Source organism: Pseudonaja textilis, chromosome 1, assembly GCF_049901715.1.
Source record: "Pseudonaja textilis isolate UNSWEBS1 chromosome 1, rPseTex1.2, whole genome shotgun sequence".
NCBI classification, from domain to species: domain Eukaryota; kingdom Metazoa; phylum Chordata; class Lepidosauria; order Squamata; family Elapidae; genus Pseudonaja; species Pseudonaja textilis.
Window position 1 is genome coordinate 326,513,628 of NC_141990.1, and position 72,089 is coordinate 326,585,716.

At 44.1% G+C, this 72,089-nt stretch overlaps 1 protein-coding gene across 1 annotated transcript; it reads right to left on the reverse strand.

Moving 5' to 3' along the window:
* Nucleotides 1–4,750: 4,750 nt before the first annotated feature.
* Nucleotides 4,751–48,891, reverse strand: GRIN3B (glutamate ionotropic receptor NMDA type subunit 3B). The gene is made up of 10 exons (XM_026698456.2): nucleotides 48,394–48,891; nucleotides 23,131–23,726; nucleotides 21,681–21,969; nucleotides 20,349–21,110; nucleotides 17,703–17,848; nucleotides 15,889–16,004; nucleotides 13,868–14,019; nucleotides 13,405–13,569; nucleotides 12,049–12,116; nucleotides 4,751–5,135 (listed from the first exon to the last, which is right to left on the reverse strand). Exons 1-10 carry the CDS (start codon nucleotides 48,889–48,891, stop codon nucleotides 4,751–4,753), a joined length of 3,177 nt encoding a protein of 1,058 aa, XP_026554241.1.
* Between the last annotated feature and the right edge of the window lie 23,198 nt (nucleotides 48,892–72,089).

Genomic DNA, 72,089 nt, shown 5'->3' on the forward strand with positions numbered 1-72,089 from the left:
CTTCCCCTTCCCCCAGTGAGGGTGGCCCATTCTTGTGCAATAGATTAGTTGAGTTCTTGGCCGTGTGCCGATTCTCTACCCAGATCAGTGACCGAAGACGCTTGTAACTGGTCAGACTTCGGGCCTTTTTGCTTTTGAGCGGGTTTTTTGGTGGGGGGGGGGAGGGAGAGGGAGGCAGAACTGGATGGAAGAAAGAGACTCAAAACTAAATCACACGAATAGAGTTCATTCTGTTTAATGTACAAAATGTTTGTATGTATATATATATATATAGTATATATACTGTATAAATACCGTATTTAATCATTGCTTGCTCCTTCTCCTTTTGTCGGTTATACCCTTTGGGGGGACGTGGGGAGCGGGGGGTTACAAATGCCAGCACCATAGCAAAACGCACAGCAACCAGGAGAGATTCAGCTGCTCCTGGTAGGAAGGTCTCTTTTAGAGAGCTCTGTTTCCTTTACAATTCTTAAGATTTCACTTGTTCCAGCTACTGGATTTGCCCATCCCCACGTGAATGGCTTCTGCCTCCTGCTCAGCATGGCCATTCTCGGCCTCTCTCACTCTCCAGAGGTTGAGAATAAGGCTCAGGAAAAGAGGGCTTCAGCGGTTTACCGACAGATAATGCAAGAGAAACAGGACATTTCTCTCATGTTAATTTGCATTAGAGCAGATTTAATTTTTGTGCTGGCTTCACCCATGTCTTGGCCTGGCGCCGTCTGCCTTGGAGGCCTGGCCCAGCCTCGCCACTAAAAAGCCAAGTGAGACCCTCAGCTGGCGATATATTGCAAACTCCTGCTGGAGAAGCTCTTAATACGAACTAATCTCTCCAAAAAGGTGTCTATCTACTGATTGAGTTCATAAAATATTCTCTGAACTGGAGAATCCAGCTTAGTTTATTTTTCCATTCCCCGCCCCAGATATTGGTCTGTGAGGAATACAGGATCGTTTGGGGAAAATCCAAAGCAAAGTTTGAGTTTCCAGAATGCAAGAAAGTTTAAAAAAAACAAACATCATTTTTCTAAAGATGACAATGTTTTAATTCCTCTTTTGATTCTTAGTCCATTACCCATCTAATTTTGTTTTTAAAGTAAATAAAATTACGAGGACAGGATTTTTTGTTATAAAAATGGGGCAGTAGCTCAGTTCAGCATTCTTCCGGTTCCTGCCCCCCTCTAGATCTGTAGGACTACACTTCCCATCATTTCCGAACATTATGGGTTGATGGAGATGGGAACTAGACTGTTGATGGAGATGGAATACATCTTAAAGGGCGTCAAATTTTGGAAGGCTGTTCTGCATAGAAATGTTAAAAGACCTATTGCAATATCCACCAACTCACTTGAATTTGCACTGCCCAAAAATAAATACCAAAGGGGAACCCCAATGTGGCTGATGATGTAAACCTATAAAGACATATTTAAACTTTGGTTTCATACCTCAGGACCATCCCAGCTTTAATTTTCAGCAAATTCCTTTTGAAAAAAAATGGGGCTTCGGGATTGGTACTTGGCATTTAAATGTATTTTATTTGGTTTTAAATATATTTGTAAGATTTATAAAATGCCTCATGCTAGATCATCTGTGGGGAAATGTCATCTCTGAAAAGGCCCTATGTGGAAACTCTCAGGCACACCTGATGTATTTCTTTGGTTTCCAACCTGTTCATGCTTTATGAAAGAAAGAAAGAAAGAAAGAAAGAAAGAAAGAAAGAAAGAAAGAAAGAAAGAAAGAAAGAAAGAAAGAAAGAAAGAAAGAAAGAAAAAGAAAGAAAGAAAAATACTTTAAAAGGTGATTGTTCTCCCTTGCCTCTCTTGGTGTTATGTATATGAAGTAGAGCTATGCAGAGCTGAATTCAAATTGCAAATGCTGTGTTTGCAGCACACACATCGCACCTGCTGGGAAGAATGAAAGTAGCTGCACTTTGCCTTGGACTGATGTGATTGCCTATTCCTGCTGCTGTGTAATTGTGAGAAAGAAGACATTTAGCATAAGGTGACCCTGATAAGGGCCTACACAAGGACGTGTGTGTGTGCGCGCGCGCGCTCTGAATTCAGATTTTGCCCTTTTAACTTGAAATCTGCCCAGCTGTAATACCAATCTGCCTTCTAAGGATGGCTGTGCATGCCAAGCTGGTTTAGTCTATCACAAGTTTGTTTCTCTTGCCCAGAATGAAATACTACTCCCATCCGGGTTCAAAAGGAAGAAAAGCTGATTTAAATAGGACAGTTTTTAGGAAAGGCAGAGTTGAGATGGATCTCTAGCTCAAAATAGGTAATCATTGACTTAATAACTGAGCCCAAATTTTCTGTTGCTAAACAAGACAGCTGTAAAGTGAGTGTTTTACGAATTTTATGAATCTTTTTGCCACACTTGTAAAGGGAATAACTGCAGTTGCTAGTAACACAATCGTTAAAATCTGGCTTCCCTGTTGACTTGATTATCAGAAAGTCGCAAGAGGCGATCACGTGACCCCAGGACATAAATATGAATCAGTTGCCACAAGCACCTGAATTTTGGCCACGTGACCACGGAGATGCTACAACGGTTGTAGGAGTGAAAAACGGTCACAAGTCACTTTTTTTCAATGCTGTTGTAACTTTGAAAGGTCATTAAATGAAGGACTACCTCTATTTTCTGCTGCCAGGGATATTTAAAGACAAAAGTCAGCTATCTTTCTCTTTTTGTAGTCAAAGGATGCAGGACTCAATACAATGCAACGTTTTTGGAGGGGCTGCAAATTTAGCTCTTTGCTCCAACTCCATGTGCTGGAGGTGGCAACTCCCATAATTTCTCCTTAGTTCTAGGCTGGGTTTCTCCTTGTTAAGCTTCCATCTGGTTCCAGGAAAGCTGCTCTGTCCAATCCAGAATTGGCTCAGGAGAGAGGAGGCCACCATGGAGCCCGTCTGCCTCGTCCTGAGTCCGATTGGCAGAAGTTTCTTTCGGCCTCACATCCTGCTCCACCCGCTAAGACAAAGGGGAAAGTGAAGTCCTGGAGCAATTCCTTTTGCCCACCCTCTCCAAGTTACAGAGACGAAATTTTGGTGTAAAATTATTGAACAATAAAATTAAAATTATGGAAGGAATGATAAATACACTCCATGAGCATATAAATTTTCTATTAGGCTTACCCAATATCAGACCTCTCCCCATTGCTTCTCTCTCCTCCCTCCCTCCCCTCCTTCCCCCTCCTCCGTTCCCTCCTCCCTCCTCTCCTTCCCTTTCCTCCCCCTCCCCTTCTCCCTCCTTTCCTCCTCTCCTCCTTCCCGTTCTCTCTTCTTCCCTCCTCCCTCTCTTCCCTCCTTACCTTCTCTCCTCCCTTCCCTTCCCCTTCCCTCGTCCCTTCCCCTTTCCTTCCTTCCCTTCCCTCGTCCCTTCCCCTTTCCTTCCTTCCCTTCCCCTCCCCTCCTTCCCTCCTCTCCTCCCTTCCTGTTCTCTCTTCCCTCCTCCCCTCTCTTCCCCACTTACCTTCTCTCCTCCCTTCCCCTCCCTCCTCCCCTTCCCCTTTCCTTCCTTCCCTTCCTTCCCTTCCCTTTCCTCTCCTTCCCTCCTTCCCTCCCTTCCCCTTCCCTTCTCTCCTCCCTTCCCCTCCCCTCCTTTCTTCGCCTTCCCTCTTCTCCCTTCTCCTTTCCTCTCCTCCCCTCCCCTTTTCCTCCCCTCCTCCCTCCTCCTCCAGGAATCCTACTTCTGTCTACTTTGGTGATGCCATAATGCTACCTACTGCAATCTTTGGTTGTGCTGTCCCACGGGAGATCTCCCAGGGTCTCCCAACTGCTGGGACGTCGCTCCCTCCATGTAAACAGACCTCTTTCCAAGAACCGAGTCTCTCCCCTGCCTGTTCCATGTGGTCCTTCCTCAGCTTTGTGCTGTACCACTAAAGGATGACCCCCCCCTCCAGCTAACCTCAGAAAAGCACCTTATCAGCTGGAATGTTGCATCGTTTGGCTCAACGTTGCCTACCCTGTCTTCCAAAAGCTGCTCCAAGGTTAACACAAACTTCGTTTGAGGGTACCAGGAAGTGAATGCCTATCCCCCCGCCTTCCCCTCCAACTCCACTCAGCCGTGGCTGCACCTGAGACGTGGCGAACTGAGCTCAAGTCCCATAATTTGGGCTAGGCGGCCTGGAGACCAGCTGGCTGTGGTGGGTCAACGAGCTTCAGGGTCCCCGGCAGAGAAGCTGCAATTAACGTTGCTTTACAATGATCTAAACCAGAGACAATCCGTTCTCCACCTGTACCTTCTCCCAGCCTTCTCTTAATTCAGCGGTTCCTGTCCTTTGAAGCTTCCTACAAATCGTGCCTGCCTGCTAAAGGTTCAAAAGACGAGCGAAAGCTCCGGAAGTGTGCTCCTAAGTCGCCCAAGAGATCTGTGCCAAAAATCAGCAACAGGACCCCACAGAACAGAAAAGTCAAGATCAACTTGCTGAATGTGAAGGTTAACTTAACAACGTTCGTGAATTAATCAATTCGGATTCTGAACGTCTCTAGCCCTGCCTGCTTGTCCTTCTCACCCTGGTGGCTTTTCCAATGGACATGGATGAAGTGGGACTTTCCACATGCAAATAAGGGTGACCAGCAGCAACCCACACGGGGCCCCTTGGATGAAAACTGATCTGGGGAAGGCAGGGAAAGCTAGAATAAAACACTCCCGACCAGAATCTACTCTTCTGTTGTTTTGCTCTTTGCGCTGGCATTCTTCACTAGGAACAGGAATCCAAGCAGAGTCCAGTTGGAGGCCCCTCCTCATTCCATCACCTGTCCTCATTGCTCTCCCTGATCAGTGCCTTCAGCGCAGGGGGCAGCCGAGGAGCTTTGGGGGGCGGTCCAAGGGCCACCATGAGCTCACTCTTCCGCACCAGGGCGACCCTCAGCTGCTCTCGCATATCACTGATTTTGCTCTCTAGCTCCTTCAGTTCCTTCTGCTTGGCTTCCTTGCTGTCCTGCTGGGGATCCTGGCCGTTCATGCAGTGCCAAACAGGCCCCGCTCTCTCGTCTTCGGAGGCCTCCTCCGGGGCGTTATCAATGTTGAAGTGCACCCGTTTCTCTTCCTTCTTTATCGTGGTGCAACGGAGGTTGTTCCAACCCTCCTGGTTGGGAGGCGGCTGGGGCTCATCTGGAGGCGTTTGAAGGTTGCATCTTTGGAAGAGGAGAGAGAGAGAAAGAGTAAAGACCGAGAAAGTCTGGATGTCCCTTTAAGGGGAAAAAAAAAAAAGGAGTCGCAACAAAATTGGCAAGCCCTTTAAAAGCGCCTTCACCTTTGCCGCCATCAAAATTGGCAAAAATTTATCCCAATCTTTCCCCTGCATGTTGGAAGTGCAATAAGGGAAATGGAGCGTATTATTTAGGGTGGAATTGCAAAGAAGCCCAAAAAGTTTTGGCAGAAAATTCAGAAATGGTTAGAAGAGATGTGTAAGATTAAAACAGAATACAGACCTGAAATTTTCTTGTTGGGAATTAACGTGGAAAATACGACAAAGATATTATATACCTAATAATTCATGTAATTACTGCTGCAAGATTGGCCTGTGCACAACAGTGGAAATGTAAAAGAAACGCCAAGTGAAATAGAAATAATTAGGAAAATTTGGATGCACGCAGAAATGGACAAATTGACAAAAGAATTAAAAAATAAGGATGAATCGGATTATTACAAAGTATGGGATAGTAAGAGGTTTATTGAATAGTCATAAAACCTTATCAGTAACATAACATAAATATATAACAAGACAAAATACAGATAAGTTAGATATATAAGAATACAATAATAAAAACATATGTGGAAAACCAGGGAGTCAGAAATCGGATAATAGATCACCCTTGCAGGATACACCAACTTGTTCAATATATTGGGTTCTTAGGACCGCTGCCTTGATTATAAACTTAGCAGTCCTACGGACGATGTGTACATTAGAGGCCCGGAGGAAATATAACAATCTGTGGTTTGATTCCCAATGGACTGTTCTTTCCAGTAGAAATGATAAATATTTAAGCCTAATGGGGGCATATATTTGGCAGTTGAACAAGATGTGGGAAATATCTTCAGTGGCAGATGAACCACATAAGCAGGTTCTCCTGTGGTATGGTACATGGTGGAAGCGCCCATGTCTGAACATGGAATCCAGTAACTCAAATCTGGCTCTGGTATAGGCTCTTCTCTGTAATTGTGGCATACCCATTGAAAGGTATTTTTCAAGTTGGAAGATATTTTTATTCTTAGCCAACCATCTTATTGATCTGTTTTTTTGCTAATAATTCCATGTCAGTCTGGGCACTAATATCCAAGACTCTCTGTTTAAAAATTTCCCTTGCCTGGGAAACCCTTGTCAATAAAAATTGGGTAGAAAACCCATGTCTTAAGATGGCTCTGTAGAGTTGACTGACCCAGGAGTTAAATTGGAACTTATTTAACTGTTCGGTTAGGCATAGTTTGGGAAGTCTATCCGAATCCATTGATTGTATCTTTAGCCAGTATGTAAATGTTTTAATTATTAAGTGGCTATGTAAGGAGTGGATACCTAATTCCGCTCTGACTGCTGAAGCAGAAGTGTTCTTATCAGTCCCCAATAAGTGTCTTAAAAAGCCGGGCTGTGTTTGTTCAAGTGGGGAGGCTTTATTTAAACCCCACAGTTCTGCACCATATGTCAGCATTGGAACTATTTTTGCCCTAAATACTTTCAACATAGGGGTCAAAGTGCCTGGGTAATTATGGTTAAATAATTTATATAATCTTTTGGTGCTTATCTCAGCTCTTAATGCACTACTTTTAAAGTGATTAAGCCAAGATCCTGTATTAGTAAAGACCACTCCTAGGTAGGTGTAAGAATTTACTTGTTCGATTGACTCCCCATTAATCTGCCAATTATATTTCCTACTTTTTGTGCTGAAAACCAACACTTTGGATTTACTTTTATTAGTATTTAAGAAATTCAAAGTAGAATAGGTATTCAGCTTATGCAATAGTCTCCTCAGGCCTATTTGTGAATGAGCCATTAATACCATGTCATCGGCATATAAAAGGGTATTAATAAATTTATCAATAATCTTTGACATATGCAAATCTACTGCATGCAGGAATCCTGATAAATCATTGACATAGAGATTGAAAAGCATTGGGGCTAAAATGCAGCCCTCTCTTAGGCCAATATTGGTAGGTATGCTCTTAGACAGGGCTCCATTTACGCCAGTACGGATTTTCACGTGGGTGTTTGAGTCAAGGGCCCTAACCAGAAAAAGGAGTCTGGGCTCCATGTTCAGGTCCGCCAGTTTCCTCCACAAGATATTTCTGTTTAACGAATCAAAAGCCGCACTTAGATCAATAAATGCAGTGAATAATTTCTTACCCATTTTTAAATACCTTGTTACCAAATGATAGAATGTGAAGCAATTATCTATGGTAGATCACTCTGGTCTAAGGCCTGCTTGTTCCTCCACCAAAAGATTATTCTCCATAACCCAGATTTCAATTTTGCTCAACAAATGCTTTGCATACATTTTAGCAACAATTCCAATTAGGCTTATTGGTCTGTAATTATTTGGATTGCCTCTGTCTCCTTTTTTATGTAAGGGAACAATAATGGCCACTTCCCAACTCACAGGTATGCGGCCAGTATTGTTTATAAAGGTAAAGAGCCCTGCTAACAAAGGCACCCACCAGTCCATATAAGTCTTAAATAATTCCGGGGGCAAAAAAATCTTTACCAGGTGCCTTATTAGCTTTTAATGATCGAATAATGGATTTAATTTCTGAAACAGAAACAGAGGGCCAGATAGGAAGATTTTCTAAAGTTAACCCTAACCCTAACTCCAACTTGTTGGCGGTTTCCTGTCGGAAGTTTGACAGTAAGAAATTTCTTCAATGAATGACATAGATCGTCATAATGGGCCATAATATTATCTCTTGAAACACATATATAATCTAGAACGCTACTGGAGTTACTTGAATGATAAGTAAAAGGATATATAAAACCATAGTCCTTACCTCCTATAATATAGAGATTACAGTTATAAATCATAGAAACCAATTGTGTACCTGCAGTATTTCTTTGGTAATCACTGGAATGCCAGGGAGTAATAGATAGTAAATAATCCTCAGGAATAACACCAGAATAAACAAAGTTATGTAAAGATGCCCCTACCCTGGCATTAAAATCTCCTGCCCAAACTATAGTAACATTAGGATGTTAGACATTTTATTTTATAACTGTCTCTTCTAAATTTGCCCAGATATTAGGTGTATGATAAGAGGAGGAGCGAGGAGGGATATATATATTCAGCAATATCAGTCCGAAAGAGCCATAGAAGAACTTGACAATTAAATGTGAAGCAGAAGCATTACCAAAACTGAGCTTCTGGGCTTGCCAGCCCAACTCTGCTTTGGCTAAAATTGACAGGCCTCCAGAGTCCCTTCCTTTAGTCTTAGATTTAACTGCAGGGATAGACCACGAATCAAAGCCAGTCAGATGGATCTGTTCTTCATCCGTGGTCAGCCAGGTCTCCTGAAGGGCTATAAAATCAAAGTTTATCAGGAAATCCTCCAAGTCACCATCCATGGCTCTGGCTTTCCAGCCAGCAATATTCCAGGACAATAGGTGAAAATAATCTACTTGCTTGTCATTTGTCATTATAGGGAGGGAATTAATGTGAGCATTGGGAGGGACACTAACATTTTCCAGTCATTCCACAGGAGTAATATTATCCAAGATTCCCTCAGAGTCAAAAAAGACGCACTGGTTTGTTAGATGTTTGCCTTCACGACTGCCAAATTGGTAAACAGACTCCAAATGCTTCTGAGGGCCAACAACCTGTTGCAAAGGTATCATTGTAGGTTGGCCCAGTGGGATAGTGTCTCAGACCAAAGGGAGTAGCAACGAGCAGGTGGGAACCTCCTTATGACGGAGTTCAACACCTACTCCAAGGTCATCTTCTATTTGTTGTTCTATTTGTTGTTGTAACTGAGCAACCACTCCTTTCTCCTCGCCTGTACACCTCTTTTACAGAGTTATTATTTGCAGCATCTATATAAAGAGGAATTTCATCAGAATTCTCAGAAAAAGCGTTAATAACATCTGCAACCAGGATAGCAAATTCTATGGAAGGTTTTGCAGCTTTACGTGTGACTTCTAAAAGATCCTTCAGGTCGTCTAATCTTTTAATGATGCCCGCTTGTTCTAACTCTGGCAAAGTACAAAAAGAATGAATCAGGCTTGACTCCAGTATCTCAGTACGTTGCCGGATAGGAGGTTGATTTTTCAAGTTGTCACTTCTCAAGGGTGCAGGAGAGATAACATCCTTAGAGTTAACAGCTTTAAAATCGTTGCAATTAGGCTTGTGGAAAGCAGTGCTCTTCTTGCCAATATGAGTTATTAAAGGACTAATACCCTCCTTAGTAAACACGCGAATAGGAAAAATTCCAAATTCACTAAGGAAGGAATTCATTTTAAACAGCATACTGGCTATAGTGGGTTGTTTAATAGTCAACAAAATACGTTTAAAAGCCCCTCTGCAGGGAAGCCATTCCGCCCTCTGCAAATCCACCAGCTGCCTTTCACAGCGAAGCAGCTGGCTAAGGGAAAGAATAACCGCATTTCTAAATCCCCACTTCCCTTTATTCGTTTGGTTATTTAAAATTTGTAAGGTAATCTGATGCCGCTGTGGATAACAGTTAAAACTTGTGTGCTTTTTATCCGGGACTTCTTGGGAGAACCTTGCTTAGCATGCACCTCTAGGTGAGGGAGTAGATCACATGACAAGTTTTTTATACTTTTAGTGAAACTCAAGTTAGCGTCCATCTTTGGATCAGCAAACTTAACAGTTGACTCTTTTAATGAGTCCACTTGATTGTTGACCTCAGTTAAAAGCTCAAAAGTAGTCAGCACTGTCTGTGCCGTCAGCATGCATTGCCTAGATATAAAATAAAAAATGTTTTTATTTTGTAATTCCCCATATTCTTGTTACAACAAACCCTCAGCGGCAGCACCGGCAGCTGATGTTTGAAAGAGGGAAGACTCCCCTGATAAAGAAGCAGAAATGTCCGGAAGCTGTGAGCTCTCTACCTCAGCTTGTAAGTCCCATTCCAGTGGATCGTATCCATTAGAAAGGCTAATAGGTGAAGGTGATAATTTATTACTTACGACCGTTGACTGAATATCATTTAAAAAGTCATCCATTTTAAGTTGTTTGGTAGGGTTGCATATGGACTGTGTTGATGAAAGAGGACGCTCCCTCTTCTTCTGTTTCCTGTTGCTCATGGTGTTCCATATTTGAAGTAATGCTTGCAACAGATTCTATTGTGGATGTGTTCCAGGAGTTCTTCAAAATCATCAAACGCTCCCACTTGCAGTTCCCATGCCTCCCAGCTCAGGTCCCTGAGATGCACACTTGCACACACAGCAGCGACAGCCCTGTTGCACGCAGCGACCCAGACATGCAGCCAACAAAGTATGGGATAAGTTTTATTGTTGGTTAGAAAAGAGGAAGGATCGAGATAATAAGAAATGATTATATGTATATATTATATACTATGTATATAGAATGTAAATATGTACTATGTTTATATATGACTTAACAATGTAAGACAACTATGTGGGTTAGGAGGATTGCACCAGGTTCATTGTTTTTAATGTTCTTCTTTTTTGTGTTTGTCTAATAAAAACTTAAATTAAAAAAAAGTCCCTTCATCTTATTTACAGCCACACATGTCAACTCGTAAAGCATTCCTATGCCTGTTTTTGAGTTGCCATAAACAAGACGAGGGGGCAGGAAATCTGAGGGAGCAGGGCTGCAGTTGAAAACCAGAAGTACATTCCACACTTTTCTTACAAAGATTGTAGCTAAGCTACTGGATCTTCCGCCTGTGAAAATCCTTAGTTGGAGAACGTGATTGATGACACCCAGCCTGTGAACGTGCTTAATTGGAGAATCTGATTTATGACACACCCAGGGGGGAGGGGGGAACATGTTGCTCCTAATAAATCTTTTGGTTTCTTTTGAAGCTTGGTTCGAGGGTCATAATTAGGGCAATCGCCGGAATGCTGACAACATACACATTTTAAAAAATGTACAAAGAATTTCAGTCGTAAGCTCAGTGAAAGGTGCGCAAAGTCAGGAAAAATAGCAATAGAAACACAAGATCATTTAGGATGAAACTGTATAATTCAATGTATCTCAACCTTGGCAACTTTAAGATGGCTGGACTTCAACTCCCAGAATTCCCTGGCCATGTGTCACAGGTAGTCCTCGAGTTTCAGCCATAATGGAGCCAGTGCATGGTCACAATGGTGATAAATTGGGTCACCCACATGAAAGAAAAGATTTTACAATCATTTTTGCAGTGGACATTGCGCAAATGCTGTGGTTGGTTAAACAAGTCAATAGGTCACTAAGAGTTGGTTTTGCCGAAACCAGAAATAAATGCCCATTTTTTGGCAAAAATGTCATAAAATGCAGTCACGTGATTGCAGAATGCTGCAAAAGGCCATCTATGTGGCCCAGCAGCCGAGCGCCCAGAATGAAGTTATGCCACTACAGGGAGAAGGACAGCTGTCAGAACTTCTAATCCAGGTCGTAAGTACCTCCAGGGCAGGGGTCTCCAACCTTAAGCCTAGCGGACTTCAATTCCCAGAATTCTAACCCCTCTCCTGGAAAAATGAAATATTTCAGGACTATATACTAAAAAGGCAAAATATTTCCCCTAAAAGAGAAGTACAAACTCAGAGAGGCAGAAACTCAGCCCCACTCCCACCTTTGTTAATGGGTCATTAAGACCTGGGCCAGTCTATTCTACATAACAGAGTTCTACCTCCTTCACACAGAACCATTTCATTGCCCTTCATTGCATTACCAACCAAGTTTCAACCAAACTTAACACAACCCACAAAGCTAGCTATGACCTCTGACAGCAACCAATCAGGATACTCTTCCTGTGCCCCAGGAAGTTCAAAGCCCAGAGAGGGTATAAAACACAGGGAACCCAGAAGGATAGTTCTTCCAACAGACTACCTGTAATGTGAAATGGGTTGGCAAAAGAAAGGAAGATGTGAAAAGAATGTACCTTTTCTCCAAATTCAGCTTCTTAAGCCTCTGTTCCTCCAGTCCCATGTTTAGAGCTCGGTGTATTTTCTGGGTTATGCATATTCAAAAAAAAAAACCACAAAGAAATAAAAGCTTCAGAGATTTGTAAGATGAAGAAAAGCAATTGGGACAAAATAACTTCCCTAAGAATAATTGGGAGGAGTGTCCCAATTGCTCAAATGTTATTATTACTCATTGCTTTGTTCCACTGCAATTATTCCTCTCAAATTTTGCACCCGTTTTATCATACAGCTTTTAATTTGCTCTGCCTCTGTGTCACATTTTAGCAACAATTCAAAAATATCTGCTAGCATCACAGTGGAGGTGATTGATCGACTAACAATAGACACCCCCCCCTCATCCTGCCCCGGCCCTCCCCATCTTTAAATGGATCATAGCCTTTGCTGGTAGTCATTTATGTCTTTAATATAGATGATGATAGATGATAAGAGGTTTGATGATAGATGATAGATGATTGATAGATACAGAGTATATGTGTGATGTAAGCATCTGGTAAGATGGGTGGCCAATAAATTTTATAAATAAATAAATAAGTAAATAAATGGTCTTGGTTTTGCACATGCATTTCAAATTATGTCAAACGGTGGGAGGCGGGAGGCAACCCTGCCAGAAACCAGAGGTGCCAGCACCTGATCAAACCAGCCTTCAAGGACATCAAGTAGGGCCAACATCCAAGCGGTTCCCAAAACATCTAGATGGCGTGCTGTTGGACACTGATGGTCAAGAGGGGAGGGCCATGGGAAAGGGGAACAGTGTAACCTTTGAACAGGAATATTCAGATCTAGCTTTTCTTTCGCTGCAACCACTGAACTTTAGCAAAAGAACCTAGCACTTCAACCAAATGGCACTGAGGGTCGTTCTTTCCTAGGGAACTAAGTTGGGGCAGGCCTGATATTAAGCTAGATCTGAATACTTGTCGGATATGCTTGCCACCTTAAGCTATTTGTAAAAATACTAAAGGTGGGGTATCAATCAATCAAAAGGGTGATCATTGCTTATAAGTCTTTTTTTTTTTTGTAACTTCGAATGGTCACTAAGAGAATGTCCATCAGACAAGGATTTCCTGTAGTGACTGCTTTTTTTTCAAAACAAAATGCAGAGGTGGGTATTCAGCAGGTTCTGACCAGTTCTGGAGAACCGGTAGCGGAAATTTTGAGTAGTTTGGAGAACCGGCAAATACCACCTCTGACTGGAGATTTTACAGTATCCTTCCCCTGCCACACCCACAGAACCGGTAGTAAAATATTTTGAATCCCACCAGTGACAAAATGGGACCCTCTCCTCCAACCCAAGATAATCCAAGATTATCCCTCACCTGGCTGGTATGGAGCCAATAATTGAATTTCTTCTTGCGCCGAATGCGAGGCAAGATGAGTCGGTAAAAGATGTGCTCTCCAAGGGAGGTGAGCAGGGAGCCACAGAACCCGATGCAAAGGAGGACGAAGAGGCCGGAGAAGTGGTAGATCCCCATCTGCAGAGTCTGGAAGTGATGGGGGAAGGAGGAAAGACAGGCAGGATTGAACCCACTAGGAACGTTCAAATTTAGAAACACAAACTCCTCAAGGTCACTATACTATACATGTGTATGGACCGAGGGCGGAGGGGGCACGGCAAACCTCTCGGAACCACTCCTGCCTTTTGGAAAGACGCCCCCTCCAAAGTCGCTTGGTGTAGCGGCCTTTTGCGGGCGCAATTATGAGCGCATCTAGGGGCCTTGGGAAGTCCGAGGGGGTGGAGCAGGCAAGAGGGGAAGCTCTTTTCCCGCAGAGCCTCCATACCTCAGTAACGGCAAAGACCCTTTTCCCGCAGGGCACCATCTTGTACCATTTGTCGTGCAGGAGGTCCATGAAGCCGGCCGACTTGTAGCGGCTGATGAACTCGGAGATGTTGGAGGTCAGAGGCGAGTTCTGCGGAAGGCCGATGCCATAGCCTGGCACAGTCCAAGAGAATTGAGAAGGGTGTAAAAGAGGAGACAATATCTACAACATCTCAGGTCTTGAAATGGACACCTAATATCAAAAGTTGTCATAAAAAAAGCTCAGCAAAGAACGTTCTTTCTGCGGCAACTCAGAAAGCTCAGGCTGCCCAAAGAGCTGCTGATACAGAGGAATTATTGAGTCTGTCATTTGTAACTCTATTAACGGTCTGGTTTGGCTCTGCAACCAAACAAGACAGACACAGACTTCAACGGATAGTTAGGACTGCAGAGAAACCAATTGCTACTAGCAATTGAGGACCTGTATACTGCTCGAGTCAAAAAGAGGACTGTGAAAATGTCTACAGACCCCTCAAATCCTGGACATAAACTGTTTCAACACCTTCCCTCAAAACGACGCTATAGAGCACTGCACACCAGAGCAACTAGACACAAGGACAGTTTTCCTCCCCATGCTATCACTCTGATAAACAACCAATTCCCATAACACTGTCAAACTACCTAGTAAGACTATATTACTATTGTTCTTTTCATCTTTCCTATTATTCTATTTCCTTTTCTTCTTATGACTATAACTTTGTTGCTTGTATCTTACAATCTATATTAATTGTGTTATTTAGTGTCCTAGTATGGTTTATATTGATTGCTTATTTAGTATCCTATGACTATCACGAAGTGTTGTAGCTTATGATTTATGATGAATGTATTTTGTGAGGATTATGATCATATATTACTTGTTGCTTGTATGTACGCTGAGTGCTTATGCACCAGAGACAAATTCCATGTGTGTCCAATCGCACTTAGCCAACAAAGAATTATTCTATTCTATTCTATTCTATTCTATTCTGTTCTGTTCTGTTCTGTTCTATTCCGTTCTATTCTGTTCTATTCTATTCTGTTCTATTATTCTATTCTATTTTACACCCATGGAGATTCTCAGTCATCCAAATCATGGTTGTCCCAAAGATGCTGTTCAAAAGACAATTGGCCTTTCTTGTTATAAAGTGGTTGGATGTTACAGCTTGCAATGTTGTAAGAGACTAAGTTGGTCCCGCTAACAATTTGTCTGAGTTCCCTCTTTGTGGATTCTGGGGAGCTCATATACGCACAGAGTAACTTTCCCAGAGTAAAGGCAGTAGTATTGTGGCTTGTCCTTCAGTAGTTGTTCCAAGAATTCAGTGATCAGAAAGTTACCTTTTGAAAAGCACCTTTGGGACTGCAGTACAGAACACCTGCAGAGAAAACCTTCCCTTTAACTACAGACATGAGAAAAACAACTTGCTTCCTTTTGCTATCAGATGCTATCAACTGTGATGCAACCAGCAGTTTCTTCTCTCTCTCTCTCTCTCTCTCTCTCTCCCCCTCTCCCTCCCCCCGCCTTTTACACACACACACACAGCAAATGCTCCTATTTTTACACTTAGGTTTCTGGATACAAAGTGAAGTATTTCATGAACCAATGCATAATTATCTTTTTGGAGCCTCCTGGGAAAACCTTATTAAAATTAAGTAAAAGTAACATTCTCCATGAAAGGAGGAGTAATATTTCTGCATTTTTCCTAGCTTTAATTTTTCATGCTTAAAGACTGGGGACAACTGTTTTCAAAAGAATGAGCCAATAGAATTCCTTATTGGCCAAGTGTGATTGGACACACAAGGAATTTGTCTTGGTGCAAATGCTCTCAGTGTACATAAAAGAAAAGATTCATTCGTCAAGAGTTGAGAATCATCAGGTACAACACTTAATGATAGTCATAGGGTACAAATAAGCAATCTGAACGAAAGCCTCATTTGGCTACCGAACCCCTTCCTTGCTCTGCCTCCAGGTGCTTTCCTCAATCCAGAGGGTTTTTTTTGACGTACCTTCAATAGCAAAAGGCTTTCCAACGGTTAAGAGTTTGCAGTCGGAATCAATGGAGACCTCGTATTCCAGCAAGGATTTGTCCATGATGAAGGCATTGAGCTTTGGTGGGCTGGTCCTGGTGAGGAGAAGCAAATTGCTATCAAATTGGGAAGCATTGATTACGTCTGCAGGTAGTCCTCATTTAGCAACTGCCTTGGACAGCAACCCTTTGCAGTTACGACAGTGATGAAAAAGCAACTTTGCAACCAATGGCCACATTTACAAATTTCATAGCATCTCTCTCTCTCCCCCTCAATTTCTCTCTCCCTCTCCCTTCTCCCTTTCTCTCTCTCCCTCCCTCCCTTTCTCTCTCCCTCGTTCCCTCCCTCCCTTTCTCTTCCTCCCTCTCCCTCCCTGTTTCTCTCCCTCCCTCTCCCTTCTTCCCTTTCTCTCCCTTCTTTTCTCTCTCTGACTCTCCCTCCCTCTTTCTCTCCCCTTCCCTCCTTCTCTATCTCCCCCTCCTTCTTTCTCTATCCCTCCCTCCTTCTCCCTCCCTCCCTCCCTCTTTCTCTCTCCCTCCCTCCCTCCCTTCTCTCTCTCTCTCCCTCCCTCTTTCTCTTTCTCTGTCCTTGACTTGTAAAGGCACTTGGAACCAACATTTCACTTGCAAAGAGATGTGGTTGTAAAGCATGATATTATATGATTGCATCGCTTAGCATTCTCACCACATCGTTAAGTAAGGATCACTGGGTCATTCAGACAGCACCTCTTTGCAATTCCTTCCAGCTTCCCCATATAGACTTTGCTCGTTGGAAGCCAGCTGGGAAGGTCGCAAATGGTGATCACATGATCCCAGGACAGTCCAATTGTCAAATTACACATGCTGGTTGCCCAGTGGCTGAATTTTGACCATGTGATCACGGGGATGCTATGATGGTCGTAAGTGCAAGGACTGGTCATAAGTCACTTTTTTCAGTGCTGTTGTTAACTTCACACGGTCACAAAAATAAATGGTTATAAGTCAAGGACAACCTGTATTGCTTCCTTAAGGATTACAGATACCCAAGAACAAATGTCAGTGACATTACCTCACCAAACAAAATGGGGCTTTAATACATTATAATGGTTAATTTGTAAGATCCCTGCAATCTGTTTCACCTGTAGCTTGCACAAAATCTATCTTCCTGGGCCCATTCAAGTTGGTAAGATGTTTATTATTCAGGGGGCATACATGGCTCTTCCCTCTCTCATTTCCCCCTGCAAGAACAAACTGGTGAGCTGAGGTGGGCTTGGGCTGAAAGAAAAGGGTAGGCCTAAGTCCTTCTGGAAGCTTCTTTAGCTGAGAAGGAACTTGAAAGGTGGGCCACACGGCTTTGGGCTGAGAGAGAGGGGCTAGCCCAAAGTCTTGAGGTAGGACGAGAACCCGGATCTCCCTGTTCTTGGTCCAGGACCTCCACCACTGGACCAAAATGGCTGCTGGGATGAGAGAGAGGGACAGGTCCTATGCCTTCCAGGGGGTCTTCCGTGGCTGAAGGGAGACTGGAACTCAGTCCCAGCCCAACCTCTTGAGATTCCACCTGTTAGCACAACACGGATGACTGGAGAGAGGGATGATCTCAGCCTCCTCTCAACCAAACCACTGGCTGTGTCCTTAAGGAGAAAACATCTCTAGATGTTTCGAGTGGTCTCCAGCAGAAACCTTTTGAAATTAGGCGGATGGCCCCCAAAGGCAGGAGCTACAACCGGAAGAGATGCCAACCCATCACAACATCAACATCTCTTCTCCTCCCCCCGCTGCCCTGAATTGTCCTCCCTCAGGCCCCGCCTTCCTTACTTGAGCATTGTGACCCCCTCAGGGGTGGTGGGGACACTGTGCCGCCTCATGTACTCGTGCATGTCGGGGAAACTCTTCTTGATATATTCCTCTGCGCTGCTCTCCCAGACGGTGCCAAAACGAAACCCCTGGGATGGATGGTGGAGCTGCAGAGGGCAAAATTGGGAATCAGACCATTTGCTCCTGGATTTGGGAGGTTGTTGTTTTTTTTAAATTTGGGGGAGAGGGGAATTATTTTCTTTTAATGTGAACCGTTTGCAACAGAAATCAGGGTGAGAGGGGAGCCAAAGAAGGGAAAGAAACGGGTGGATGAAGCAGAAAAGAGAGAAAGGGTGTGATTTCATGGGATGTTTGCAAATGAGAACATGTCAGCCACAGCAGGATGCTAGACACCACAGAGGGTTTGAGAACGGGGGTGGGGGAAAAGGGGGGGCCTGCAGGATTGTCTTCTGGCATTTCAAGTGATGAAAACAACTCGGGGACTAAATGTTAAAATTTTAATTTAGGGGGAATACAGAATAAGAGAGTTGGAGCAGGAGACCCTGTAACTAACCATTTGTCTGAAGTGGTGTAGGGTTTCCTGCCTAAGCAGGGGGTTGGACTAGAAGACCTCCAAGGTCCCTTCCAACTCTGTTATTCTATTCTAAATGGCTGTCCAGTTTCTTCTTGAAAACTCCAGTGTTGGAGCACCCACAACTTCTGGAGTCAAGCTGTGAATTGTTCTCACTGTCAGAGAAAGTTCTCCTTAGTTCTAAATTGCATCTCTAATAAGTTTCCATCCGTTACTTCTTCTACTGCCCTCCGGTGCTTTGGAAATAAATTAAAATGTAATACTTGAAGAGGTTTTTAAATACTATTCAGTGTGTGAGAAAAAGGGTGAAAAGGATGTTTCTTTTTTTCCATTCAGACCTCATGGGGTTACTAGGTTAATTGGTTTGAAATTGCTTACCCCAAGCAAATAGCCATGCAGGATTTCACCATCTCAAGGTGATAGCCGGAAATGTCAAAGGTTTTCTTTAAAAAAGACTAGATAAATTCATGGAGATGGAGGAAGAGGAAGATGAGTGGAGATATGAATGGGCCTTCTTTTTCTAGTTATCCAGGTAGTCCTTGACTTACGACCACAATTGAGCCCAAAATTTCTGTTGCTACATGAGACACTGAAGTGAGTTTTGCCCCGTTCGATAACCTTTCTTGCTACGGTTGTTAAATGAATCAGTGCAGTTGTTAAACCAGTAACGCAGCTATTAAGTGAAACTGGCTTTCCCGTTGACTTTGCTTGACAGAAGGCTGCAAAAAGTGATCCTATGATCTTGGGACATTGCAACTGTCATAAATATGAGTCAGTTGCCAAGTATCTGAATTTTATGGCCGTGGGGATGTTGCAACGGTCGTAAGTACGAAAACGGTCATAAGTCACTTTTTTTCAGCCCCGTTGTAACTTCGAACGATCACTGAATTGTGGGACCTAAGTGGTGGGACTCATCTCCAGTGGGGGGATGAATCTGCCTATCGAGATGAGGTGGACTGGTTGCTTTTGTGGTGTGGATACAATAACTTGGTCCTCAACACCAATAAGACCAAGGAGCTTATAGTGGATTATAGAAGGAACAGACCAGACATCCAGCCCTTGCTTATCAATGGAGACCGAGTGGAGCAAGTGGCCAGTTTTAAGTTTCTGGGTGTTACCCTAAAAGAGGACCTGACCTGGGGTGCCAGCATTGCAGCCCTGGTCAAAAGGGCCCAGCAGAGATTATTCTACCTGAGGCTTCTCAGAAAACAACAACTGAACGAGAAACTGCTGGTGACCTTCTACCGCTGCACCACAGAGAGTATCTTAACTTCCTGCACCTCTGTATGGTTTGCCAATTGCACAGTGACAGATAGGAAAGCACTCCAGAGGGTCAATGTCATTGCCCAGAAGATCATTGGCTGCCCTCTCCCCTCTTTGGAAGAGCTTTATAGCTCCCGCTGCCTTACGAAAGTTCAAAACATTCTCAAAGATCCATCTCATCCTGGGAACCCTTTTTTTTTTAACTATTACCATTTGGCAGACGGTACAGGATAATAAAAACAAAGACAAAATAGGCTGAAAAACTGCTTCTATCTCAGGGCAGTAGCTCTGTTGAACTCTACTGTATAGTACAGTGTTGGTGTAGTGTCAGGGGGTTTCAGTTCAATGTGTGAAGTGTGAAGGATGTGTGTCATGGTCATGAAACGCACTGAAGATGGTGTTTGATTTCATTGTATGAGGTGCAATGACAATAAACTAAACTAAACTAAACTAAATGAACTGTTGTAAGTCAAGGACCATCTGTAGCCTAACACCGAGTATGTGCTGTTGGGGTAAATAATGAGGGAGAGGATTTGCAGACTTCTCAGAGGGTCTGATCATCCAGGAACATCAAGGGGAGAAAACCAGAGTCAACAAATTTTGATGAGACGCAACACGATTATTCTTTTTTTGAACGGTCCACGAGACTGGAAGGTGACGGAGGGGAAGCCAAGTCCATGTGTGGGACACAGGCAAAGCAGAGGCAGAGAAGAAATTTAGAAGATGGAGAAGAATCTGAGTAAGGCAAGGGAGACCAGGCAGGACACTGTGAAAGAAGAGCAAGGAGCATAGAAAGAAAGTGTTTGTTCAACCTTGGGATCGTGAATCCCAGAGAGCTCCTCAAAAGTTTTCTCGCCCACCATCACAGCGGCCAAGTTGGCTGTGTAGCTGGAAAGGACCAAGAGGCAGAAGATGGCCCAGAGGTTCATGAGGAAACGGCCCGTCCAGCACTTGGGCGTCTTGCTGGAGACGGTGCGGCCAAACAGGATGGCGTAGCAGAGGTTCAGGGCTGAGGAGTAGGAGAAGATCTTCATACGGTTGCGGCCGTGGGGCGTCATGCCGTAGGGGCTCTTCCACTCGTACAAGGTGAGGAAGAGGGCCGTCATGTGGAGAGCCACGAAGATGCCCACCCACATGGTCCAGTGTAATGGCCACATGAAGGCCCCGATGGGCGATGCCGTGTCCCAGATCCTCACCAGGATGCCCAAGCTGGTGGAGAAGAAAGGGCTGGTGAAGTCGATCACTTGACTCCGGGCTGAATTGATGCTGAAGGATGTCACCGCCATGTGGGCTGTGCCACTCAGGAGGTCTCCTACCAGCCCTGTCCAGCGGCCGTTCTTCCACGCCCCGTATTTTCCGTCTCCCACGATGTAGAGGTCGAAGTCAAAGGGCATGTCTTCGGCCAGCTTCTCCAAGAGGTCAATGCAGTAGCCGTAGCAGCATTTCCGGTACTCCATGGGCACCGAGCCGTTCTCTGAATTCAGCTCCTCGAAGAGGGCATTGAGCACAGCGGAGTCGTTGGTGTGAGGATCCAGGCAGAGTTGCCCCGCTGGACAGTTGCCCTCTTTGTCTACCTGGAAAGAGCACCAGTTAATAACCTTTTGAATATCAAGCAGGAAATTGAAGGAGCTGGCCAGGAGATACCTGGAGATCAGCCAGGGGTGAGAGCTGCAACCGGTTTGCACTGGTTTGGGCAAACCGGTAGCTAATTTTATCATTTTTAAGGACTGGTTTGGCAAACTGGCAAATCCCACGCCTGGCTAGGCCTGCCCACCCTCCCAGGAATCCTCACTTGGCCCATTTTGGATGCCGGGTAAGGGCAGGGCCTGTGCAGAGGCTCAGGGAGGGCAAATAATGGGCCTCCCGGAGGCTCCGAAAGGCCAGAAATGGGTCCGTTTCCAGCGTCCAGAGGGCCTCCAGAGTTCAGGGAGACTGTTTTCGTCCTCCTGGAGGTTCAAGGAAAGCCTCCAGAGCCTGGGGAAGGTGAAAAATGGGCCTCCCAGAGAGTTCCAGCCTCCCAGAGAGCCACCACGGTTTTCGTGGTGTTGCACAATTTTATATTTTTTGCAACAGAGAAATGTCTGTGAGGCGATCAGCTCGGCTCAGCAGCTGCCTCCCCCACATGTCCCGATGTACCTACGCACCTCCCGGATGAAGACAAAGGGGTGCTCCACCAAGGTCACCACCCGCAGCTTCATGCGCGAGAAGCCCCCGCCCTCGGCCTGGGTCTTGCGCTGCAGGTGCTGCGGCCAGCTGCCCTCCTCGGCTTCCATTTCACCCCCCTTCCAGCTGCCCACCGTCACCCATGTGGGCTGTCCCACCGAATCCCTCAGCAGGCTCCAGATTTTGTACTGACAGTCCGTGTGGATGTGAGACGTGTTGTGCACAAAGACCTCGCCTGTCTGGCCGTGGAAAGATGTGTTGGCTAAAAACCTGCAATAGGGAAAGAAAAAACAAAAAGCAGGAATCAGAATAACAGGATAACAATGTTAAGAGGGTCTTTGGAGGTCATCTAGTCCAGTGGTTGCCAACTGGTGGGCCGGGGACCACTGGTGGGCCGTGAGAAAGTTTTGGTGGTCCGCAGAGAAATTCCACCCCCAGAGCATCCCCCCAAAAGCAATTAATCCAGGCTGCGCGGGAATACAAGGCTGCGCTGCCCACATGGCCTGCGGGAACCCTCCCTGCCCACTCACTCCTCACCCGGCAAACTTACCTGCTAAATGGCTATTTTTCCTTTTTTTTCCCCCTGACCACCAGCTGTTCTGCTGTGCCGGGAGATTTAGATTAGCTAGAAAGTAGGAAATTGTTGGATTTCTTGCTTTCTAGCTAGTCTTTAGATGAGCCGAACCTTCCATAGGACTGAAGCAGTGCAGACTGAGCTAGCCGATGGCAGATACACAGATCTCTAAGTGAACCTGTGATTCTGTGAGCAACTCAATCTGCCTGCCTGCTTTGCCTGATTTGGGGTAAAAGTTGCTCTTTTTCTTAATAAAAATTTCAATATTTATATATTTATAATATTCACATCCAAGCCATGCCCAGCCAGCCCCATGATCACCAAGCCACACCCACAAATTAGGCCCCGCCCACAGAACCAGTTAATGCTCCCCAGGATTTAAAATTATGAGTTTGGTGGTTCTTGAGGTCCAAAAGGCTGGGGACCCCCTGATTTGGGCTTAATCATGGTCATATGTCGAGGACTACATGGTGGGAGAAGGGGTCGGTTACTCTTATGCAGGGGTGTCAAACTCGATTTCATTGAGGGCTGCATCAGGGTTGTGTTTGACCTTGTGGGCCGGGGTGGGCGTGGCCAGCTTGATGTCACCCATGTTGGGGGCATCTGTGGTGGCCCAAGTGCTCTGAGAGTGGCAGGAGGCCGTCGCAGCTGAAAACGGAGCCTGGGAGGGCCGCACACAGCCCTCCCCAGCTCCATTTTCACTGTCAGAGGCACCACAGGCCGGTCCTTTGCTGTTTTTAGGGCAGCCCTGTGGGCCAGAGCTAAGTACCCCGCAAGCTGGATCCTGCCCCCGGGCCTTGAGTTTGACACACCCCTCTGGCTCTTATAGATCCAAAAATCAAGAGCAGCTTACTCACTGGGAGAGGTAGAGTCCAGAGGATTCAGAGTCCACAGCGTGTTTGTCGTTGCAATTCACCATGCTCTGGATGAGGGCAAGGTCAGGCCGAATGTAGACAGCCCGGGAAATGGCACGGGACACCAGGACGATGGCATCCTGGATGAAGTGTTCCAGGGAGGGCCTGTCCACCTCCCCAAAGGCCAGAAGACCTAATGGCAGCCCTTCCGTCTGGAGCTCATCCACATTCTGGGGTTGCCCCCAAACCCAGTGGAACTGCTGAGTGACCCCCAGTTCCTTCGCCATCCGGAAGATGAGCTGGGAGAAGGGAGCATTGCACCCGAAAAGCAAAGCCGGGCCAGGCAATTCGCGGTATTCCTCCATGTGCCGCCGAAGATGGCGAGCAGCTTCTCTCTCCTCCAGGAAGCTCAGGTCGATCACCACTGTCTTCTCCAGGCGGGCGTGGCTGGTCCAGAGGTCGACAAAGGCAGAGGCATCCCAGGCTTGGCACAGAACCAGGGTGACGTCCTGCCAACGGTTGGCATGGAAAATGGTGACCAGCAAGTCCAGGAGAGTCTCGAAGTCACCGCATTGGTCCATGTGGAGATGGAAGGGGTTCTGCGAGGAGTCAGGGGTGGAAAAAGAAAGTTTAAAAGCAAATGAATACAGGCAGTCCTCGACTTATAGCAGTTCATTTAGTGACCGTTCAACGTTACAACGGCAATGGAAAAAAGTGACTTTTAGGACCCCTTTTCACCATTACAACCTTTGTCTAGTATCTGCAGGATCATGGGGAACAAAATTCAGAGGCTTGGCAACTGTTTCGCACTTATGATCGTTGCTGTGTCCCAGAGTCACGTAATCCCCTTTTGTGACCATCTGACAAGCAAAATCCATGGGGGGAAATCCAGATTCACTTATCAACCGGGTGATTAACTTAACAGCTGCAGCGATTCACTTAACACAGTGGCAAGAAAGGTCATGAAATGGGCCGAACCTCACGGAACAAATGTCTCACTTAAGAACAGAAATGTTGGGTTCAACTGAGGTCATAAGTTGAGGACTACCTGTAGAACAGTGGTCATCAACCAGTGGGCTGCAGTCCACTGGTGGTCCACGAGAAAATTTTGGTGGTCTGCAGAGAAATGCCACCCCCAGAGCATCCCCCAAAGCAATTAATCCAGGCTGCGCAGGAACACAAGGTTGCGCCGTCCACATGGCCCGCGGAAACCCTCCCTGCACACTCACTCCTTATCTTGCCTGCTAGCTTGCTATTTTTCCGACCATCAGTTGCTCTGCTGTGCTGGGAGATTTAGATTAGCTAGGAAGCAGGAATTGGATTTCTTGCTTTCTAGCTAGTCTTTAGATCTTCGGCTCTGCTTCCTTAGGGGATTGAAGCTTTTATTATTCAGTGCACTGCAAGCAAATTTTATGTGACAGACTCAAGTAGCCGATGGCAGGTAGATCTCTGAGTGATTCTGTTAGCAACTCAATCTGCCAGCCTGCTTTGCCTGAATTTGGGTACAAGTTGCTCTATTTTTTATTAAAAAAATCAATATTTACATAAGCAGTTATAATATTTACATACAAGCCATGCCCAGCCAGTCACATGACCACCTAGCCACACCCACAGAACCGGTTGTTAAGAAATCTGAATCCCACCCCTGCCTCTGTGTGTTTGTGTGTATGTGACAGAGAGAGCGGAGGGGAGAGAGAGAGGTTAGATCAGATCTCTCTCTCTCTCTCTCACCAACATCAGCAAGCCACCGTCAGTCAAAATTCATATTAGTGGTCCCCAGGATTTAAAATTATGACTTTGGTGGTCCCTGAGGTCCAAAAGGTTGGCAACCCCTGGACTAGAAGACCACCAAGGTCTATTCTATTCTATTCTATTCTATTCTATTCTATTCTATTCTATTCTATTCTATTCTATTCTATTCTATTCTGACTCGTGGACAGTTGCTGTCCTAGGGAGCCTACCTCGCTCTTAGAAAGAGTTTTTGAGATTCAGGTGTGGATAAAAGTATGCCGTTGCAAATGATGATAGCAGCACAAGCGTTCCTCCCTTTCTGCTTTGCAGTGTCCCAAGAGGGTTGGTCATTGCTGGCCCACCTGTACCATCCGTAGCCCCACAGCCGTCTTGCAGGAGAAGGCTTAAACCAGAAGTGGGGCAACCCTGTAATTGTGGTAGCTGCCACCAGAGGGCAGAAGATATCCGCAGCTAAGCTTAAATTCAGCCCCGCCAGAGAGGTCTCCGATCAGAATAAAACTAAAAGTGGAATTTCAAATAAAGCTAAAGGGTCCCTTGAGTCCAGTTTCGGACGAAAGACAGAAGTAGTTTGCACTGTCTATTTCTAGGATGCGTTTTTATTTCTTAGCCTGTCCTACAGTCCTGGAATTCTCTGGGGATCTCCTATGCGTGTAGATATCAGGTTTGATGCTTGATTTGATTTCATTTTTCGATCAGCCGTGGTCCGAAGAAAAAAGGGATGCAGCTCTATTTCCATATTACTCTCTAAAAGAGCCCCCCCAAAACTCTCCAGCTCGTCAGCATCTTCATGAAGCCTTGGATTGTTCACTGACATCCAGCATCTACTGGAAGGAAAAGATTTAGGGCTGGTCTTTGAAGTTGCAGCCATCACAGCAGTCACATGATCACGATTTGGGCTCGTGTTTGCAATTATGACAATCATAGGTCTCAAGGTCATAAATCTTCAATCCTGGCTTCCAACAAGCAAAGCCATTGGGGAAGCCTGCAGGAGGCCATCAGTGGCAACCATGTGATGTCTCAGGGTTTGCTTAATAATGACAACTGGAAATGCCAAAGCCACTGTTGCTAACACCGTTCTGGTAAGTTGCACTTCGCAACCATATCTCTTAGCAACAGAATTCCCCATTTCCCTAATTACCGTTTTTTAACCAAAGACTATCTCTATGACAAATAATAAGGTAATAATAGAGACAACTCAAGGCCGCGCTTGCTGGCAGCTGACCACACAACTCTGACTCACACTGTTTCGCTAGTAGCTCCTCCACCTTCAGGACTAGGAACTGGCCTGGAATTCTACAGGGCCCGCAAAAGATGAACTACTAATCCCAATTGACCTTCCATCATTTATTGATCCCCAGCCATTTATCAATCCTTTAGATCAGAGTTGCCCAACCTTTGTAGTTTAGTGGCCCGGAGCAGAGACAAGAGGGGAAAGAGTGATGGTTCTGTGGGAGGGGCAGGTGCAAGAGGGTGCACGTGTGCAAGCACCCGTTACTTGTGCAAGTGGGGTGGAGAGCACGCCCAATGCTTGCACAAGTGAGGCCCTGAGCACAGACAAGTCTCATGCAAGTGGGCCTGGGCACACACATGTATGCACTTGCCCAGGGGTGGGCTGCTGGGGGGGGCGGGGGTCGCAGGGGTTCGAGAGAGCCCCTAGCTAAGATTCTGTGCAGTTTGGAGAACTCCCCGTATCCCGCTCTTGACTGGTCCCACCCATCCCACCCCTCCCCTCCCAGGTGTCTCCACACTGCCCGTTTTGGATCCAGGTAAGTGCAGGGCACACACAGAGGCTTGAGGAGGGTGAAAAACAGGCCTCCTGGAAGTTTGGGAAGGCCTGAAGTAGGCCCATTTCCAGCTTCCACAGAGCCTACAGACCCCAGGGAGGCCATTTTCTCCCTCCTGGAAGCTCAACGGTAGCCTCTGAAGCCCCGGCAAGGCAAAAAGCCCCCCCCCCGGCCCCCCAGTGGTGCAGGAGGCCGACTAGGCCATGCCCACCATGGCCACGCCCACCCAGCAACGGGGCAGAGGACCCGTTGCTAAAATTTATGAAGCCCACCCCTGCAAGTGCCCCAGCCACCCACTCATGCAACCCAGTTGCAAATAAGCTGTGGACTGGTAGTAGGCTGAGGCCCACTGGTTCGGGATCCTTGCTTTAAATTGTCCCATCAGGCCTTGCGGGTGAATATTGACACTTGGGGGAACCCTGGTCTAAAAGACTAAGGAAGACACCCTTATGAGAAACAAGTTTGTGAGTGGATTGATCGTGAATTTACCCTGTCATTTAGGGCTTACGATGCCTCATTAGTGGGAAAGACTGCGAAGCCTCCATGTTCAGAGGCAATCTGCCTTTCTCAATGCAACAAGGAACTGCGGCTTGTGGCATCGCTGGAGCTTTGCTTGATCTGGGGCCCTCCAGGTAAGTTTGATTGAGGCTGCTAATTATTCCACAGGTGGCATAATTAGCCCATGGAACTCATTTCCACAAAACATGATGAGATCTGTAAATAAAAAGCTGAATAAATTTATAGAGGACAGACGTGAAGATTCAATCTATCTCTAAATTGCATCGTGGTGACATGACTTCAAATATCCGTTGAAAGGAAACAATAACAGAAAAGGGACAAAACTCCATTTATTACGAAGCATCAGATTGGCCTCCAAATGAAGTGCTGGACCAAGAGAGACTTTGGCATCATGCAGGAAGGCTATTCTTATATTTTTACAAATGCAAATATTTCATTTTGAAGGCATTTTTTAAAATGTCCGTCGTCATGGTCTGCATCACCGTTCTGTTGATCACGACACAAATCAAGGCAACATTTTGAGTAAAGAAACAAAAAGGATTAACAGATTAACAGATAATCAGAGTTGGAAGGGACCTTGGTCATCTAGTCCAACCCTCCTGACCAAGCGGGAGACCCTACACCATTTCTGACAAATGGCAGTCTTATCTCTTTTTGAAAGTTTCATATGATGGTGCTCCCACAACTTCCGAGGGCAAGGATACCAGGAAAAACCTTGTAAACAACCCTTAGGGATTATCAATAGACCAAATCTGGAATTGGAAAGAAAACGTGCCATTTTCATGGACAAGTTGTTCTGTTAAACAGGTCTCCTCCGTTGGAACATCTCAATGACTGAGCCACACCGGATCCAGGAAGGATAAACCATTTTGGAAAGCAAGGGGTTGTGTGTGCCAAATCATGCAGCGTTGCAACGAGCATATTCTGCTATGCAGGTAATTATGTTGTACTCTTCCTTGTAGGTCAATCCAATATTTCAAACACGAACTTGCCAACTCATTAAGTCCTTCGGCAGCCTGATGAGCAACTTTATGTGTTTAGGGTATTCAATGATTCCTGCTGGTCTCGATGATGCAAATCTTCTCCCAGCTTCAGCTAACCTCTGACTCTCTATGGTAGGAGTGGGGAACTATGGCCCCTTTAGGACCTGGGGACTTCAACTCCCAGAATTCCTGAGCCAGCCTGCTGCTCTACAGCAGAGTTGTCAAACTCAACGCCCCACGGGCCAGATCCAGCCTGCGGGGCCTTTCTGGAAACAGCAAAGGACTGGCCTACGGTGCCTCTGCTAGCGAGCTCTGTTTTCACTGGCAGAGGGTTGCAGGAGGGCATCACAGCTGAAAATGGAGGTCGGGAGCCCATTTTTGCTGGCAGAACACTCGGGCCATCACCTCTGACACCAGCGATGTCGAGCTGGCCACGCCAGAGGTGGCATTCAGCAAGTTCTGACCAGTTCTGGAGAACCGGTAGCGGAAATTTTGAGTAGTTCAGAGCAGTGGTGGGATTCAAATATTTTTACCACCAGTTCGGTGGGCATGGTTTGGTGGGCGCACTTTGTGTGCGCATGCATGCCAAACGTGCATTTTGCACAGGTGCAGAGGCATTTGTGCAAGCTCAGAGGCGTTTTAACCAGGGGTGGGATTCTACCAGTTCGCACCTATTCTCTAGAACCAGTTGTTAACATTCTAAGCAGTTCAGAGAACCGGTTGTTAGAAGAAATTACTGGCCTAATCTTGTAAGGAAGGCAGGAAGGAAACATTCTGGTGTTGCTTACAGAAACTGCCTCTCCGTTAACCCTTATTACATTCTTGGCAGGACTAGACTTCCTGTCTCAGGAACTTCTCTGGAGTTTTTTTCCCTCCTTTGCTGGTACTTTGCTTGTGTGGAGTGACCATTCAAAGTTACAATGGCACTGAAAAAAGTGACTTATGACCATTTTTCACACTTGCGACTGTTGTAGCATCCCCACAGTCATGAGAGGCCAGGCAAGGAGAAGCGTGCCTCAATGTGGGTGATATTGAGTTGGCTACACCCAGACAATAACATGACCACCAAGCCACGTCCATCCAGTCACATGACCACCAAGCCATGCCCACCACCTAAGCCACGCCCACAGAACTGGTTGTTAAAAAATTTGAATCCCACCCTTGGTTCTCACTTCCTGCAAGCCTGCACTCTCCTGGTCGCTTCAGCAGCTGCCGTGCAGCACTCTGCTGTGCTGCGCAAAGAAGCTACACTTTAAATTCAGAGGATAAAGATGAGTATGGGAGCCTGGGCAGGCGGGTGGGCCCAACAGCAGAGTGGCAGAGAGAACCGGTTCAATCTCTGCTGCTCATCGCCGCTACTGGCTCGGCAGAACCGGGCCGAACCAGCAGAATACCACCACTGGTTCAGAGAACCAGCAAATCCCACCTCTGACTGGTCCCACCCCCATCTCTTCTCTGCCTCCCGAGTCCCAGATAATCAGCTGAGTCTTCCTTGGTTGCCCTGCACAGGAGAACGGAGCTGGAAAGCAGGTTAGTGGGGTGGGAAGGGAATGGGGATTTTGCAGTATCCTTCCCCTGCCACACCCACCAAGCCACACCCAGAGAACCGGTAGTAAACAAAATTGAATCCCACCACCACCACGCCCCCTGCCCCCCACTACCCCACCCTGAAGTCAAGCACAACCCCGATGTGTCCCTCAATGAAATCCAGTTTGACACCCCTGCTCTATAGTCAGTGCGTCCATAGCAATTTCTCAAGCACAGACATATCAGCCTGACAATATTGTTGTCAATGTACCTGCAGTGCCGCCCACAACTGCGTTATGATTTATGATTTGCGATTTTCCAACATCCCTTCGACATCAATTACAGCCACTTGTTTAGTGAACGTTCGCAATTACAAGAGCCACTGAAAAAAGTGATTTATGATGGTCCTTGCATTTATGACCATTGCAGCATCCCACTGTCACGTCATCAAAATTCGGGTGCTGGGCAACCGGTTGCAGAATCCCACCGTCATGTCATTGATATTTAGGAACCTTCCCAGCTGGCTTTCGATAAGCAAAATCAATGGGCGAAACCAAATTTGCTTAATGACTGCATGACTCACTTAACAACTGCAGTGATTCAATTAACAATGGCAAAAAAAGGTTGTAAAAATCACCCATTTAACAATTGCCCTGCTTAGCAACAGAAATGCTGGTGTTTATTGTGGTTGTAAGTCGGGGACTATCAGTACAGAACCATTTCTGTCTCAGCACAGGGAAACAGGGCAAGCTCTTGTGGAAATAAATGAGTCCAGCAAAGAACAGATGAGATGCGGCCTTCGCAGGTTGCAGAACATTTGGAAGCTGCCCCAGACAAACCTTGTTAGAGGAGGCTTGGTCCTACACAGCTATAACCCTCTACAACAGTCCTGTATTTCCATCAACATCACCAACCAGTGGTGGCTCGTGGGGTTAGGATGCTGGGATGGAGGTTAGCAAGCCAGTGTTCGAGACCTGAGTGCTGCTTGTGAGATGGGGTGAGTTCCCATCCTTTGCTCCAGCTCCTGCTAGGGACATGAAAGGAGCTTTCAACTGGGCGTCCCCCGGCCAACAGTGATGTCACCGGCTAATACTTTCAACCCAGAAGTGCCTCAGTGCTTCCGACATGAGTGCAAGCAAGCCAACGTATAAAGCCCACTTCGAATGGAATTGCTAACACTAGTACACAGAGACATGAAATGCAGGATAACTCTTGTGCAAGTGCTAACATAGGTAAACGCATTTGTAAAAACCAAGGAAACCTCCTCCAATCTGGCAATTTCCAGGTACAGGTGGCCAAAAACCTAACAACGGCCCACATCTCGTAGATATGAGAGACACCTATGGCAGTGGCCCCCAACCTTTTTTGTGCCACGGCGCGGTACCGGCATCACAAAATGATCTGCGGCCCGGTACCGGCATCAGCACGCACGACAAGACAAAGCGAGCCGAGCGACCGGCCAGCCGGCCGTCCCCCGCTTCTCCCCGCCATCTTCAACTCCTCCTTTGTACCTTTGTCGATGGGCTTCGCTTTGGAACGGCTTCGGGACGGTCGCTTGGCTCGCCTTGCCTTGGGTGCTGAAAGAATCCTCGCGCCTTAGTTTCATTCGAAGCCCCACCCCTTAGATGAAACTAAGGCGCGAGGATTCCTTCAGGACCCAAATGCCGCTTTCCAACCGGAAAAGCTCACTTGGAAGCACTTTCTTGTCAAACAAGATGGCGGCGCCCAACAAACCAGTGGCCCGGTAGGAAATGTTCCACGGACTGGGACCGGTCCACGGCCCGGTGGTTGGGGACCCCTGACCTATGGTACCCACAATCTATTTGGACCTTTGTTTCACTTGGTATGGCAGGCTCCTGCCACCCACCCACCCAGTGATGAGATTCATATTTTTTTACTACCAGTTCTGTGGGCATGGCTTGGGAAGGTTACTGCGAAATCCCCATTCCCTCCCCACCCCACTAACCTGCTTTCCAGCTTCTGCTGACAACTCTAAAAGACCAGAGAAATATTTTTGAGTTGACAGATACATTGTTCAGTGAGTTTTACCCAGTTTTGTGACCTTCCTTGCCATAGTGAATCACTGCGGTTGCATTCGGCTTCCCCATTGACTTTGCTGGTCAGACGGTCGCAAAAGGTGATCACGTGAGCACTGAAACCGTCATAAATATGAACCACTTGCCAAGCACCTGAATTTTGATCATGTGACCATGGGGATGGCACAACGGTTGTGAGTGTGACAGTCAAAAGTCACTTTTTTCAGTGACATTGTAACTTTGATCGGTCGCTAAATGAATGGCTGTATGTCGTAGGTTAAGGACTACTTGTAATTTACCCAAGTAAGCCCTGTTATAAACCAAGGTCATTCCATATGCCTACCAAGCAGATAAGGGCTCTTCTGCATTGCATATTCAGCCCTATCCTTGATTATTATCATTTTTAACTTCCTCCCTGGGTGGTGAAGCCTCCTAATGCAGCGGTATCAATCTCCTTATTTGACCAAAGCCTCCCTCTCAGCAAGAGCTCCTGAGCAAAAGCCGGAATATACACAACATAGACAGAAACTTCAACAGATCCATCAGCAGGTCAATGAAGAGTAGCTTGCTCCTAAGGGATCTTCCACATCAAAATTAGACTGTGAAACTTCCATAGAGGAGAACAGCAAAAAAGAAAAAGAAAAGAAAAAAGGTAACCGAATAAGCTATGAATAAATTCAGGGTTTATTTTGGTCAGGGTTTAGCAGAAAAGTGAGATGGATATTCCCGGAGCATCTAAGGGAGGTAGAGAAGGGGATTGTTATAGTTTTGGGCAATCTCAGCCATTTTTAAGATGCTGTATGGATTTTAACTCCGGGAATTCACCAGCCAGCATGTTGACTGGGGAATTCTGGGAGTTAGAATCCATGCATTTTAAAACTGCTGTGGTTGAGAAACACTGGTGTGTTAGAAATAAAAGAACAAATGGAAGAAGAATTAATGCATTTCAATAATCAATCCAACCAATTAGCCAAAAAAAGGCTAATACAATCTTTGGTTGTAGAAACAGAAGCATAGCATCAAAATCACGTGAAGTATTAGTACTGCTTTATAAAGACTTTATAAAGACACCTGGAATACTTTATCCAGTTTTGGTCACCACATTAGAAAAAAGATGTTGTAAACTTTGGAAAAAGTGCAAAGAAGAGCAACTAAGATGATTAAAATGGTCACAACATGGGGGAACGATGTGGACGATGTGGGAGTGAAATATCCCAGAAGAAACCTGGAGCATTTCGGGAGCTTTTCTTGCAGTTTAAGCAACTTTAGGGTGACTGAGAAAGTACAGGTAGTCCTCAACTTACAACCACAACTGAGCCCATTTCAGTTGCTAAATGAGACAGTTAAGTGAGTTTTGCCCCCATTTTATGACCGTTCTTGCCACAGTTGTTAAGGAAATCACTGCAATTGTGAACTTGTACAGTTGTAAAATGAAACTTTTTGATTTTGCTTGTCATAATGTCATAAAAGGGGATCACATTACCCTGGGAAACTGCAACGGTCATAACTATGAATCAGCTGTCAAGCATCTGAATTTTGATCGCATGACCATAGGAATGCTGCAATGGTCATTAAGTGTGAAAAACATAAGCAACTTTTTTCAGTGTTGTAACTTTGAACGGTCACTAAATGAATGGTTGTAAGTCGAGGACTATCTTTGGACCACCTCAAAAAGACTCAGCAGTGATCCAATGATCCATCCCATGTTGTACAGGAAAAAAAATCTTCATATATCATTTCAAATAGGTGGTCAACCTCTTTGTGTAACATCCTCATTTTCTAAAATAGGTTATTCCACTAACAAACAACTCTTACTGTCAGAATTCTTTCCCAGGTTCGAAACAAAATCCCCCTCTCTTGCTTTTAAAATTCAACATCTTCCTTCTTCACCGAGCAAAAGAAAATAAATTTAAAAAACAGATAAATGCAAAACATACACCCAGATCCAGTGAAAACAGCTTTTGACTTGACTGCTAAAAAAACTCCTCTCAAAGGTATTGCCGAATTGCAATTGTCTTCCTGTGAGATAAGGAGGAGACATAATAAATATACAATGTGGAAGTTATTGCAGCAAATAGATTTCATTAAACATGCATGTGAATGAAATGAAGTTTATTTATTTATTTGGTTTTTATCCCAGCTTTATTTTTTATAAATAACTCAAAGCAGCAAACACCTAATATTCCTAATAAGCCTCCTATTTTCCCCACAACAACAATCCTGTGAGGTGGACTGGGCTGAGACAGAGAGGCTGGCCCAAAGTCACCCAACCAACTTTCATGCCTGAGGCGGGACTAGAACTCTGTCTCCTGATGATTGGCCCAAAGTCACCCAACCAGCTTTCATGCCTGAGGAGGGACTATAACTGTTGAGGTAATTCCCCGTTAGGAGAATGAGTGCACACAGGGAGACGTAGTGAGAATGGTGAAGAATGACACACAACTAGCACACAGATACACTGTATAGTAAAATGTAGGTTTTTACTTCCAATAAACGTTTAAGCAAAGTCCAAACAAGCAGTCCAAGTCATTCACAGTTAAAGCAGTCAGTTTTCAGTCCAGGGATAATCCAATAACAAAGTCCAGTATCAAAAACAGTTCAGTAACAGACTTACATCAAATCCAAGAAGAACAGTCAATACCGGAAGGCAACACTGTCCAGAAAAGTACAGAACAGAACAAGCCAGGTTTCTGGCTCCATCTTATGGCCATTTGAAGAACCACACCCAATTACAATTTTAGCATTCTCTTAAAGTGACAGTATTAAAATGTCTATCCTGGTTTATATATTTTCCAACCCAACTAACTGTTAGGTGACTTACCTTCCTAACAAGAACTCTCAGTCTCCTGATCATTGACCCAAAGTCACCCAACCAGCTTTCATGCCTGAGGTGAGATTAGAACTCTCAGTCTCCTCACGATTGGCCCAAAGTCACCCATCAGTTTTCATGCCTAAGGCAGGACTAGAATTCACAGCCTTCTGATTTGTAGGCCAGTGTCTTAACACCAGGTGGTTGAGCTTTCATTCTAGTTCTTCTCACTATTTGGGGGAAAGGTAGCTGCCAAGATGCTGAACAAAAGCTAATTTGAAAAGAAGGGTGGGTAGTTTCGCAAGGCTATGAGTCCAGAAGATTGTGATCGTATTGTATTTAGAAAATTAGGATCACACATCAATCTTTCATCAGCCTGGCCTAGACTAAACACATTGAATTCTACTTTGTACTGGATAGGTTCTGTAACCTGTTCTCAGCAACACGATTTAAGAATTAATTTGGGAGATATTGAAGAATTTTAATGAAAAAAGGACTAGGGGATTTAATGGAGAAAAAAAAGGACTAGGGGTGACATGATAGCAGTGTTCCAATGTCTCAGGCGTTGCCACAAAGAAGAGGGAGTCAAGCTGTCGTGTCTTAGGCAATATTTATCTTCCAAAAGATGCCTAAAATAAGCAGTTAAAACTCTACAAAGGCTCCCATACAAAATTTCTTTATTGGATCACACCAGGCATCCTCAAAGTATAACTCATAGTTATGTGGAGATTAATCTAATGACCAATCTTTGCATAGTTGATTTCATAGTGGGAAAATATGGTTATCTTCATCCCATAACGATGCAGCAAAGGGAAAGACACCAGCACGATGCTGGGTCCAAGCAAGAAACAGAAAACAAAGGCTTCCCCCAACCCAACTAGAGGTCAATTCAGTGATCAATCAGGATTACAGATGTGACCACGTGACATGAACTACATTTCCCATGAGGGGGAACAGGTCCCGATTGATCCCAATTCCCAATTAACTATATACTGTCTGAAAAGCACACAAGCTCTTCTCCAAAGCCCCTCAAGGCAGGACAGGAAGCAACGGATGGAAATTAATCAAAGAGAGAACCAGCCTAGAATTAAAAAAGACTTTTCCTGACAAAACAATTAATCAATGGAATGACTTGCCTTCAGTAGTTGTGGGGGCTCCAATACTGGAGGTTTTTAAGAAGAGACTGGACAACCATTTGTCTGAAGTGGTATAGGGTCTTGTGCTTGAGCAGGGGGTCAGATTACAAGACCTCCAAGGTCCCTTCCAACTCTGATAAAGGAAGAAGCAATCAAGAAATACCCGGTATGTAAGCAGACATGAAATTGATAGAGCAGCCATGAAGATCCTGTAAAACGGGAACCAGATGTTGTGATGTGTCCGTGCCTACAATGATCACAATCATGCACGCCATGATATTCCTCGTGATGTTCTAGGAAAGGGAAAGTTGGACTTTGAAGAAGCCTGACAGGGACAGTATTGATGCTTTTGAACTTTGACGTTGGAGAAAACTCCTGAGAATAATGTGTACAGACAAGAAAACAAACCGATGGATGATTGAACAAATCAATCCAGAGTTTCACTTGAGGCACAAACTATCAGGTTGAAATGATCCTAACTCAGAAACTAAGCTAAGACTCAGCTTCTGGGAGAAGGAAGGCCACTTGGTTTTTCTTGCCTTGCTTTTCTAACCATTGAATCGAATCTATATATATAAAAGCGAAATACCACTCATGCATCATCACAAAATCTCCAGAACCGTAAAGCCTACAAACTTGACATTTGGCACCTGTGTTCCTCTTTCCTTCTAGGTGCTCACTAAGAAAGGATGTTTCGAAATGACCATCAGAGCATTAGTATTTCCTATATTATTATTAACACACTCTGATGCTAAGGAGTTCTACTCCTCCTCCCCACCTGAAAAGAAATCTGTTACAAATGCAAAACAGAAGCAGAGGAGTTTCAGTTTTAGTTTCACAGCACCAAGCAGCTTTAGTACAAAACAGTTGAGCTAAACCACACCCAGTCTCTTTGCTGTCTCCTTCTTGCTCACACAGCAAATACTGCTCCAGTTTCCAAATAGCCCTCAACTTTCTCACACACTAACAGGATGCCAGCCAGATGAATACTGATGGATGCTGTTGGGCAGAGGCACAATTTTTTTCCTTATATTCCTCCCCCAAAACTAAGCCCAACCACATTGTTTTGTAGCGAAGCACGGGTATCGAGCTAGTTGTTGATAAATCACAATATCACAACTGGGTGAGGTTTTCCAGAAGTGGTCGCAATAAAAGAAAATGGTGGCAAGAAAGGTCGTAAAATGAGGCAAAACTTACTTAACAACTGCCTCGGTTAGCATTGGGCTTGGTTGTGGTTGTAAGTCGAGGTCTACCTGAAAGACTCCATATTTCTCTTCTAAATATGAAAAAGAAGAACCTGCTGGAAACCACCTGTTGGTTGGCTGCCATCCTGTCGTTATCAGCTTGACCAAGAATAGGATGCAGAAATACAAGCTAACGAAAACTTTCTCTCCATGTTCAATATTGTAGGGTCTCCTGCTTGGGCAGGGGGTTGGACTAGATGACCTACAAGGTCCCTTCCAACTCTGGTTATCTGTTAAGGTCCCTTCCAATTCTGTTATTCTGATTTTGATGTGGGGCAGAAGAAGCGCAAGCTACCTAGCCAGCCTTTCCCCCCAAAAACACCCCAAAATAATTATTAGCCAAAATAACTTGGAGTTTCTATCCGCCTACAGGGTGTCAGGCAAGGAGAGGACAAATCGACAGAGATTTGTGACCCAGCCATAAACAAATGAATTGCTTGGCTGGATTTGATCCACCTGGCCCAATCTTTTGTCTCCAGCAATAATCTGTAAGGAAGAACCCTTTTCCCCCCAAGAACACTTAAAAAAAAAAAAAAAGCAAACACTAATAGAAATTGAACACGGTGGTAGACAGCCATTGGATTGGGAGATTCTGTTTTGGATTCCTACACCAGTCACATATTCCTCTACAATCCGACTCTACTTGTCATTTTCCCCCCGCCTAAACAATTGCATGTGCTCAGTCTTTATCAGGCTTGTGTTTTCAACGCAAAAGGTGCTCCCTTATTTTTTATTCATGCAAGATCTCTTGTAGTTCTGCCCAGCGTGACAATTCTTCTTTTTCCGTTTGTCACGATTTGGCATTTTTCCTGTACTCTCTCTCTCTCTTTTTTTTTTTAATACTTGCAATTTGAGTTTGAAATCAGACGCAATGCTAGACCCATTCTTTAGGGATTTGCATGCTGTTGGTTTTTGTTTCTTTTTAAGACACCTCAACGGGAGCAGAGTGATCATCAAACTCAAAAACACAGTTAGCTCTCTCTCTTGCTTTGCCTTCCTTCTATGGCCAGAAGGCTCCTCCAATCACCTGGATACAAAAAAAGAGAGAATGTTTTGTACCATCTAATTGTACCCCAAACTCCTTTGCTTCCTCTCTCTGCTCCTTGGCTTTCTTGTTTGCAAAATGGGGATGACTAAGCTGTTTGCCACAACTCAAAGCCACATGAAGCAGTTATGCCCACAAAGCACTTTGCAAACAAGGATAAGACAGAAAGCAGATGGTACGCTTGGAAGCGCTTTGCTGAAACCCCTGAGTGGGCCAAAGAGAATAGCTGGTATTCACAGCTGAAATAATTAGCTGATTAAAGGCTTGTGTCAAAGGCCCAGGGCGCTCCCAGAGAGGAGGCTGACTGCTGTGATTCTGAATGAATATTTAAACTGACATTGGTGCCTCCTGATCGCCTTGCTTTGAGTAGGTGATGGTGGAATGTATAGGGGAGGAATGATATGCAACAGTTTGGGGAAATTCAGCAGTGTAATTGGACCAAGCTCTAGGGAAGGAAGGAAGGAAGGAAGGAAGGAAGGAAGGAAGGAAGGAAGGAAGGAAGGAAGGAAGGAAGGAAGGAAGGAAGGAAGGAGGGAGGGGGGGAGGAAGGAAGAGGAGAGGGAAGAAGGAAGAAAGTAGAGGGATGAAAGAAGAAAGGGAGGGAAGGAAAAAGGATGGATGGAAGGAAGGAAGGAGGGAAGGAAGGAGAGGGAAGGGAGAGAAGAAAGAAGCAAGGAAGGGACAGAAGGAAGGAAGGAAGGATGTCTGATGCTCCCTACCAGATTCCCACAAGGACATTTTATGGAAAAGCAGCAGGAAGTTGGAAGTCACTCCAGCCTTCATGTCTTTTTTTGCCCACCCTTCATCATTCTGTTTCTCTGTTTAAATAGGAAATATCTCTGAAATGATTATCCAGTGGGACCCAGATTGTCTAGTAGTTCCAAAAAGAATCCTGCTTACGAAAGTAGCACAATTGTAGTAGAATATTTGTAGCAGTAGTCAGAAGTAGAATGGTTGTAGTCACATTTTGGTGAAGCATGTTTTTAGACTTAACACATTTTATTAAAGGCATATATTTTCATGAGCTACATGGTATTCCCTCTGCCTTTCCAGAAGGCAGGAAACTGTCTGCTGATATATGATATAAGGGAGTGAAGGATTGCTAGACTGGCTGGGAAACTGTTGAAAATGAAGATCATGTGACCAAAGCAGCAGCCAGTTCCACTGAAACAGCCACAACTTCCCCAAATTTCATTCCCTCGGGAATTATACATTCCAAATTTTGGATGCATTCCCTAAGTCCGTTTTAGGTACCTTGGTTCAAAAACTGTTGCCCTACAGTTCACTATCTCATCCAGTGAAAAGTCATCATGAGAATTTTAGTAGTACACAGATAGATAAAGTCAAGCAATTCCGCACGCTTCTCCTTTCAGTTCTTATTAAGTCAGATGAAAGAGCATTTGCCATCCAATTTGCTTTCAGAGATTTCACGCATGGAATAAGGCATTCTTTCATTCCTTGTGTGATAAGGCAGTCCAGGGATTTGTAGTTAGGTGCATATGCGTGAGTGAATGAGTAAGCATATGATCTGTCTTATAGCGTATATTCTTTCACCTGCAGAATAGCAGGTTCCTGATTTCTCCTCCTTCCATTCAACCCCAAGGAAACTTTTTCACTGGGATTTCTCCAAAAAGCAGTGACAGAACTTCTTCACCCTTAAGAAGCTGTTGGAGAATTTCTCCCCCTGGAGAAATTTAGTAAAACCTCCTGTCTCATTTTTCTGCCCTCTTAATTTGATGCAGAATCTCAGGAGGTGATTACTGACCAGCTACATTCCTAGCCTGTTTCCAGTACAGGTAGTCCTCAACTTACGACCACAAATGAGCCAAACATTTCTGTTGCTAAGCAAAACAGTTGTTAAGTGAGGTTTTCCCGCATTTTACAACCTTTCTTGTCACAGTTGTTAAGTTCAGTGAATCTGGTTCTTCACTGACTTTGCTTGTCAGAAAAGGTGATGGTATGACCCCAGGACACTGCGACTGTCATAAATATGAATCAGTTGCCAGTGTCAGGATTCCGGCAGTTACCCCCATTTAAATCATGAGTCTTGAGCCAAACTTCCAAAACTTCAAAAGGATTTATTGAGAGTTAAAATGTCTTGCACTGCCTGGGTGTAGCTGACTCCGAGACACATGATTCATTGTCACCCTTGACCCTGGTTTTCCCTCCACCCCCTGGGTGTATCATAATTCATATTCTCCAATGGGACACATCCATAGCGAAGAATCATCAATCATCCTCTCCAGTTAGAATTTTGCATGGCAGAAACTTCAGTCACCTAGTTACTATCTTTGAAAACATTTATGGAATGCAGTTTCGGTTTGCAAGCTGCTGCGCTGCTCCCCCCTCCCTTTCTGTTGGCAACTCTAAAAAGACCATAGAAATATTGTATGAGTTGACCGGCAGGCCTCTGAATTTTGATCACATGACTATAGGAATGCTGTAATGGTTGTAAGCATGAAAAACAGTCCTAAGTTACTTTTTCAATGCCATTGTAACTTCGAACAGTCATTAAATAAGCTGTTGTAAGTCAAGGACTACCTGTATCCCTTCTGCCTATAAGCACACAAGACAGCAATGTTTAATTGAAACACCCCGTCAAAGAACCCAGGAAATCTCTAGGGTGCCCAGATCCTTGCCTGAAAATCATGAAATTATTATAAGTCTTTCTGAAAGCAGATCAAAAGTCTTTTGGCTGAGCACTGCAATCAGTCTTTTCCCACTTAGAAATGTATCTCTGTGCAATTTCAATTTCACCATGTATGATGCTGTTGGGAGTTTTGCAAAGATGCAGTGGAAAAGGGAACAGATAACTAATGGAAGCTGAAATCTCGTATAAGAAAATAACCTACTAAACTCAGGGGTCACTCATCCAGTTACCTTTCTGCTAAGTTTAGAAAATAATGCATTTTCTTTCAGGAAAAAAAAAAAAAGCACAGACCTTGACAGACTCAAAATGTTTATTCCCATCATTCCATTCCCCTCCCTTCACCCCAATGTTTTAAAAGCCAATGCGTTATAATGGTTAAGTGGAGAACCAACTTTCAAGTCCCCCCTCAGCTGTGAAGTCCTATGTACCTCATAAGCAGTGGTGGTATTCTACCGGTTTGGCCTCGTTCTGCCGAGCCAGTAGAGCCAATGAGCAGCAGCGACTGAACCAATTCTCTCTACCACTTTGTTGTTAGGCCCAGGGTTGGGATTCTACTACCAGTTTGCACCTATTCGCTAGAACCGGTTGTTAACATTCTAAGCAGTTCGGAAAACCGATTGTTAGAAAAAAAATACTGGACTAATCCTGTAAGGAAGGCAGGAAGGAAACATTCTGGTGTTGCTTACAGAAACTGCCTCTCTGTTAACCCTTATTACATTCTTGGCAGGACTAGACTTCCTGTCTCAGGAACGTCTCTGGAGTTCTTTTTCCCCTCCTTTGCTGGTACTTTGCTTGTGTGGAGTGACCATTCAAAGTTACAGTGGCACTGAAAAAAGTGACTTACAACCCTTTTTCACACTTACGACTGTTGCAGAATCCCCACAGTCACGAGAGGTCAGGCGAGGAGATGCGTGCCTCGATGTGAGTGATGTTGAGTTGGCCACGTTCAGCCAGTCACATGATCACCAAGCCACGTCCACCAGTCACATGACCACCAAGACACACCCACCAACTAAGCCACGCCTACATTTTTGTTAAAAAAATTGAAATCCACCCTGGTTAGGCCCACCCGCCTGCCTGGGCTCCATACTTTATTCCTTGCTTTTGAAGCGCAGCTGCTTTGCGCAGCACAGAAGAGTGCTGTGCGGCAGCTACTGAAGTGACAGGGAGAGTGCAGGCTTGCAAGAGGTGAGTTACAACGCCTCTACACCTGCGCAAAGTGCACGTTTGGTGTGCGCACGCACACAAATGTGTGCCCCCGCACAGAGCATACCCAGCAAGTCACGGCCACCGAACCGGTAGTAAAAATCTTTGAATCCCACTACTGCTCATCACATTTGTTTTTATGGGCAGTGGCCCCCAACCTTTTTTGAACCAGGGACCAGTTTCACGATTATTTATTCTTCCATGGACCGGTACCTGAGTAACGCGAGACTCCACCGCCATCGGGACGGCTCTTCGTTCGAAGCTGCCCCCCACCTTCGACGAAACTAAGGCGCGAGCACCCAAACGCTGCTTTCCAACCAAAAACCTGGAAGCAAGCAAAAACCCGGAAGCGCCGTCGAAACAAGATGGCGGCGCCCAAGCTTTGCGGCCCGGTAAAAAATGATCCACGAACCGGTACTGGTCTGGGGACCGGTGGTTGGGGACCCCTGGTTATGGGAATAAAATAAGGGATGTCTCACTTTGGGACATTGTTTTAAGTGAGGGTGGGTGGGTGGGCTTGTGTGGATTGGTTGAGGGTTGGCATTGTCTCTGGTTGGCTGCCTGGTTGTTTTTGATTCTGAGGGGTTTGTAGGCTGGTTGGTGGAAATTGCTTGTGGGAAGCGCCAAGCTTCGATGAACTCACGAGCGTGCCGAGTGATAGCGTGGCCGGTAATTTTTGTGTTGCTCCAATCAAACTGGTGGCGCTTGGTGTCAACGTGGGTGGAGGTTAAGGATTTGGTCAGTAAAATGAGGACCCAGATCGTTGGGGGCATTATGCTGATTCTGTAAAACCCATTAGTGAAGGCTGCAAAGCAGTATATAAGTCTAAGTGCTATTGCTATTTGGGATCATGGTGTTTGACTGGCCCTCATCTGATATAACCTCCCCATCACAAGACTCATCACAAGTTCTCACTGATGACTCACACCTGACCCATCACAAGGCCCTCACTTGACATACCCACACCTGAAGCCCTTAGCAGAGGTCTCCAAACTTGGCAACTTTAAGACTTGTAGACTCCAACTCTGGCTGGGGAATTCTGGGAGTTGAAGTCCACAAGTCTTAAAGTTAAAGTCTTAAAGTTGCCAAGTTTGGGGACCCCTGTCCTTATAAACAGAAGAACACTGACATAACAGATAACAGAGTTGGAAGAGAACTTATAGGCTATCTAGTCCAACCCCCCGCCCAAGAGGGAGACCCTACACCATTTCTGACAGATGGGAGACCAATCTCTTCTTGAAAGTCTCAAGTGATGACGCTCCCACAACTTCCGAGGGCAAGCTGTTCCATTGGTTGATTGTTCTCACTGTGAGAAAATTTCTCCTTATTTCCAGGTTGAATCTCTCCTTGTTCAGTTTCCATCCATTATTCCTTGTCTGGCCTTTGGGTGCCCTGGAGAATAGCTTGACCCTTTCCTCTCTGTGGCAGCCCCTCAGATATTGGAAGACTGCTATCATGTCTCCCCTGGTCCTTCTCTTCACTAGACTAGCCAGGCCCAGTTCCTGTAACCGTTCTTCATATGTTTTAATCTCCAGTCCCCTCATCATCCTGGTTGCTCTTCTCTGAACTTTTTCCAGAGTCTTCCTTATAATGTGGTGAACAAAACTGTTCACCACATTCCCTAAACTCCACTGAGTTTACCTAGCCTGGTAACAAAATGTTCTGGAAACCAATCCACAAGCTCAGACAATGAACCTTCACCCTCATCCTACATCCGAGCTACATATATTTTCCACTGTTGCTTTAAGTCTCAAGCGAAAGAATGGAATATTGATGCAATAAGGATGGAACCACAACAGCATTTTTTGCAAATGGCTGTTTGAACTGAAGTGGGGTTGGTTTTGTGTTGACAAACAGGGACATTTTCAGCCTAAACTCACTGAAAATCCAACCGACGACATTGGTAAAGTGTTCCGGAGTCAGCACCCCACTCCCAGATGATCCTGGCCCCATTTCTGCATCGGATGCAGGACCCTCATCCGAATCATCTCCAGATTCCCGGACTGATCCCATTTCTTCCCTACTGTCTGATTCCACTGCCATCTGCACAGGTTGTGGTGAACCGCAACAATGCCAATCTATCGAATTCCAAAGATGCAGATTAAATAAGAACTATCCTGGCCAACCTGAGCCTTTCCCACCCCAGCACCTTAGGTGTAGTGGAACTAAAACTCCCAGAGTCCCCAGTGTCTGTGCCAGGTAAGGAATACCGGGAGTTGCAGTCCTAACCTATCTAGAGCTCACTGGACTGGGAAAGTTGACCCAGCCGCTTTCTACACTGTTCCGGTCTCTTTTCATGCTCTATTTATATTTCATACCACTCTCACCAATTCTCCGCTTGCAATTCCAGTCTCTCAACTGGAATTAAGGTGTAAAGTGCTCCGAGTCTAAAGCATCAATTTAAACCAAGCTGAAACTATCCAGTTCTCAGCAACTGACGATTTGCCAGATCAGTTCGCTTTCCAGAGGCTTTCTCCTGCTCTCAGGGAGACGACAATTGTTTCGCAGGGATGAGTAAAATCTCCAGGGCTTTCCGGCTACTATTATAGCTGCGGCTTCTGTGATCCTCGGAGATGTCCAGCTGTAAAGGCCAGCATGGTGGGAACAAGTGAAACGCCCTCAGGTTTTAAATGCAAACTCCACACAAGCTTTTTTCGTTCTGACTGTGCCTTTTTTTCCCTCCACCTTCTCTTTCTTTCTTTTTACCGATGTGCCGGCAGGAAATTGGTTTTTGCCAAGCCTATAGATGAAATACAAATGGCCTGCCAGGGAAAATTACTTGCCGGGGGACGAGGAGCAAAAAATGCTTTCAATCTGATCGATAGGATGTGAAAATAGGGAGGGGGGGAACAAGGGAATGCGGAGAGGGGGAAATCCCCCTTTGGAATCTTGACATGACCTTGTAAGCCTGTTTATTCTGTAAAGAATTTCCTGAAGGGGGAGAAAAGAGACATTGGAGATTCCAGAAACTCTGTTTGTTCCCCAAATAGTGTTTTAGCTCTGGATGGCACACAGTGGAATGGGTAAAACTATGCATGCTTGATCTCATTGTTCCAATATACCCTAGTAGCTTTATTTTTGCCAGGCGTAGGTGCCAACAAGCCCAGCTTAGGGTACCTGCCTCGCCTCTGTTCCTGAGTAGCGCCCTGCCCTTCTTGGCTTGACAAACTCAACCCATTCCTTAACTATTATCTGCAGGCTACTGCAGAACGGCAGAGGATGGGGAGCGTTATACAAACACCAGCAGGGCTATAGCAAAGTGGCCGTGTGCCAGTAAAAGTGGGCATTGTTCAAAAGAGGGCTCCACTACCAACCTCATTTTTTTTTCTCCCTCCATAGAATCTTGATCCCTTAGAACAGTGGCCCCCAACCTTTTTTGAACCAGCGACCGGTTTCACGATTATTTATTCTTCCACGGACCGGTACCTGAGTAACGCGAGACTCCACCGCCATCGGGATGGCTCTTCGTTCGAAGCCGCCCCGCCACCTTCGATGAAACTAAGGCATGAGCACCCAAGTGCGGTTTTCCAACTGAAAACCCGGAAGTGCCGTCGAAACAAGATGGCGGTGGCCAAGCTTTGCAGCCCGGTAAAAAATGATCCACGGACTGGTACCGGTCCAGGGACCGGTGGTTGGGGACCCCTGCCTTAGAAGCTTTATTTCTAGCCTCAGCCAGTGGTGAATTGTTTGAGCCAACCCTGGTCCACACGGACAGATTATTGTATTGCCACTGCAGCATGATCAGGCGTGCCCAACCTTGGCAACGTTAAGACCTGTGGACTTCAACTCCCAGAATTCCCCAGCCAGCGAGCAGGGGAAGTCCCAAAGTCGTAAAGTTGCTAAGGTTGGACGTTCCTGACCTAAACGGTAATTCTCTTGAGAGGCAGAGCAGAGAAACAGCAGACTAAAATCCCAGCTCTGGAATCAATGTCGTTGATTGGACTTGAGCCAGTGATTAACCTACCTTGCAAGGTTGTTGTGAAGATAAAAGAGGAGTGGTCTGATCTATTTGGAGGCAGGGGAGGGTTCACAAGTGGGAAAGAGCTGTAAGAATGGCACACACTTGCATCTACCTACCTGCATCTACACATTTGCAGAAGAACCTATTTCTGTCCCTAAAATATCTCAGTCCATACTACGTTAAATATCCATCAATAGACACATAGAGATAAATCATACCATTCAAGAGGCAGTAAAACAGAAGGAAACAAAAAGACCACTGACACATCCTCTCCAACACCAAATAAACAAGGATTGACACCAGACAAACACTTGAACGGAAAATAATACCCCAACCAAGGAACCACCAGAAAAAAAACCCGCAGGGCCACCAACACTTGCAGGGCAAACTACAGTGCATAAACAAGAAGAAATCTACTATATATGCATACACTCACTCACACTGATGATGTTGCCTAGATGGATACTGAAACATCCACAAACAAATAGCCAAGCTCATCGAACACCAAGGTCCCCACCGTTAAATCCTAAGCTATTTATATTCTCAGCCATTAAATAGAATAATTATGTGACATAGAAGAGAAAAAAACTTTCCTTTACAAAGGTCTTACAAATGTATATGCCTTTTTAAAAAATAAATAAATCTAACTACAGGCAGCAGCTACTGAGGATCCAATTTTCTGGGACACCTGACAGCAGCTGTAGAAGAAAGAAGAAAGCACAGCAAAAAGAAAAAAGGATCCCGAGATCCCTGCATGGAATAGCAACTGCTCAGAGGAGAAACGATCCACTGGAAACCCAACTTAAGAGTGCCAGAGAACCAAAACTTCCACTTTTTGGAAAACTCCCTTCATTCTGCAAAATATGCAACGAATATGAAAATAACAGAGACATTCAGAGCTTCTAAACAGAAGGTTTAGAACCTTTTATTTTGGGGGATGGAGGGGACACCCCCATTAGGCTGAAAAGTTGTTTCTCCTATTGCAACAGCGGTGGGTGTGATTCAAGAACAGAGAGGAAGGTAACCTATGGTTCAAACAGTCTCATTTTATACCGGAGTGCTGGAACAGGTATTGGAACTAACACAAAATCTACCTTCTTGTCCCCTCCTGAAATGTTAAGTGAGTAGGATCACCCAGGGAAGAGTTAAGGCTATAACAAGCACCCTGTGCTTTGAGATCAGAAGATCAGCATTGGGAAAATTCTTCCGGTTTAGACCCCAGTGTTTCCAAGAAAGGCTGGGAAACCCATTCTGTCTATCAGATATCCCACAGAGCGAACACAGGCAATATTGAGCTTACAGGTCTCAAAATTCAAACCCTCCCTATGTTTCTAAGTACCAGGAGATGCTTTTCCATCAAAAATCTTCAGTCTTACTGATTTCTGTCTGATTCTGGTTCTCACCAATTCCAGGGCTAATAGGGCTGGTGTCCTGCCATTTTCTTTCTTAACCTAGTTTCTTTGACCCATTATTTATAGGTAGACCATTCTGAACATGGTGGCTCCCCAGTTTCTAGCATCTAACATTAAGGGATAGATTGCCTCTGAATAAGGAAGCTCCACCGTGCATAATGATTGAAGAAGATTGAAGAAGTCTTGATTTTGAAACAGGAAAAAGCCCCACCTAATGAATATATTCTAACATTCCTCTTTCCCACACCGAGTAGCAATCATGACTCCAAGAATGCCACAAGCAAAGAATGAAAGCGACAAAAGATCTTTATTTTGTCCCCAGGAATGGCACAGGCAGATTGCCACTATACTCTCAGGCTCAATTTAATTACCGCACCTAGTAGAAGATGGGAAAGCCATACGAGGACACATAATAATTTATTCTTTGCCAAATGAAATTCATAGCAAGAAATGGCTATTGCAATCTTCCCAACCTGATGCTCCCCAGATGTGTACTGGCAAAAGATGCTGAGAGCTGAAGTCCAAAACATCTGGGAAGCAACATGTTCCTTTGCTCCAGTATGTCTTTCTGACTCTGGATACTGAGGGTGCTAATGGGTAAATTCTTGCGAGCTTCCATATCCAAGAATAGCTTATCTGCTGGAGGACTAGAAGTACATGAGCTGGGTTACAATTGATACCTTTGTTTGTCCTGAATATAGGACGATGATGTACCACGGGTATTTCCTGCATCCAACAGATGAAAGTTGGCAGTTGGTGTCTATGGAAATTCACGGGAGTAGTAAATAATGGTTTAAAGATAAACAGCTCAGGCAACAGAATTCTCCCGCTGGCACTTCTCTAGCATTCAAGCAACCTGAAGAATGGACTCTTCGCGGATGTGGAAATCAATAGCAATGATCACAACCCTCCATTTACAATAGCAGGGCACCACAGGAGTCAACCAAAAGGGTCACAGCAACCAGAAACCGCCCAATCTTCTCTCCCAAGGGATCTTACCACCCCCTAAGATAGACTGCACCGGCATATGGAGGCTCCCAGCCTCCTTCAAACGGGACAAGGGCTTGCCTTGCTCCCAGCCTCCTTCAAACGTTTGAAGGACGCTGGGAGCCTCCATATGCGAGTGCAATCTATCTCTTTGGAAGATAGGCTGCCCCTGGCTGTGGAGGCTCCAGAGAAGGAGGGGGGCGAAGGAGGCTTACCCAGGTCCTGAAGGGCATCGGGGGCTCGTCGACATCGTCGCCCGGGTCGCCCTCCTGCTCCTGCCCCTCCGGCTCCTGCCTGATGCTGATGAAGGGGATGTCCAGAAAGGCGGCGGCGAAATCCACCTGGAGCAGCTCCCGCCGCGAGGCGGGAAAGGCGAGGACGGCGGCGACCCCTCGCACCACCAGCGCCTGGCACAGCCAGCGGGCCAGCGAGGCCGGGTCCCGATAGAGGGGAGCCCCGGGCAACACCTCCAGGCTGAGGTTGTACGGCAGGAAGGCGGCGGCGGCTCGGCTGGCTCGAGCCAGGGCGTTGCGCACCCGGCTCTGCGCGCCTCCTCCGCGGGGCAGCAAGGCGCCCAGCTTCACCGTGTGCCCGATCCGCGCCAGGATGTGGCAGGGCTGCGGGTGGCCCCGGCCCGGCGCCGGGAGCAGCAGCAAAAGGCTGCAGGGGAGCGCCAGGCACCAGCAGCAGAGGAGCGCCCGGCGCAACTCCATAGAGGAAGCCTGCGCGGCGTGGGCGGGCAAAGTTTGGGGCGCCCGGCCCTTCCGCCCCCCCTCCTGGCCCCTGGGTGGGCAGGAGGGCTGGGGGCGCCTAGGAGGGGAGGGAAGGGGCCGGGCAGGGCCCGCCCATGGGAACGTCGGGGGCGGAGGAAAGAGCCGGCCGCTGCTGCCGGAGCTGCAGCCGATCCAAGTGGCCGGGCGCTCTTCTGCGCTCTGGCTTGGCGCTCGCTTTCCCGGGCGAAGGCGGGATAGATAGGCTTGCCTTGGCGCCGTTGGGCCACTGGGGGCGCTGGACGCGGCGGGGACCCGCCAAAAGAGGGCGGGCCGGTCGGCCGAAAGAGCCGGCCGGCAGCCTCTGGGCCAGGGAGGGTGGCATCGCTGCCTCGCGGGGCAGAGAACCGGGGGGGGGGCGGCTTTTCAAACGAGGCGGCCCGAGCGATGAGAGGCGGGCGATGGGGACAAGGACGCGTCCGAAAAGCCAGCGGGAGAGGAAAAAGCGAAAGGCGACGGGTTCAGCTTCGGCACGTGGCTCCTGAGCATGCACAGAGGGCGGAGGAGGAAGTCGGCCAGGGGACGAAGATGGACGAGGCTGCGGCGAGAAGGGCGATCGGCATGTGGCGGAGGAGGTAATCAATCAATCAATCAATCAATCAATGAATCAATCGGAATAGAGCTGGAAGGGACCTCGGAGGTCTTCTAGTCCAACCCCCTATAGAATTTCAGACAAGTGGCTGTCCAGTCTTTTCTTAAAAACTTCCAGCGATGAAGCACCCACAATTTCTGGAGGCAAGTCGTTCCACTGGTTAATTGTTCTCACTGTCAGTAAGTTTCTCCTCAATTCCAGGTTGCTTTCTATCCTTGATTAATTCCTGGTAGAGTAGTGGCTTTGTGGGTCTTCTGCCGGATAGGGAGACGGAGCTCCGAGCAGACGGAAGGGTGGGTGGGGGATTCGAGGAGAAATCGGTTCCTGCGCACGGAGCCGGTGCAAGAGCGTCTCTGAGGGTGTGCAGAGTGCAGGGAAGGGCGATCCAGGAGGCCAGGGAGGGACTGAGAGGATGGGCCGCTAATGTCCATTGATGTGAGCAATAAGACAAGGAAAAGCACCTCTTAAACATAAGCGGGGTAGAAAGAAAGCGGGCGAAAGACGGGATTTCAAACGGGATTCGATATGTGCTTGGCGAAAAGTTCCGATTTATCAGGAGTTTTAGCCTGTAGCAACAAAAGGGAACTTCCTTGTTCAGAGGCAGTCTATCTTTAAGCAATAAACGCCAAGGACAAATAGAGAAGGTTGATTTTTTCCGGGCTCCGCATTGCTGGAAACAAAATAATGAGCTAAATACATGTTTTATCCAAGCCAAACTTAACTAAGTTGAGAAAGGAGTTTACTTTACCCGTCACATCTGACTTCCAAAGAAACTGCTTTAGCCAAAAGGGAACATCACTTGGTGTTAACCAATAAAACGATTTTCAAAGCATTATTTGTATATGGATCGATAGTTTGTCATTCGGTGCAGGATCCAATTACACCAATGTGGAGGATAATCAATACTGGGTCTAGAGGGAGTATTAGTCATAGTAAGGACAAAAAAAGACCCTCCTTATTTAGATGCAGTCTACCTCTGAACACCAGGTACAGGTGTTTTACCACAAAGGATGAGGAGTGGGATGGAGACTTGTAAATAACTGGAACAGTCATGCGGAGGAAATGTATACATCTCCCTTGCACACAAAAATCTATTTTCACACCACGTTCTTCTTTTAATAAGCTATCAGTGTTGAAATTTCTATCTCCCCCATCAACCCAGCCATTTTATTTGGAAATCAATTCACTTAAAGTGGTACAGTAATTGTATTTTCAACATGGGTGCCCTTGGCTGTCATAAAAAGCCCTTCAGGAACCAACAGGAGATTTTTTGGCACCGGGAGAAAATATTAAAATGCTAGGAGAATCCCAAAGCGGAGTGAAATGAAACACCATCTATTTGTTTGGGGTTTTTTTTCTTAATATCTCCGTTCCTGGAGTTTCTGCAGCCATTTTTTTTTCAAGCATCTTGTCTTTTTCACTACTCTGTAAAATGAAATCTTTGAAAACTCATTCCAGGCATTAATTTTTTCCCCAGCTTTTCAAATTATAGGTTCAACATGAGGTATTAATTCCAGCCAAATCGATATGTATTCTTTCCGTTTCAGAAGATGAGACTATATAAATACTCTTCCTCCTTACAGGGATGGTGAGATGGTTTCATAATGTCACAGCAGTTGAGCCAATCAGTATCAGGGATGACAGTGTAGGTAGTACTCGACTTACAACAGTTCATTAGTGACCGTTCAAAGTTACAGCGGCACCGAAAAAAGTCACTTATGACCATTTTTCACACTTATGACCATTGCAGCATCCCCAGGGTCAGGTGATTTACATTGGTCACTTGTCAAGATTTATATGCTGTGTCCCAAGGTCATGTGATTCCCTTTTTGTGACCTTCTGACAAGCAAAGTCAGTGGGGAAGCCAGATTCACTTAACAACCATGTGGCTGCAGTGATTCACTTAATAGCTGTGGGGAGAACAGTCCTAAAATGGGGCAAAAATTTTTAAAAAATCTTACTTAACAACATAAATTCTGGGCTCAATTGTGGTCGTAAGTTCAGGACTACCTGTATAAGAAGAATGTCCTACATAGGCAGTCCTCAACTTACAGCCACTTGTTTAGTGGCCGTTCAGACTTCCAAAGGCACCGAAAACAGTGACTTACGACCAGTCCTCGCACTTATGACTGTCACAGCACCTCCACGGTCACGTGATCAAAATTCAGGCACTTGGCAACCGGTGTGTATTTGTGACGTTTGCAGCGTTCCAGGGTCACTTCAGCACCACTTGTGGTCATAAGTCAAGGACTACCTGTATATTTCTGTACAAATTCCCAGCCTGAAGAGAGCATGACAGACATGGACTGCTGGTTTTACTAAATACTATTTGCGTGCTTCACATTATTCAGAGCGTTCAAAGCTGAGAATTAATAATGAGTACCAAATCTTGTAACCTATAAATAATACACTGCTCAAAAAAATAAAGGGAACACAAAAATAAGACATCCTAGATCTGAATGAATGAAATATTCTTATTAAATACTTTGTTCATTACATAACTGAATGTGCTGACAACAGAATCACACAAAAATTATCAATGGAAATCAAATTTAGCAACCCATGGAGGTCTGGATTTGGAGCTACACTCAAAATTAAAGTGGAAAAAAACACGACAGGCTGATCCAACTTTGATGTAATGTCTTTAAAACAAGTCAAAATGAGGCTCAGTCGTGTGTGTGGCCTCCACGTGCCTGTGTGACCTCCCTACAACTCCTGGGCGTGCTCCTGATGAGATAGTGGATGGTCTCCTGAGGGATCTCCTCCCACACCTGGACTAAAGCATCCCCCAACTCCTGGACAGTCTGTGGTGCAATGTGGCGTTGGTGGATGGAGCGAGACATGATGTCCCAGATGTGCTCGATTGGATTCAGGTCTGGGGAACGGGCGAGCCAGTCCATAGCATCAATGCCTTCATCTTGTAGGAACTGCTGACACACTCCAGCCACATGAGGTCTAGCATTGTCTTGCATTAGGAGAAACCCAGGGCCAACTGCACCAGCATATGGTCTCACAAGGGGTCTGAGGATCTCATCTTGGTACCTAATGGCAGTCAGGCTACCTCTGGCAAGCACATGGAGGGCTGTGCGGCCCTCTAAAGAAATGCCACCCCACACCATTACTGACCCACTGCCAAATCGGTCGTGCTGGAGGATATTGCAGGCAGCAGAACGTTCTTCACGGCATCTCTAGACCCTGTCACGTCTGTCCCATGTGCTCAGTGTGAACCTGCTTTCATCTGTGAAGAGCACAGGGTGCCAGTGGCGAATTTGCCAATCTTGGTGTTCTCTGGCAAATGCCAAACATCCTGCACGGTGTTGGGCTGTAAGCACAACCCCCATCTGTGGACGTCGGGCCCTCATACCACCCTCATGGAGTCTGTTTTTGACTGTATGAGCACCCACATGCACATTTGTGGCCCACTGGAGGTCATTTTGCAGGGCTCTGGCAGTGCTCCTCCTGTCCCTCCTTGCACAAAGGCAGAGGTAGCGGTCCTGATGCTGGGTTGTTGCCCTCCTACGGCCTCCTCCATGTCTCCTGATGTACTGGCCTGTCTCCTGGTAGCGCCTCCATGCTCTGGACACTATGCTGACAGACACAGCAAACCTTCTTGCCACAGCTTGCATTGATATGCCATCCTGGATGAGCTGCACTACCTGAGCCACTTGTGTGGGTTGTAGACTCCGTCTCATGCTACCACTAGAGTGAAAGCACCTCAGGCATTCAAAAGTGACCAAACCATCAGCCAGAAAGCATAGGAACTGAGAAGTGGTGTGTGGTCACCACCTGCAGAACCACTCCTTTATTGGGGATGTCTTGCTAACTGCCTGTGCTTTCCACCTGTTGTCTATTCCATTTGCACAATGGCATGTGAAATTGATTGTCAATCAGTGTTGCTCCCTAAGTGGACAGTTTGATTTCACAGAAGTGTGATTGACTTGGAGTTACATTGTGTTGTTTAAGTGTTCCCTTTATTTTTTTGAGCAGTGTAGTATTATGTAACAGCATTCTGTTTTTATCAATCAGAGGTCCATAATAACAGGACTATGCTGTTTCCTTGGCAACATTTTCAGAAGTCATTTGCCAATATCTGCTTCTGGGGTAGTTTTGTTTTGGTTTTTTAAAAAATTCCCTGCCTCAGTAAAGAGTAACAGGTGGTCCTCGACTTGCAACAGTTCATTTAGTGACCATTCAAAGTTAAAACAGCACTGAAAAAGTTACTTATTGCAACAGCACTTAGACTTATATACCACTTCACAGTGCTTTACAGCCCTACCTAAGCGGTTTACAGAGTCAGCCTTGTTGAGGTAATTCCCCGTTAGGAGAATGAGCGCATACAGGGAGACGTAGTGAGAGAAGTGTTGAATAATACACACACAGAACACAGATACACTGTACAGTAAATGTAGGTTTTTACTTTCAATAAACGGTTAAGCAAAGTTCAAGATAAGCAGTCCAAAGTCATTCACAGGTAAGGCAGTCAGTGTCCAGTCCAGGGATAATCCAAATATCAAAGTCCAGTATCAAAAACAGTTCAGTAACAGACTTACATCAAATCCAAGAATATCAGTCAATTAGGAAAAATGGAGGAATGGCAATACTCTCCAACAGAAGGAAACAGACACACTGTCTTCTGAGACTCTTTTTTGAGACTAAGACTAAGACAACCCAGGTTTCTGGCTCCATCTTATGGCCGTTTGAGAAACCACACCCAATTACACTTTTAGGATTCTCTTAAGGATACAGTATTAAAATGTCTATCCTGGTTTATATATTTCCAACCCAAATACCTGTTAGGTGACTTATATTCCTAACAAGCCTATTGCCCCCAACCATCTGGGTCCTCATTTTACCCACCTCAGAAGGATGGAAGACTGAGTCAACCTTGAGCCTGGTGGGATTCGAACTGCCAAATTGCAGGCAGCCGGCAGTCAGCAGAAGTAGCCTTGCAGTTCTGCATTCTAACCACTGCACCACTTGTGACCATTTTTCAAACTTACAGTTGCTGCAGACGCTTGGCCATGGATTCATATTTATGACGGTTGCAGGATCCTGGGGTCACGTGATTCCCTTTTGCAACCTTCTGGGCAAGCCAAGCGAATGGGGGAAACCAGATTAACTTAACAACTGGGTTACTAACTTAACAGCTAAGGTGATTCTCTTAACAACTGTACCTGGAAAGATTGTAAAATGGGACAAAACTCACTTAACAGCATACATTTTGGCCTCAATTGTGGTCGTAAGTCGAGGACTGCCTGTAGCTGGCCCAAAATCACCTAGCTGGCATTTGTATCTAAAGAAAGATTAGAGCTCAGTTCTCCCTGTACCTAGTCTAACACCTTTAACTCTGTGGAATGCCTGCACAGTTGTTTTTTTTAAATAATCAATAAGCTATTTAATAATTAAAAAATAGGTCAGTATTTTATCCTTTTTTTGCAGATAGGACTGGATCTCAGGCTTAGCTGTTTTTTTAAAAAGAAAGGAAAGTAAGGTTTGAAATAGATGTGTTCATCCCAGAAGTTTAACCTGCTGAAATAAGCCATTTTCTGACTAGTTAAGGCTGTCGTGTGAACATTGACACTGTCCTTTTTGAAAAAGTGGGTATATTGAGTACTCTTGTCCCACATCCCACAAAAGAATGAATTCTCACCTTCAGTACTTGAAATTATCAGATAAATTATTGTTTTTAATTTGGATTGGTAAAATGAATCAATTAGAATACATTCTGTAGTATTTCCAGTGGACATATTTTACATTTCCCAACATATTTCTATTTTATTGGGCCATTGTCAGCCAATAAAAAATAATTGAACAGCAGAGAAAGAGAGAGCCAGTCTTTCCGTAGCCAAAATACTGCCAAATTCGAGGGGAAAATAAAACCCCTTCCTGTTGTACTCAATAACCTTTATCCAGACATTATGGAAATGTTGATTTTTTTTTTTAGAATCATGAAGCTATTTTTGATGATAACAATGTCTTCAGAAGATAATATTTGTAGCTCAGGGTTGAACTGGGAGTCCTCCAAACTTGGTTATTTTCTTGCAGACTTTTCATTATAGCAATAGCAGTTAGACATACTGCTTCATGGTGCTTTACAGCCGTCTCTAAGCCATTTACCGAGTTGGGATATTGTCTCCAACAATCTGGCTCCTCATTTTACCAATCTTGGAAAGATGGAAGGCTGAGTCAACCCTGAGCCGGTGAGACTCGAACTACTGGCAGCGGGCAGTGACTTAACCTGCAATACTGCATTCTGATCACTATGTCACCATGGCTAGCATGCACTCCAACCAGACAGTTGGGACCATTGCTAAGCAAATTGCACCCAGTTTTATGATATTATTTGTCATGGTTGTTAAGCAAATCATTAAATGAATCATACGGTTGTTAAGCGAATCCAGCTTTCCCAGTTGACTTTGCTTGTTGGAAGCCAGCTGGGAAGATCATAAATGGTGATGTGGCAATTCTTGTAAATACCTGCCAGTTGCCAAGAGCCAGAATTTTGATCACCAGGGATTACTGCAACAGCTGTAAGAGCGAGTAATGGTCATAAATCACTTTTTTTCAGTGCCATTTTAATTTCAATTTCAAATAGCCACTGAACAAATCGTTATAAGTCAAGGGCTACCTGTAACATCTTCAGTGCGGTGAAGATGTTTCCGAGTCAACTAATGAAATATCTGCAAGAAAACAACCAAGCTCAGAGAGCACCAAGGTTCCGCAAAGATGTTTTTATTCATCCAAAATCCCTGGAATGTGATTTGCATTGTTGAGTGTGAGAAATGGAGACCTTAAGTAGCTCAGTGTAGCTGTTTTGATAATGAATAATCCAGGAAGAAGACATGAGGGAAACATTTAAGGAGAAACCTCTCCCAAAGTTAAATTCCTTCCAATTTTTTCTCGACTCTTTGGTTTTCTATATCAGAGACCAAAACACACTGCTTCTTCTGCAAACACACTTTTTAAAATAACCTATTTCCTGTGGGTAAATATGGATTTGTATGCATAACTCATTTTGCATTGTTCTTTTAAAAAAACACCCATTTTTTATTCCACCCATTTTCCAACGGACTCAAGGGAATTCCATTCACTGCCTGTGGTTTATCTTCACAGTAACTCTTAGCTGAAACTGCCAGTGCTGTTATTCCTTTCTCCAGAGCTGGAGCAAGAGAAACATCTGTTTAATTCATGCCCCAGGTTCAATTACTGCAGTGAGAATAGAAGCAGTTTGCATTTTTAAAAGTATTTTTTTCTTATGGTCTGAGGTGCTGTCCAAGATGTTTTGGATGCTTGGAAAAACAATAGGACCGCTACTGTTATTACTGTAACTACTCCTGTTAGTATTCTATTTAGCAAGGCATGGTGCAAATAAGAAAAAAAAAGCAACCCAAAGTCCACCCAACAAAATTAGTTTCTACCTTAACAGCCAAACCAATAAACACATTAATAATTAAGACAAACTAGATGCAGCCACTACTCTACATATTTAAAACAATGCTCCGAATCATTACTAGGCAAAAATCTAAGCAGAAGTAGATAAATGGTGGAGGGGAAGAAGTTGCTCTCCATCAATATAAACGGATTAAATTCATTATCAAAAAAAAAGGATATTCTCAAAACTTATTCAACATAACGCAGATATAATATGTCTTCAAGAGACACATATTTCAAAAATGACGAAAGACATCTAATTTGTCCAAAATTAGGTAAACTTTTCACAGCACCGGCCGACAAACACAAGAAAAAGGAATTGCAATTTATGTAAAACAAGATGTAAAGGCAGAATTAATCTGGTCGGATCCCGAAGGAAGAACTCTGGTTATACAAGTTTGGATAAACCACATCACATTTTTACTTGTAGCAATCTATGCCCCAAATGATGACCAGGGGAAATTTTTAAACACCTTCACCAAAAAATAGTAGGCTTTGAAAAAAAACATTTGCTTGATTGGCGATTTTAACTCCATTGCAGACTACCAGAAAGACCATAGTAATATGGGGAAAAACAAGAAGGGGAAAAGGGAACTTTCTGCGGCATGTAAGGAAATGTTGAGAGAGCTAAATTTAAAAAGATCTATGGAGGGAGCGAATCTTGAAGGAAAACAATTTACATACTATTCTAACCCACATAAGACTTGGACCAGAATAGATATGGCTTGGATGGATTTGGACTTGGCTAATGAAATAAAAGAAATCAAAATCCTACCGAATGAATGGGCTGATCATAACCCAATACAGCTAATTTGGAGAGATAGGAGACGAATAAAAAAAGATGGACACTAAACAACCAAATTGTAAGCGAAGAAGAGTATATTAATAAACTGAAAGAGGAGCTAAACTATTTTCTAAAAGATAATAATAATGAAACAACCTCAAAACAGAACATTTGGGATACTATGAAAGCAATTATAAGAGGCACAACAATTTCCTATAATGCTATGAGAAACAAGAGAATTTATGCCCAACAAAACGTGTTACAACAACAAATCCAAGACTTAGAAATGCAATTACAAAAAACCCTAAGATCCAAGGACTACAAAATCAGTTAATACTAGCCAAACATAAGCTGAATTTAATTGAACAAGATAAAATAGAAGTTAGCTTGAGAAGGTCCAAACAAAATTATTTTGAACACGCCAATAAACCAGGAAGATGGCTATCTTATAAACTTAAAAAGAAAAAGAAAAGAGATTGATACACCAATTAATAGACGAGAAAGGCATCCCACAACATGAGATTGAGAAGAAAAAGGATATTATATTAAACTATTTTCAAAGATTATATAAAAAAGAAGAAATCAATGAGGATAAAATAAGAACTTATCTGGAGAATACGAATGATAAAATAATAGGGAAGGAGACAAAGAATTACTAAATAAGGATATTACATGGTCTGAGTTAAAATCTGCAATGGAAAATCAATGTAATAATAAATCCCCTGGTCCAGATGGGATTCCAGTAGAATTGTATAAAGCCACAATAGATTTAGTAGGGCCTCTGATGCTGGAAGTGTTTAACGAAGTACTTTTGGCTGCCAAAATGCCAGACTCATGGAGGGAGGCGTTGATTGCGTTAATTCGAAGGAGGATGTGGATGCCAGATATATCAACAATTATAGACCAATCTCACTTTTAAACGCCGATTATAAATTATTTACCTCAATTATAGCGAATAGAGTAAAACAAGTTTTAAATTTATACATTCATGAAGACCAAAATGGTTTCCTTCCATTCCGCCAAATTAAAAACAATTTAAGAACCGTTATTGACATCTTAGAATATTATGAAGCTCATCCAGAGAAACAATTTACACTCATGTTTCTAGATGCGGAGAAAGCATTCGATAACTTACATTGGCACTTTTTAATACAAAAAATCTATAACATGAATCTGGGCACTAAATTCGAGAATATTATCACAACAATTTACAATACCCAACAAGCCAATATACTAATTAATGGTGAACAAACAGGCCCACTAAGCATTGAAAAGGGCGTTAGACAGGGTTGCCCTCTCTCACCCCTCTTATTTATATTTGCTTTAGAATCATTGTTAACGCGATAAGACAAAATTCTGAAATCCAAGGAGTTAGGGTCAAAGCAGAGGAATATAAATTACAGGCGTTTGCAGGCGATATGGTTTTCTTCCTAGAGGATCCCATGGAAAAGAACATAATCTAATAAAAGAACTAGAACAATATGGCTCAGTAGCAGGATTAAAGATTAACAGAAATAAGACGAAATTACTGACTAAAAATCTAACAGAGAACCAGAGGAAAGAATTAGAAAAACCATGGGGATACAGGCAACAAAAAGGTCAAATATTTAGGCATATGGTTAACACCACATAGTAAATCACTCAAAGAGAATAATTATGATAAACTGTTACAGCAAATTAAGAAAGATCTAGAATCTTGGAATAAGTTGCAGCTTTCTCTACTGGGCAGGATTGCCACAATCAAAATGAACATCTTACCAAAACTCCTTTACTTATTCCAGACAATCCCAATAAAATTACCAAAAATTTTTTTTGATGATATAAATAAGGTAACTCTTAAATTTATTTGGCAAGGGAAAAAAGCTAGAATCAGTATTAAGGCCTTACAAGATGCAAAAGTAGAGGTGGGCTAGCGCTTCCAAACTGGGAATTATATTATTGGGCAGCCAACTTATTATGGTTAAAAGACTGGGTCAATTTACGGAACAAAAGAACTTTAGTCTTGGAAGGGCACGACCTTCAGAGAGGATGGCACGCATTTCTATGGGATGTGGGGAAAACTAAACAGGCGTACTTTCATAGACATCTTATTAGAGATTCACTATTAACTAATTGGAAAAAAATATGTAAAAAACATTATTTAAAAATTCGATTTGGCTTTCAACAATGGAGGCAATGGTTCATCCCAACAATTTGGATATAACAAAACGACTAAATATAAAGATTTATTAGACCCTTTAGGAAAATTAAGAACTCGACAGGACTTACAGGAACAGGGATTTAAAATTGATCAGTGGTTATATATACAAATCCATAGTAGATACAAACAAGATATCAAAGAGTTTGGAATCTATAGCAAATTACAACACTTAGATAAAATCTTATTAGGATCAAATAAAAAGAATATCTCTAAATTTTATAAATATTTATTGGAGGTAGAATTAGAGCAAGAGATAGTGAAAGGGAACATGATAATGTGGAGTAGGAATATTGGAAGAAGCATTACATTAACAGAATGGGAAAAGATCTGGAATAGAATCATTAAGATTACGAAATCTGCGGCGTAAAAGAAAATATGTATAAAATGTTATATAGATGGCACTTATCCCTTCGAGGTTAGCGAAAATGAACCCAAACTCTAGTCCAAAATGTTGGAAATGTAAAAACATAGAGGATCCTACTTTCATATGTGGTGGACCTGTAAAAGAAGCCCAGAAATACTGGCAAAAAATTAGAAAATGGCTGGAGGAGATAACCAAAGAACAAATCGAGTACAAACCAGAGTTCTTCCTACTAGGGATCTCTGATAAACATTTTCCTAAAAAGACGAAATATATAATAATTCATATTCTAACTGCGCAGATTAGCATTTGCCCAGTGCTGGAAATCATCCTGTTTACCTACAGATCAATTGGTCATTCAGAAAATATGTGACTGCGCAGAAATGGACAATTTAACCATAGCTCTTAAAAATAAAGAGTCTTCAGCATTTGATAATAATTGGAATGCGTGGTATAATTGGTTATATCAGAGATAAACTGTTCAATGAATAATGGGTAATTTAAGCATAAATAGTGATAAGATGTGTATATTTAAAGTAAGGTAGGAGAATTGGATCTTGCAGACTGTCAAAAAGAATATCTGTCTGGTTTTAACGTATTTTCTTTTTCTTCCGTCTCTTTGTTTTTTTCTCTCTTTTATACTCCTTTTTCTCCTTTTTCGGTCGCAAGACCGCGTTTTTTTTTTCCTCTCTCTTTTCTCTTCTTTCTTTCTTCTTTTTCTCTCTCTGTTGCATATGTAATGTTGTTATGTTATTTTTTAATTGTAAATTCAATAAAATTTATATATATAAAAAACAATGCCTTGCAGTTTGCTCCAGTTTATATAGAATGATTATCTGCCATTAAGTTGGTGCCTTAGTGGCCATATAGATTTTCTCTGTAAACTGGTCCCAAGCGCTTATAAATCCATAATTAAAATAAAAGAGCTACCAATTTAGGAACTGCCAATATGAACGAGATATATTGGGATTATCAGTCCCTACGCCAACCTGCTCATTCAATATAAAAACCTATTTTGAAGACCATAAAACTTTCACAACAGAGAATGGAAAAGCGGAAATGATTCCTGAAAACCCAAGGCTTGGAGTCTTTGATCCTGGAATAGGGAATAGAAAGAAGATTCTGCTCAAAGAAACGGAAGTAATGGGCAGAGTGAAATAACAGTGGATAGATTTAGAGGTTGGGATTCACTTATTCTTGTAGTAGTTTTATTTATTTATTTATTTGATTTATCAATCGCTTACAAGATACAGGTATAAGAATGAACATAGTTTTGAATACATGAGATAGATACTTATAAGAAAAATAAAAAGAAACAATAGGACAGGGACGGTAGGCACGATTGGTGCGCTTATGCACGTCCCCTAGGAAGTGGGTGAGGTCAATAGTAGACAGTCTTAAGGTTAAAGTTTTTGGGGGTTGGGAAAGAAACCACAGAGTCAGGTAGAGTATTCCAAACATTGACCATCTGTTGCTGAAGTTGTATTTTCTGCAATCAAGTTTGGTGCAGTTAATCTTGAGTTTGTATCTATTGTGTTGTTATGGTTGAAGCTGATGTATTCATTGACTGGTAGGACATTGCAGTGTATGATTTTATATACTATATTTAGATCGGACCGAAGGCGGCGTAGTTCTAGGTTTTCTAGGTCTAGAGTTTCAAGTCTGGTGGCATAAGGTATTCTGCAATGAGTAGAGGAGCGGAAAACTCTTCTTGTGAAATATTTCTGGACTTTTTCAATTGTGTTAATATCAGATACACGATATGGGTTCCAGACTGATAAACTGTATTCAAGTATAGGTCTAGCAAATGTTTTGTATGCTCTAGTTAGTAGTGTGATATTACCAGAGAAAAAGCTACGTAGGATTAAATTAACAACTCTTAATGTCTTTTTGGCTATGTGGTTACAGTGGGCTCTAGCACTTAAATCATTAGAGATGAGTACTCTAAGGTCCTTGACAGAGCTTGGATCATCAACAAGGTCTTTACTATTCAGCTTGTATTTTATTTTCTGATTTTTTTTTGCCAATATGTAAGACAGAGCATTTATTTGTTAAGATTTGAAGTTGCCGTTTGATTGACCATTCTGATACATAGTCAAGATCTTTTTGAAGGGTAGCAGTATTGTTTGTGGTGTTGACATCATCAATGAAGAGAACGCAGTTGCTCTTAATATAATCACAGAGGTCATTTATGTAGAGTATGAAGAGGGTTGGTCCTAGAACACTGCCTTGGAGGACACCACTGTTGACAGGTACAGAATTTGATAGGATGCTCCCAATTTTGACCATTTGTTGTCTGTTTGACAGGAATGCTTCTTTCCAGTTATGTAGGTGTCCAGAGCTACCATAAGATTTTAGTAGTTGTTCAATCGCTATGTTGTGTTTGACTCTTTGCAGCCCTATAGACCATAAGATGGCAGGATCCCACCTATCCTTCACTGTCTCCCAGAGTCTGCCCAAATTCATATTCATTACATCAATGACACTATCTAGCCATCTCCTCCTCTGCTGTCCCCTTCTCCTTTTGCTTTCAGTGTTTCCCTACATCAGGGTTTTTTCCAATGAATCCTCTCTTCATATTTGTGTGTGTGTGTGTGTCTGTGTGTGTGTGTGTGTGTGTGTGAGAGAGAGAGAGAGAGAGAGAGAGAGAGATTAGATCAGATCTCTCTCTCTCTTTCTCTTTATCTATCTCTCTGTCTCTTTCTTTCTCTCTGTCTCTCTCTGTCTCTGTCTCTCTCTTTCTCTGTCCCACCAATGTCAGCAAGCCACCATCAGTCAAAATTCATATTAGTAGTCCCCGGGATTTAAAATTATGAGTTTGGTGTTCCCTGAGGTCCAAAAGGTTGTCAACCCAAACATTTTCAGAATGTGCTTCTCAGGAACTGAATGTCAACAAGTGTTCCTCAAGTATCTTGGAGTTACTGGGGACTAAAATGTCTTGATATCAAGGTATGCTTTACCTCTGCGTTGTCAGCTGATTATCCAGTAAGACTCGATATTTTACAGTTCTTCAGAATGAGTTACTTTGAACAAAAAGGATATTGCTTTTTATTGTTCAAAACTCTGTTTCTCTAACAGCAACGTTTTCAAAGATGGAGAGTCTACTTTAGGGCAAAGGTCGCCAATCTTTTGGACCATAGTTTCTCTCTTTGGGCTTTTGAGTGGAACTTCTCTGATAAGCCTTTTTTGTTTCTTAAAAGGGGAAAAAAAAAACTATTTTAGAACTTGCCCCATTCAATTGGAACTTCACCATCCTCAGAACAGGTGTGTGAGGAGGGAATTCCAAAAGCCACAGGAAAGCCTTGAGGCTCTGTGTAGGTGCAAAAAAAAAAGAGAGAGAGAATCGGGCTTTCCCAATGTGGTTAAACTACAACTCCCAGCAGCTCCTGCTAGGCTGTCTCTATGTGAGGATTATTTATTTATTAGATTTGTTTTTGAATCCTACCCATATTGTTTTTTATAATTAACTCAAAGTGGTGACAATACATCTTCCTCCTCCTATTTGCCTCACAACAACATCTCTGTGAGGTGAACTGGGCTGAGAACAGTGACTGGCCCAAGGTCCCCCAGCTAGTTTTCATCCCTGGTTTCTAGTCTGGTGTTTTAACCACTAAACCAGGGGTCTCCAACCTTGACAACTTGAAGACTTGTTGACTTCAACTCCCAGAGTTCCTCAGCCAGCAAAGCTGGCTGAGGAATTCTGGGAATTGAAGTCCACAAGTCTTCAAGTTGTCAAGGTTGGAGACCCCTGCACTAAACCATTGTTGTATCAAGAGGGACACCAGTAACCCACCCCAGTCTCTAAGAGGCAACTAGAAAGAGTTCCTAACACACCTCCTGCATGGTGTGCCTTTTTTCATTTCCAGTGCCAGTGCCTAAATCCAGGAATTTGCATGGGAAGCAGACGCACTGTTGCACATTAGTTAATCCTCGAAATAAATGCCGGGATGCATGCCCTTAAACAGTCTGGAGGTTAACTGCTACCTTCGTTTATATTTCTCTGTTCTACCTGCCTCTCTGCCTCAGCCCATTGGGTCTAGAACAGGGGTGCCTGAGGCTACCCAGCTGCGAATGCAAACGCCATGCATCTCAATCATGTCCTGCCTAGATTGTGTGTGTGTGTGTGAGAGAGAGAGGGGGGAGGGAGGAGGGGAGGATGGGAGAGGGAGAGAGGGTGGAAGAACAGCCAGCTGAGTCTGGAGTTTCATGCAGCGAAAGATGATTCTCCATCCTGGTTCCATTGCCAGGTCCTAAATGTTTGGATAGCTTTAATCCATGTGGCTTAAAAACGGCATCTATTAGAGGGAGGGAGGGATGGAGGGAGGGAGGAAGGAAGGAAGGAAGGACAGAAGGAAGGAGAGGAAAGCGAAAGAAAGGAAAGAAAGGAAAATAAAAGAAAAAGGGAGGAAGCAAAGGGAGGCAGGAAAGGAAAGGAAAAAGAAAGGGAAAAAGGAAAGGAAAAAGGGAGGGAAGGGAGAAAGGAAGGCAGGAAGACAAGTGTACAAGAAGCAGACCAATGTGAAATCTAGACCAATTCCTGCTGCCTTTTTAGTAACCAGGACAAGGCGTTATGTTATTATCCCTCTCTTCTGTTTTTTTCCCCCAGTCATGCTTCACTGTATGTGTGACCAGAATTCAAAATCTAAGCACTGAGATTTTTTCTTTTCCTTTCCATTTTTGGGGGGGTGGGTGGGGGGAGGGGCAAGAGACAAGCAGTAAAGAGGAAGGAAGGGTTAAGAGATTATGTTCGTTCCAGAAAGCCTTCAAGCCTTCATTATTGCTACAAATAATAAAGCTTAGATTGTCTTGGATTGTGTTTTGGAAATAAGATAATACAAACAATTATACAGGTTATTTTTGCCCATTGATAACTGTGGATATTTGGGAGATTTCTCCCAGGAATTTACAGTTCTGGATTATAGACTTCTTTTTTTTCCCAAATGAAATCACTATAAATATTCTTCGTTGGGCTGTTGTTTTAAAAGAAAAATACCCTTTTGATACATAAATAATTGGAGTGGATAGGGGAGGAGAGATCCAGCCTGCAGCCCCTATTGCAGGGGTGTCAAACTCAAGGCCTGCAGGCTGGATACGGCCTGCAGGGTGCTTAGATCTGGTCCATGGGGCTACCCTGGAAACAGCGAAGGACATGCCTGCAGTGCCTCTGCTAGGGAAAACGGAGCTCTGAGAGGGTTGCAGACGGCCCTCATGGCTGAAAATGGAGCTTGGGAGCCCATTTTCTCTGGCAGAGCGCTCGGGCTGCCACAGGCACCGCCTACCCGAATGATATCGAGCTGGCCACACCTACTCCGGCCACCAAGCCCCCCGCAAGATCAAACACAACCTTGATGTGGCCCTCAATGAAATCAAGTTTGACATCTTTGCCTATTATGTGGGGTGCCATAAAGACTCTCATCTCACAGCAACATGAAACCTCTCGGTGAGTTAAGCCTTCAGTTTGTAAGGAGATAAAAGTATTCGAATTACTTGTTTAGTGGCTGTTGGAGGTTACAAAATTCCTGGAAAAAGTGACTTGCGACCGGGCTTCATGCTTACAACCGATGCAGTGTCCCCACAGTCATGTGATCAAAATTTGGATCCTTGGCAACTGGCATGTATTTAGGACAGTTGTGCCGTGTCTGGGGTCATGTGACCAGCATTTCTAACCTTCCCAGCTGGCTTCTGACAAGCAAAGTCACTGGGGAAGGCGGGTTGGCTTAATGACTTCAACGGCCGTGACTTGCTTAACAACTGTGGCAAAAAAAAAAAGTTTATAAAAATCGCTTAAAAATGGCCTCACAACACCCCCAAGGTCGTGTGATTGAAATTTAGATGCTTGGCAACCGGCATGTATTTACAACAGTTGAAGTGTGCTGAGGTCATAATACAGGTAGTCCTTGACTTACAACGGCACTGAAAAAAAGTGACTGGTGACCGCTTTTCACATTTACGATTGTTGCATCATCCCCAGGGTCACGTGATTTACATTCAGATGCTTGATAAGTGCTTCATATTTATGATGTTTGCTTTGTCCCAGGCCTGCCTGATAACATTTTACAACCTTCTGACAAGTATATGGGGGAAGCCAAATTCACTTAACAACCGTGTGACTAATTTAACAATTGCAGTGAGTCGCTTAACAAACGTGGCAAGAAAGGTCATAGAGTGAAAGCCATCACTCTGCTAAACAAATAATTCCCTCAACCCTGTTCAACTATTACAAAGTCTGCACTACTATTACTATTAATCTTCTCATATTCCTTATCACCCGTCCCCTCCCACTTATGACTGTACGACTGTAATTTTGTCGCTTGTATCCTTACGATTTCTATTGACTGTTTCCTAGTATGATTTGATCGCTGATTGTACCCTATGACTATCATTAAGTGTTGTACCTTATGATTCTTGACTCTTGACGAATGTATCTTTTCTTTTCTTTTTATTTATTTATTTTGTCAAGCGATTATAAGATAACAGGTATAAGTATAAACATAGTTATGAATACATGAAATGGATACATATAAGAAAAATAAAAAGAAACAATAGGACAGGGACAGTAGTTGGTGTGCTTATACACGCCTTTTATGTATACTTCTTTGTTTTTTTTTATGTATACTTTTATATTTTTTTATTCTTTTATGTATACTGAGAGTATTTATACCAAGACAAATTCCTTGTGTGTCCAATCACACTTGGCCAATAAAGTATTCTCTTCTCTTCTCTTCCCTTCCCTTCCCTTCCCTTCCCTTCCCTTCCCTTCCCTTCCATTCCATTCCATTCCATTCCATTCTATTCTTCTTCCAATATTTATTCCGTTCTGTTCCGTTCCGTTCCGTTCCATTCCATTATTCTATTCTATTCTATTCTATTCTATTCTATTCTATTCTATTAGTGGGGCAAAATTTCTCACTTAGCAACATACATTTTTGGCTCAGTTGTGGTCATAAGTCAAAGACTACCTGAATCTTGAATGTCTGTGGGTCTGGATCGGGACCAACAGTAGAGTCATTCCTTGTAAGGCCAACTGAGTTTTGGAACCCCTGGTTGTGTGCAGCTTCCCTCTCTTGTTCTGAATGGGATTGTAGTACTATGAGCCGTTTTGGGATCCTCTGGATTCATGGCATCCACTCGGAAAGCAGGAGGTAGCCATGGCCAGGAGGACCTCTGCACAGCTTCATTGTCCCTGTTCCTGGCCTGGGAGGCTCTGCTCTCAATCAATCATGCCTTAATCTTCCCCTGCTTGTATTACTGCAATTTACTCTTCGTCAGGCTGCCCTTGAAGAGGAGTTGGAAGGTTCAGCTCAATGCAAAATTTGGTGGCATTGATAGTTATGGCGAGCAGCCACTTGGAAGATTTCTGCACCAGGAGCTGCATTGGCTACCAGTCTGCTGCTGGGTGCAGTGCATGGGGATTACTTTTACAGATAAGATCATATAGCTTATCTTATAAATTAGTTATAGGTTATAAATAAGATAATGTATTGTCATTCTTTAATGTGTCTGGCACACATTAAAAATGAAATTCTGTTGCTTACTCTCAAAAGTGTACACATATATAATACACATATAGATATGTTATGTACATACATATGTATATACCTATATCCGAAACATATACTATAAAAATATGTTGAAGCTCTAGAAAAAAGGCAGAGAAAGCAACTAGGATAATTAGGGGACTGGAGACTAAAACATATGAAGAACAGTTACAGGAACTGGGCATGGCTAGTCTGGTGAAGAGAAGGACCAGGGGAGACATGATAGCAGTCTTCCAATATTTGAGGGGCTGCCACAAAGAAGAGGGAGTCAAACTATTCTCCAAAGCACCTGAGGGCAGGACAAGAAACAATGGATGGAAACAAATCAAGGAGAGAAGCAACTTAAAACTAAAGAGAAATTTCCTGACAGTTAGAATAATTAATCAGAGGGACAACTTGCCTCCAGAAGTTGTGAATGCTCCAACACTGGAAGTTTTTAAGAAGAGATCGGACAACCATTTTTTAAAATGGTTTCCTGACTGAACAGGGGTTGGACTAGAGGACCTCTAAACATATGAAGAACAGTTACAGGAACTGGGCATGGCTAGTCTAGTGAAGAGAAGACCAGGGGAGACATGATAGCAGCATTCTAATATTTGAGGGGCTGCCACAGAGAGGAGAGGGTCAAGCTATTTTCCAAGGCACCCGAAGGCCAGACAAGGAATAATGGATGGAAACTGATCAAGGAGAGATTTAACCTGGAAATAAGGAGAAACTTTCTGACAGTGAGAACAATCAACCCATGGAACAGAAGTTGCCTTCGGAAGTTGTGGGAGCTTCATCACTTGAGACTTTCAAGAAGAGATTGGACTTTCATCTGTCAGAAATGGTGTAGGGTCTCCCACTTGAGTTGGGGGGGCTCAACTAGATGACCTGCAAGGTCCCAACTCGGTTAATCTAATCTAATCTAAATATTAATCACTGTCCATCTTGAACACATGGTGGAAAGAGGAAGCTTGAGAATTCACAAGGTTGATACTGTATGGAACAGGGGTCGCCAACCTTTTGGATCTCAGGGACCACCAAACTCATAATTTAAAATCCTGCGGACCACTAATATGAATTTTGCCTGACGGTGGCTTGCTGACGTTGGTGGGAAAGTCAGTCCCATATTCCAGAGCTGCAGGAGCCACAAGACTGGCTCTTTGGTCATCCCGGAGCAGCTGCTCCTCCACCGGGTGCACTGTCCTGCCATGGACTGGAGGAGCTGCTCTGGGATGACCAAAGGGCCAGTCCTGTGACTCCTGTAGCTCCGGAATATGGGACTGACTTTCTCACCAACATCAGCAAGCCATCCCGGAGCGGATTTCCCCCCCCGCCATTGGTCTTACCTTCCAGTTCCAGCTCGCATGGCTCTACTCAAGGTAAGGTTTGCGCTCAGCTGAAGGGGGGAGGGCAGCGGGTAGGCGGGTCATGTGGGTAGTGCAGCCTTGTGTTCCCGCGCAGCCTGGATTAATTGCTTTGGGGGTTGTGGTTTTTGGGGGGGACATTTCTCTGCGGACCACATGGACAACCAGTGTTCTGCTTAAAGTCCTTCATGGCTTGGAGCAGGGTTACCTATGGGACATAGGATCTCCCCAATAATGTTTACCGTCCTGTAAGATCCAGCAGGAGAGGCATGCTCCAGGTTCCACCAACAAGAGAGCATCTTCTGCTAGGACCACCAGAGATTAGACCTTCCCCAATTCTAGTGGCCTTTCACAAGGCACTGAAAATCTGGCTGGCCATCTGGGGCCCTAATAGTAGGGGCGAGTCTGTTTCTTGACCTTGCGTGTGTTTTCCATTGCTATGTTATTTTATGTTATTTCTATTGTTCTTAAACTTGGTTGTTTTACACTACATTTTTATCCTGTTTTTAAACATTACCTGCGCAGAGTCATACCTGCGTTATAGTTGGCCACATAAATGTAATTAAATAAATAAATATTTCATGGATGGATAATTTGCCGTAGTGTTCATTTCTTTGATTGGCTCTGGTCTGATTTTGACTAGTTCTTTTTTGTCAGTTCGTCTCTTTGAGCGCTGGTATCCAGAATTGTTATGGTAGCTTTCTTATTGTTCACATACCTCTGCGTATCCCCGTTTTTTCCTTGGCTTCAAATTCCCTTCCTCTATTTCTTCTAATCTTTGAATTCCTCCAGACAAGTCATAGAGGTGTATTTTGTAGATATAGGAACCAACTAATTTTTCTTGTAACCTAACTGAACTCGCAGGTTTGATGGGAAAATTGGAGGAGGAAGCGCTTTTCACGCTGCCTTAAATGTTGGAGGAAAGGCAAACTATAAATATAAAGCATGAAGGAATGAAAGAATGAATGGATCTCCTTAATTTTCCATGTAGCGAAATCTCCTTCTTACAGCTTGCAATTGGTGGTAAGAAACCAGAAAAAGGTGAGACAAACAGAAACATTGTTTGGTGAAGGTCAAAAAAATTCAAGATGAGAGTTGTGGCTATGCCCTCAAAGTTCTACCCTAACTGAAACCTAAAATAAAAAGGACAGAGCTTTGATCTAGCACTGTGAACTCTACGTAGGTGACAGGCAGGGCACCCGGCCAGTAAATGGTCAGCTCCATCCACTCAGCCCGACTCTACCCTGGATTCAGGGATTACAGGTTCGTAAAAAGAGAGAGCTTTGATCTAGTAGCTGTGTTTTCCATCTTGACAGGTGTGAGTATCCTTGGACACTTGCGAAAACTATTTCAGCCAGAGATTTATGGAGAGAAGAGCACAGGTTAACCACTACTGCTGCTGACTTTCCAATTAAATTTTATAGGCAAGCAAAAAGAATAGTGAAACATTATGGTAAATGTAAAGGTTTCTGTCAGTCATGTCTAACTCTAGGGCACGGTACTCATCTCTGTTTCTTGGCCAAGGGAGCCAGAATTGTCTGCTGGCTACATGCCAAAGGCGCACAGAACACTGTTATTTTCCCACCAAAGTGGTACTTTAAAATTAATCTTCTTGCATTTGCATGCTTTTGAATTGTTAGATGGGCAGGAGCTACAGCAAGGAACCAGAGCTCACCCTGTTGTATGGGTCTCAAACCCAGGTTGTTGGGAGCTCACCCTGGTGCTCAGGTCTCAAAGGCTGACAGCCTTGTGCTCAAGTCTCAAACGTTGCCAGGTTGCCAACTTTCCAGCTGACAAGCTCAGCATTTTGAATTTCAGGGTTTTCCGCTCCTCATTTTTCTTTGCTTCCAACTCCTCTCTCTGCACTACTCCAAGCAATTCTTTCTTTAAAATTGCAGTATATCTCATGATAGCTATATAAATCTATTGCAGAGCCATTTGGCTTATTTAGAATCCACTCTGAGAAGAATTTGATTGTTGCTTAAAATGATAGGCACAGGGAGAGAGAGTGATTTTTCTCCAAATGTGCACACGCAAAGCTTACAGATAAGTCTCTGATACTCTTTGCAACTTTGCCTGGTCCCGCGCAGTAAAGTTAGGAGCAGGCAGTTGCATAATGACTACACTTCCAAATCAATGTATAGGAATAATTACTCCAGGGAGTCAAATTGACCTTGAAAATAAAGTGGCATTTAACCACCCTGCAGGGGTCATAAAATAGAGATAGCTGGAGAAGAGAAAATAGCCAGTGGTGGCAGTCAGTGTATATTTGTATACAGTTTTCCCCCCTACTAAGGGAACCCATAATGGTGAGTCATATATTGCAGCCCAATAAAAGTTAACTTTCGGCTAATGCAATAATCATAACAATGACCATCCAAATGGCTTAGCTGCGACCAACTAGAGCAGAAAGTATGTATGTTGTAAGAAAGAATTTTTAAAAAGAGATCAGGAACGAGAGCCACAGACTTGACAACTGGTATGTATCTCAGCCTGCAGGACGAGGGAAGGTGGGGGAGTTTTCAGTAAGGATCCTTCTTAGTTTTCTGGAAGTAAGAAGGAAAGGAATGGATCTGAAGAAGCTCCTTGGATGAGAAGTGAAACATCTTCAAAGAAAAACCAGAAAGTCCAGTTGCCTCTTGGAAAAAAACTCCTTTGGAAAGGAAGGAAGAAATAATTTCAGTCTTGCAAGATTCTGCTTAATGTAACCTTAACTGTGACCTTAATCTTAACTCACTTAACTGTGAGAGGGGTCTCCGGGTCCTAGTGGACAACCACTTAAATATGAGCCAGCAGTGTGCAGCAGCTGCCAAAAAAGCCAACATAGTTCTTGGCTGCATAAACAGAGGGATAGAATCAAGATTACATGAAGTGTTAGTACCACTT

Excerpts from the sequence above, each read along its gene's own strand:
- GRIN3B (XM_026698456.2), bottom strand. The coding sequence starts at position 48,891 with ATGGAGTTGCGCCGGGCGCTCCTCTGCTGCTGGTGCCTGGCGCTCCCC. Across the intron at positions 21,111-21,680 it reads CCTTTGTCTTCATCCGGGAG|GTAGACAAAGAGGGCAACTG; the intron begins GTGCGTAGGTAC and ends TGCTCTTTCCAG. Across the intron at positions 12,117-13,404 it reads ATTGGCTCCATACCAGCCAG|AAAATACACCGAGCTCTAAA; the intron begins GTGAGGGATAAT and ends TGCATAACCCAG.